Genomic DNA, 72,089 nt, shown 5'->3' with positions numbered 1-72,089 from the left:
AAAATATTTTGTTTCAGTTATTATTATCTGCTACCACTGACAAGCTGTTCTCTGTTTTGGTTTATGCTAAAACACACAGTTTAAGCAGCTGCCGTGCAGAACGTTCACTGTTTCCGTAAAGTTTGAGACAGAATCCAACCGCTGCTCAGCCCTCTAGATTGGGATGAAATTCTGCAAACCGAGGAGCTGAAATGTGAGCAGTCCAGTGACAGTGTGCATAAATAGATATATTAGACCAACAACTGAGCCCAAAGTGACTCATTTCAGTAAAACCAAACAGAATTCCTCACATTCCAGCCTCAGAGTGGTGAATCCGTATTCCACCACTGAAATCCGCCTTCAAAAGATTTGCTCCTCGCTGCTGTTAATGTAATTGCTTTCTGCCTCGAGCACTGAAGCACAATGTCTCAGGTAATAAGAGCTGCTTTTCCTCCCAAGTGTTGTAGTCTGACAGTGGTGGGATCCAATTTTGCATTATTTTATCCAGTAGGTAAAATATGACAATCTTTGTCAAGTGAGAATAGCTCTGTCTTCTTTATTATTTCCATTCCAGCAGCTGTTCCTGGAACTATATTTATTTCATGCTGTCTTTTTACAGATCTATCTCATTAGTTTTCTTCCCTCCATATAACTTTCTGTCTCGCACCCTTATTATTAAGCTCCAATGCAAACTATATCACTCAGCAGGGCTGATGTTCAGATTATAAAGAACGGTTCTCTTGGGACGGAGGCCACTCGTCCCAATATGAGATAGAGCGTTGTAGACTTAACCCTGTCCGTTCCTATATACCAATCAAGTAGATAAATAAAGATTTAATTAAGAAATGCTTCTCTGTGGGGTTTAAGGGCTTGGGGGCTGGGGGCTGAATGGGGGAAGGGGTATAAATACATACACACTTTGGATATGAGAGGTAATACTCGAGCTTCAGCAATAGAATAAAGCACAATAAAGGTATATTTATTAAATATCTGAAAGCCCAGAGGCTGCTGAACATCGCTTTCAACATTCATAATAGAAAAAAAAATCCATTAAAAAGAAAAAAGTCGTTCTAGCTCAGCCATTACAAAAATATAAATGAATCAATTCAATTATTTTGCATTTTATCGCCTCTTCCAAAGAGCAGAATGCATCTTATAGGTGCGGCATCAAGATTAATTGCCATGGAAATTAATTTAGAGAGTAATTCTCATCAAAAACAAAATTACCTTTTGCTTTATCAGGATGAGTCAGAGAGGCGGCGTTTGTTGTGCGAACGTCCACTTTCTGCGGCTGCTTTTCCGTGGGCAGAACCACTCTCAGACACAATCCAATCTGTTATGCGGGTTCCTATTAATTTCAATGCTTTGAAATGCCAGGATGAAAAATTCATCTCAACTGGTTAGTCATGTACATATAATGAAAATGACAAAAAAAAAAAAGCAAACAAAGTTGGAGTGAGTATGTGTTTGTGGAGGAAAGGTGGGGTGCAAAAAATTAATTTCTTATGTTTACAGAACGAAAAAAAACACAAAACAAATTGATTCAATGGCATTAAAGGTTCAGCATCCATCAGATAATTCTAACTAGATTCTTTTTTAGTGATTTATGTTACTTTAAATGTGCTGATCTGGAATAAGTGTTTTCTAGACACAACTGCAGTCTGAAAACACCATCATGAACCTGCGAAATGCTCACTGACAGCTCTGCAAAAGGCAAAGTGTGAACTATTGTCTTAAATTCTAGTTGATTGTGACACATCCATAATTAAACAAGGAGACCCTAATAAAAACATTTTCCAACCAGTAATATTATATTTCAGTTGCAAGATCATTACAAGTTCAATGAAGCCACCAAACCCATACAAACATTATTTTTAAAAAGCCAAGATTGCTGGAAAATCATGAATATTTAAACTCTTGCCAACTCGTAAGGGTTGTTTTTTTTTTTATTACAACTGTGTATTTATATTGTACCTAAATGAAACCTAAATTACATTCTACCTAAATCATTAAATGAGGATTTTATTTATATATTTTCTTTTTATGTCCATAAAGGTTAGCATGGTAACCATCTTTTCAGATCCTAATGGAGACTTCAACAACCTCTCTGCCATTATACAGTACTTTCCATAAGTGGAGGCTTTCTGCTCTATTGTGCGCAGTGATTACAGTGCCTGCGCAGTAATTTGCACTTTCAAAGATGTACCTCATTTCTACTGATTTAACCATTGACTGCAGCTATAAATGGGAAAAGAAAGAAAAATTCGGTTTTTAAAGTACTGTATTTTTTATTTTATTTTTTTGGAGGGAAAGCAGTCCTTCAGCCTGAGAAGAGCTCATGCAGTTCAAAAGTCTGATCTGTTATGGATCCATCTACGCATCAAAGGTGAGAATAAATTACATTTGCTTCATCACACGACCATTTCAAATCTGGCAGCTACTGGAAAAGATACAAGTGAACCCAGAAGTGACAATACAGGAGAAATGAAACGGTGTAGCCGCGCTTGCAAAAACTCACACTTCATACGCCACCTGTCTGTCTCATTGTCTCGCCCTCCATAACTCCAATACACACACACACACAGACAACCACACAGAAGGTCATATTTCTATCCCTATTATGACATTATATCGACTTCCAGTCATTTCTGAAGCCTAACCCTGACCCTTACTCTAAACTTAAAGGTTATCAATGGTCAAAAACAATTCATAAAGTAAGAAACTAAATTTTTCATTCTGATGGTTAAGCTGTCCTTAAATTATTTTTTTAAGCAAACTCTGTGAACAGCTCTAGAAATAGCCGAAGTGAGTGAAAACAGGTCAGCAATAGTGTTTGGGATAAGTAAGTCTGACAGTTTTGATGTTTTGGTACATATTTCTACTTAGATTTGTTGAGTAAAGTTTGCAGATAAAAACCCACATTTCAGAATTGCATTTCATTATATCTGGAAAACTACTGAAGAAAACGCTTTCAAGTTCACCATGTGATGTAGTTCAGGATAACCTTTTTTATGTCTGCTTTCATAATTTGCAAGAGTACCTTTAACATTTACTAGACCTTAGCCCTAAACATAACCCCTGACCCAAAAATTATGTTCCGGCTTTGGTCTTCCAAAGGACCCCTGGCCTTCACAAGGTAGGCGGTTATACCAGAAAAGACCCTTAAAAGGTAAGAAAAGCCAAGTACACACAAACAAGCAGAGAGCCACAGACACGCATGCACCACACCCTGCATTTGGTCACTGAAATGAGTTTTGTGTGGTTAGATCCTTCTGCTGTGTGTCACACAGTTTATGGGCCTGCTAGCTTTTAAGTGGCCTTTTAAGATGTTCTGCTAAGCCATTAGTAGCACTCCATCATAAAACTACATCATTTAGAGAGCTGACTCACTGAGTTTTGCCTCTACCCTTAGACTGAAGCTGCCCAGAGGGACTGAAAAGAAAAATAGTTGTCTTCTGTGAAATAACTCTGTGTCTGAGCTTGCCTATACGCTTCCTCTATGTGAGGTGTATCCATGTTTGTGAGTGAAGACAATATAACAGAGACATTGGCCTAAATTTTATTTATAAATTTAGTTTTGAGAAGAGGAAACCAAACAAATGTAAGACCTGGCTTTTGCCTGAGGTAACTCCATATGTAGCAAACCCATCTCGTGGCTCCCCCTGTCCCGGCATCATCTCCAACATGGACCCCTGGGATCCATCTGACCCATCTCCATCCTCCACCCTCCATCCCTCCATCCCTGTCCACAGCCACACCACACACACAACACTTCTGCCCGAGGCCATAGCTGACTTTCTCTGCAGTTTGCAATGATGTAGCATGAAGTGTAGACAAGCCCTCGCCTTCATCCCCTCAGAGAGCGGAGCACTCTAAGGTTGACTGATTTAACAGCTGCTGGGTACTACACAGAAAGTCATTTGTTAAAATCTAATTGATCGCTCCATTTCCACCTCTACACTCGATGGCTGTTCTAGTCGCTGTGTGAGCGTGGCTGAATAACAGATGACATCTGTCCTACTGAGACAAGGGAAAAAAATAGAGAAGAACAGAGAAACTGTAAGAAAACGGAATTAGATTAATCACTCTGTACTGTAATCCCGTATGTTCTCCATAGATATGATCATGTTGTTACAGATGCTCTAGCATACTGTATTCTATTAATATACTGTAGTAAATGTTTAAAAGCTTGCATCAGAAGAACAAACTCAACCTAAAAAAACTTAAATCTTTAAAAATTACTCATTTTACCATTGGGAATGGTCATTTTTGCAGGACCACTTAATTTCAACTTTAGTCTACAGTTTTCCTTTATAATTAGGATTGACTAGCATCCTCAAGTTATGTGTTGAAGATATTCTCAGCTACTACCACACCAAAATTTAGCTCAATATCTGTAAAACTGAATGAGTTATAATCATTTCTGTCTTGTCTTAAGTGAATTAGCTGTGGCAGCCATCTAGAATTGGGTTGACTCCAAAAGTTGTTTAGCTCTAGATGCACATTCAGTGATTACTTTTAGAGAGTTTTATTAAAGTCCGTACACTAGTTCAGGTGATATTTTGTGAACAGACAAATGAACAAACACACATACACTCAGACAGAGGCACTTACATGATTGCCTGCAATGCCGTGGTGACGTGGGATAACAAGAGGTGCTTCATTTATGCCCCTTCAAACAAGCTAAACAGAATGTGTCTGTCTGTTCTATTTACTTCTCTCTTCCAAGACTCGGCCTTTTCATCTGCAGACATCTAGAGAAGTGGCAAGCAACTGTGTTCACACTCACTATAACACACACACAGTGTGCTGTATACCAACAGCTACACCTGCCCCCAGCCTTTTGAACCCTCAGGGAACCAGTGGGATACAGCACTAACCTAAGCCTGGCTGACCATGTGACAATAAGACTGGGTCCACGCGCCTCAGAGTCGCTTTAAACACAATCATTTCACATCAAAGCAATCAGCCACCACCTTGAGGCACAATTCAAACCCGCTGAGCAGCGAGAAGGCAACCGCACTCTACACATCTTTGCAATCTTGCCCGCCTCCATCCCTCACCTCGTTCCAGCATGTTACAGTAGCCTCAGACAACATACACCACCATACACCTACATATATAATCATCAGGGGTTGCTTGCACATGTCTCAACATGTCTGCCGACCACACATGCACGCTCAGAAGAAGGCTCTTGTTCCCTTTACATTAGTGGCAGAGAGCAAGCAGCTAATTATAAAACCACTCTGGGTGCCGGCTCGTTTCTGGGTATTGCTGCTGAGCAGCTTCATGCAGAGTGGGGAAAATGAGCCTGTCAGTCCAGTCCCAAGTCGGTGTGATGAGTGCAAATGAGGTAAAGCCCCGGAATCCTCTTGGGGTGCTCCAAAAAGGGAAGGTGGCGCTGGAGGGTTTGTAAACACACATGGAAACACACACACTCACACAGGCACACACACATGGACTGACGGATGTGATTTGCGAGCTGTCAGGCAAAGTGGGTCAATATGTGACAAACAAGAGGGACTTTCAGATCCTCATGCCTGCCAGAATGGTGGGATCGACCGGCAGGGCTGTGGAACACCAGGGGAGGGTTCAGATGCCCAGATGCCCAGATGCCCAGAGAACATCAGGTAGTTTCAGGCCTTTTAATGAGATATTCTCCATTCTTCATATGAAATGTGTGATATTAGCCTCCCTGCTGAATGCTGCCTTTGTGCTACACTTGATAAAAAAGAATTTCTGAGGAACCTGATTTTAATGAAATGCACTTTGAGTTCACGCAGGAAGTGTGCTGAGTAATGATGGTCAGGTGGGGCTCGTCATTAGGGAAACACACTGGAAGATACAACAGTATCCAGAGGGGGGAAATGTGTGACAGGGCACAGAATTGCACTGCTGAAGGTGTGGAGTGTCCTGGCATTTCATTTACTCTCATCAGCTGATGTCCTATTGATTATCTGAATACTTGGAATGATCACAGCATCATACTGTATGTGCACAGTCCAGCAGCTTCCCTTTGTCAATGTCTTTCTTTAACGTCATCCCACCTGACTATGTATTATTAGCAGCAATATGAAATTTTTATAATGTTTTTGCTCATGTCTGTGGGTTCTTTTGTCTGTTGTGTTGGCATGATATTTCACGAACCACTGGATGGATTTTATGGAAACTCTCAGAAAGTACTAATTGGATGAACATCTACAACTGATTAACTTTTGGAGTCAATCTTATTTAGGATGGCTTAAAGCCAATCCCCAAATTGCCATGACTCATAGTAATTTGCAGATATGTAGCTAAATTCTGATATAGTAGTAGCTGGGAGTCATCCTCAACACAAACTCCAAGTGCTAATTCGTCACGTGAAATCTTACAATATTACATAATATCATGCATCCTGTCACTTACCAATTTTGACCAAAACGGCCATAACTCCATTTTTCCTAATCATAATATGATCTTAAAACTCTGGCATGAAAGGCAGTGGGTAATATGCATTCCTTTAAGGAATGCTAGGTCTTTAATTTCTGGTGATTGACAGTCAAGTCCATGCTTCCTGTCATTTGCATATTATGCCGTTTACTCTCCATACCTGACACTAATTGTGGTGATTCCCAGACTGCCGTTCCTGAATTAGTATGCTCCAGCCTGGGAGTCAGGGCTGCTAATCAGAGGCTGCGGTGAGAGGAGAACGACGGATTCAAATTACATCCTTCACAGTCAACAGGAGGTACACATGAAAGTGTGACGTCCCGCCGATTTTCTCCGAGCCAAGGAAGTTTGCAGATCGACAGTGACAGCACCCCGCTTACCTCTGAGACACCCACAAGAGCATCTCCAATTAAAAGCCTCCTATGATTTCCTCTGTTAATAATAAATGCTTCTGAGCTCAGCAGAGCTGTGATTGGGACGTGGCTTTTCAGCACATGTACACATTTATGTGAGGAGCCCATTTGCTTGCGGCTGCAGTTCCAAGTGTCCCTTTTTTTATTTTGTTTCATGAAAATGTCCATGTCGCCACATCCTTTTCATCCACATTCACTGCGGTGTCTGATTTCATGTGGTCTCCGCCTCCTGTTTGTGTTGGTGGTTACCTCATCATCACAAGTGAAAAGCCATAAAGGACCTCTCTGGAAACTAAAGCTGGCACATTGAATTTCAGCAGGAAACCTGAAGAGGTGCCTCTCTCTTCACTGCTGAGGTGGATGCTGGGAAGCCAGAGACAGCTTTCCAGGAAAAATGTGTTGCTGCAAACACCGTCTGTCCCTTTTGACTTCCACACAAACATCGATCAGGTTCCACCTGGACTGCAGGGGCTCTTTATTAAAGACACAAATGCTCCATTGTTGCCATGATTACAGATTACAGGTTTCATAACCACCATAGATTTAAATAAAGGGCTTCATACAGAAGCTCGAATCCCGCTGATAGCTGCAGTGCATAATTTCTCATCATTGAAACAATAATTGAAGAGACAGTCACTGACATTTAAGTGGAGGGTAAGCCCCCTTTTTTCAGGACAATTTACAGAAATGAAGCAGGTTAATGTAGTGGATAAAACTTCCCCATAAATAAGTCGGGAAGACGTTTTTGCAGAGGACAATAAGACCGTCTAGCAAGGGCATGACTTGAAAATGACACGCATGTGGTTGCACATTTTTTCACACCACAAACAGTCCATCACTGCGGTGTATTGTTCCTTCTCAGGGTGACACTAATGCATCCTGATTGTTGGTTTATTTACATATCCCATAAAGCACTGCTCTTTGTACTGAAATGTCTTCAAATACTTTTCTGTTACTGTTCCAGCAGCAGTCACTACACCTCTCCGTTTTCATATTCAACTGATTTTGCCTCCAGGACTTAATCAATATGCATAACTTAGGGTGTCAGTTATCAACACTTGGGTGGTTTCAGGAAGCATTACGCTTTGCTGGTTTCTGCCTGAATATTGTCGTCTGTGGATCAGGACTGAGTGTGTTTTGTGAGTATATATTAACATTAACTGAAACTATTTTGCTAACGAAGAAGTAAGATGCATGTTGTTGAACAAAGCACAGTGCACAAACAAAGTTGCAACAAGCACATGATGAATAAAAAGGATGTCAATTCAGTTTTTTTTAATAGTGCTAATTCACAACAAAACTCATCTCAGGACACTATACAAAAAAAGTCCAAATTATAAGTCAGATCCAGTTAAGATCCAGACTCAAATCCAATTTCAGTCATTTTATTACTGTTATAATACAATGCATTCACATACAGTACATTAAAAATACCAAATAGTAAATGTTATTTATCCAAGGAAGCTATGTTTGTCACAATCCCCCATCCTGAGCAGCACATTGGTGAAATTAAAAAGAAATGACTCCATTTTTACAGGTAGAAGCCTCAAATAGAATTAAAAGCCTAGAATTTCTTGAAGGCGTGCATATCACCCACCACCAGAGTTTTAAACTCTTATGCTGAAAAATGATGACTATGGCTGTTTAGGTCAAACAGACCGGAGCTACGTCATGCAATGTTACGAGTACTCACATGATTTGTTAGCAGTTAGAGTGTGTGTTATGAATGACTGTCAACTACTACCATGCTGAATTTTAGCTCAAGATCTGTTAAACAAAAGATGTTAAACAAAAATGTTCCACTCAAAGTATGTGTTGAGCTACTACCATACTAAATTTGAGCTCAATATCTTTAAAGTTTTACTTATTTCTGTGTTTTCTAAGGTCAGTATGGTTGTGGAGGCCATTTTAAATCGGGTTGAGTACAAAGATTGATCAGTTGTAGATGTGCATCCAATGATTACTTTCTAAAAGTAAAGTCTTCCAGCAGTCTAAGCCTATAGCAGCATTACTAAGGGATAGCCTCAGGAAACCGAAGCCAACCCTAACTATAGGATTTATCGAAAAGGAAAGTCTTAAGCCGAGTCTTAAAAGTAGACAGGGTGTCAGCCTCACTGACAGAAAGAGAGGAGCCTGAGAACTGAAAGCTCTGCTTCTCATTTAAAAAACTCTAAAAAGCACAAGTCTGAGAGCAAAGTGCTCTGTTAGGAAAACATGTACCAATAAGATCTTTAATATAAGATGGAGCTTTGTTACGGAGACCTTTGTGTGCAAAATCTTTATTTTTAAATAGGACGTGACCTTGGAGGAAGTATTTTCCCCCTTCTTCTCATTTAACAACTTCTTTTCCTGCCTGTCCAATGTGTCATTATTTTCTGAAATGGCAGGTAGAAAAATCTCTTTTCTGTTGCTCACCTTACCCTCTATAATCATACACAGAAATTTCCATTTCTTCTGCCTTAAATCAAACACATATTTTACTTGCACATTGAATACCTGACAAACTGTCAGTTTTTCCCCTTTTGAATAAATGTAGCTTTCAAGACTTTGATTCAAGGCTGACGGTTTAAGAAAAAGGACAAAACGAACTAAATACATTGAGATCAGGCTATTGTTGCAGATTTTTTTTATTCCCAGAACACATGTATATTTACAGATATATTTTAAGTTCTGAGGATCACACCCTAATGATTCCACAGTCATGCAGAACAGGTGTCAGCTTCAGAAATAATTGGGTTGTACAAACTTAAGATGCTGAATCAACTGCCCTGATGGAACATGACGGATGCATATTAGATGCTATCTGATACATGATTAAGATTCGTTGCATGCGTTTGTTTAATTATGCTTAAGGTGATATGACATACATTTCTGATTAGAGCAGCATTATTCATTAATGCCACATCTCCTTTTCACCGGTGATAAATGTGCTGCTGCAGTTGTCACTGATATACTAATCACACCTTGCTTAAAGTGTTAACCAGGCAAGTGAGCTTGAATTCTCCATGGTTCTTTTCATAGCAGGTCTGGTGATGCAAATACACACATGTATGACAAATGGTTTGAAACACTTTCATTGATAATGTGTTGATGCTTGGATACCTGCCTGTTTTCCTCGCTGCTTAGCAGAGTCCATCTAAAAATGTTGCTTATTTACCTTTTTATCTTTACAAGCCTTACACCCTCAAAACATGACAAATGTTTTATGTCACTTGGCATGACTGAGAGACTAAACAACCATTGGCAAACACAACATTCTGTCTCTGAAGGGTGTAATTCCATTTTAAGTTGCTTACTTAAAGGAATATTTCTGTTTTGTTTAAACAGGGTTGTTTATTGTACCTATGAGTAGTCAGTGTCTTACCTGCAACAGACAGCAGTCAGAGTGATATCAGTTTGGAAAACCAGTTAGAAATTCCTTTAAAAAGAGTCAAACTCACTGCTGCTCAATAGAGGGCCCATTTAACAGTGAAGTGCTGCTTATATTGCCCAAAGTGTTTGACTACGTCTGTTAATTGTTGAACTCAGGAGTTTCAATCAGTGTTTGCACCAAACCCCTGATCTCCAGTGATGAAATTCAGCATATCAAGACATTTTGTGGACAATGTTCTCCTTCCAAACCTTATTGCAAGACTTGGTGGAAAACTCTTTTCTATTCCAACATGACTGTGTCCCTCTGCAAGAAACTGTGTAGACCTAGTGGCCTAATGGATAAGGTCTCAGCCTCCGGAGCTGGGGATTGTGGGTTCGAGTCCCACCTGGGTTGGGTGACTCTGGTAGTTGACCGAAGTACATTACTACAGCAATGGTCTAAAATCTTGTGGAAAAACTTCCTTAGTGGAGGGTGTTGTAGTCACATTCATTGTAAATTCATTCAAACTCTACTAGAATCCAAAGCCAAGGAATATAGATGAGTCTTAAGCATGGATTGAAAAGGCTCAACAGTCTCAGCAGACTGAATATGAAAACGTAAACCATCCCATAGGTAGGAAGCAGAAATTACAAAAGCCAGATCACCTCTGAATTTTAGTCTGGATCTAAAAGCTAATGTGTGTCCATTAATTAGCAGAGTTACCCAACCCAGGTGGGACTTGAACCCACTATCCCCAGCTCCAGAGGAGGATACCTTATCCATTAGGCCACTGGGTCTACACAATTTAAAGCAGTGGTTGGTTGACCAAAGTGCTCTTGCTTGACTATGCATGGTAAGGAGATCACATAGATTTAACAACTGTTTAAGTAAATGAATCATTGGTAATATTTAATTATACCTGGTCAATTTTGCTTTAGGTGCTTATTTCCACTGAAGAATGGACACATTGGTCTGTAGTCCATTGCAACAAATTTCATGTGAAGCACAAATTGTCAAACAGACAAAAGCCTTCTTTGCTAAACCGTTCTGCGATATGATCACAAGGAGGAACTGCCTCTGGTTGTTCATGAATCATCAGTCAAGAAATTTGCGTTTAAATTGTCCCACTTTTGAAAAGCAGTTAGTTTGACTCCCCATGAGGGCTTCTCCTTAATTCTTCAAACTAGGATTGCTCTAACTGCTGTCTACTGCAGGTAAAATCCTAACCACTCAGAATTACAAACCCTATTCAAAATACGCCTTTAAATACATGTTTTATAGCTGAACATTTTAACAGCAGGCAGGTTTGTGTTCAGTTAACAGGTGCATGTCAAAGACCCTTGTAATTTTGCAAAAATGCCAACAATCATACATAAAGCAAAATATTTGTTGTCAGAGAAGCAATAAAACGTTTTTTCTGAGCTGACTCAACAAAGCAGACAGAGTGAAGCCACAGGACACGATCAGGCCACGGTTCTTAAAGCTGCTCTTATAATAAAAAAGAGAGAAATTCTCCTTTTATCAGCAGTAATTGTGCTGAGTCACATTCACACTTCCTACTCAGGTGATGACTGACTGACTTTACTTGTGAAAAGTAATGACGAATGAGATCAATCAAGTAAATTACAGTCCTGAATGTAAAACACATCCAGTAGTTTATGGAGTTTGAACAAGTATTAAAGAGGAACGTAGGATTTCTTCTGTATATTAGAGTTTTACAGAATTGGTACAATGTGGCTCTTTGTGGTCCTAAAATATGTCATTTATGCAAGATTTTTCTTTTTCATGTCGAAATGAGACGAAATTGAAAAACAAGCATCGCCGAGGTCAGTTGAAAGTGTTTTTAGGCTTAAACCGCAGAGATTTGTCACTGCGATCAGAGGCTGTATTTGGTTAGGCCTTCACAGAGCTTTGCCACAAGCCACAACAGATTAATGAAATCCATTTCATGTCCTAATTGGATTCATTTTTCTTTCTTGCCCTGTACAGTGGAATGTAAATGTCACGTTTTAAAGTGTTGCAAGAAAGCTGATGCTGTTCTGCAGTAAATACAAACGCATTTTGGACAAATTGGATTTTTAAAATTTTTATTACAGATGACAGAGTAAAATGTGATCATTTAAATTTCTTTCTAAATATGAGTGTGATCGTTTGCTGATCTTTAGGCATTATTTTGCACAATTTAGGCTTTTTACATTTTTGCTTGCTACTAGTTTAGGTTTAGGTTGTTATTAAACTTAAGCTTGGCCAGGTCTCTCTTATGAGTCTTTTGCTTGGATAAAAAATGATATAAATTTTAAGAAATAGTAACAAACAGCTTTGCATGTTCCTGAAATGTCAACATTCGATGTGACAGAAGTGAAACAGGTTTAAATTGAAATGAATCAGAGACTTATTTAAATGCTTCAAATCAAGTAATTTACTGGCAATTGCATTATTGTTTACTGAGCTGCAGCAAAGAGGAGTCACAGGTGTTATCAGCAGGAGGAGAGATTTTATGAAGGAACAGCGAGCGACTCGGTTTGTGAAAATGTGTCAAAAGAAGATATTATCAGAATGTCTGCCAGGCTGGGTTATTGCTAATTTCCTGGAGGACTTATGAGATGACCCTGAATCAGTAACTAAAAAGAATAAAGCAATATCTGCAAGAGTAATACTTTTTTTTTTTTTTGCTGTTGTTGTCATTGTTTTCTGCTGCACTGACCAAATGCAAAATACAGAATAGCTCAAAGCTTTATTGATCCTTTTCATGTACGTTGTTTCATCCATATAAAACAATCTTTAAATTGAAGGCCTAGCGTTCCTTAAAGGAATGCATATCACCCCACACCTTACATGCAGGAGTTTTAAACTAAGATCATCCATCCATTCAATTTCTTTTACCTGTTTTTCCTTTCCGAGCCGTGGGGAGCTGGTGCCTATCTCCAGACATCGCTGTGTGAAAGGGCAGGGGACACCTTGGACAGGTCACAAGACTCATATCTTCTTATGTTGACAAATGATTATAGTTGTTCTGCTCAAATCTTAAAAATAATATGTGCTTTCTCACTTGATATACCAATATCTCGAGCGATCTATTAGCTCTTGGACTGTGTGTTGGGAATGACTTTAAGCTACTACCAACACTTTAAATTTTAGTTTAATATCTGTAAAATTGACAAAGTATTTGCCATTACTGTGATTGCTAAGGTTGATTAGCTGTGGCGCCCATCATGAATTGAGTCGACTCCAAAATGGTTATTTTCTAAAGGTTTCAGTAAAATCAGTTAAAACGTTCATGAGATACTTTGCCAAAAGACACACAGAGTTTACTCCAAAAGTTAAAGGTAAAGTTTTAATAACAAATAATGTGTAATCACTTAGTGCTTGGAGTGTCCATTGGGGATGACTCTCAGCTCCAACCACACCAAATATTAAAACAACAACTGTACAGTTAATTAAGTTATAGCAATTTTTGTGTGTTCTAAGGTCAGTTAGCTGTGGTTGACTCTGAAAGTTAATCACATGTAGAATGATTATTTTCTAAAAGTTTTATTAAAATAAGTTGAGTGGTTCATCAGATATTTTGCTAACAGACAGAAACACAAAAAAAAACCATTTAAAAATAGTGTTTGAATGACATTAAACAGAAGAGTAAAGTTTTGCAATATTTGTGCAAATCTAAGGATTTATTAAAATGAAGCAGACTCAATAAACTGTACTTTTCTGTGTGCACATAATTGTGTTTTTTTTATGGTCTGTGTTGTTTATGTCATCATCAGATCTGTTTGTTTGCGGTTCTGCCTTAATTTTTGCTGCTCCTGGTCAAAATCTTCAGTCATGTCGACAACGAGCGGGATACATTTGTGGACCACGCAGGTTTTAAACCCCACCACCCTTCTTATGAAACTCTCTCTTAATAATGATGCTAAACTGTCACTGTCTGTGTTTATGCCCCTTGGTGTCATTTGCAGGGAAGTAAATAAACTAAAAAAAGTCACTTTGATGACAAGATTAACTTTGACTAAAGTCAAGATTTAAAAGTGCTGCTGCAGACTGTGATCACTTTGTGTGTCACCACAAAGAACCTGAAGTGTCTTTAATCATTTCACCTGCTGTAGGCCAAACCTTTGTATTTGCAGAGCTTTCTGTGAGTTTGCCACGACAGCATGTAGTATAATAGAAGTGCATGCTCTTGTGGTCCTTGTTAGATGAAGAATAGTCCCCTCCTCACAGAGGCCTTTGCCATCTTTTTGTCTGCAGGAGAGTGGTATGATGTGACCTTTAATGGCTGGCAGGCCAGAAGAGAACACAGGACTTATAAGAAATGGCAGATCTGCAGCTGACCTTTAAGAAACCCTCATATTGCATTAAGACCCTTTGATCACTTGGATTATCCACTGCTGTCTGGGACCTCACCGGATCATTTTTACCCGTCAGCTCATGCTGAGGTGCTAAAGAAAAGAAAATTATACACACAATAAAGTGTGCAAACTTTAGACTTAAAGCATAATCTAGAATTTATGTTGGGTCTTAATTTATAAAACTGTTAAATTTGTACAGTTATCATCAGGGAAGACAATGACAAATATGTTGTCAGTAAATGAGCAGCTCCAGGATTAAAGTTCATTTCAACATGATTTTTCAATGCAACAGTAACAGGAAGCTGTAATGGATGACAAATAATCATACTATGAAAATGCATGTATGGATCCTGTCAACTTAACAAAGATAATAAACTTTTAACATTTCTGTGACCACTAAGCTGTCACTAGTTTAGTTGAGCCTAAAATTTTTCCAGTCTCACTTCATTAGCAGAAAATATGTCGACCTTATCACTTGTCACCATTCAAAATATATATTTTTTTACTTAAATCATATACCTACACTGTTCTTCACTTCATGCAAAGATCATATTCTGTTATGCAATGAAAAATGTCTTATAAAAGATATATTTTAATAACCAAGGGCATTAATGTGGAAAAGGTGTTCATTACTTTGGTAGTCAAAGTCTCAAAATGATAGTTCAGGTAATTTTGATGTGACGTTCTGTATAAAAGTTATTATTAGCTATCAGCCGTGATGTCAGCCATAGAGCAAGAAGCCTGGAAAAGGAATGATGTAACTAGTTTAGCGTTCTTTCACAGCATTATGTAATTTTTGAAACAGAGTCGTGTTATAAGTTCCTTCCTTCCTCTACTCTCTGTGGCCTATAGCTGATTAGGTACTAACTATTGATAACTATTAGACGTAATATCACTTCGAAGATGACTGGACTATTCCTTTAAGGCTCTGAATCCAGAAGCTCTGGAGATAAATATCTGACTCATATATGGTGAATTTTTAACCAACCTGCTCCATGACCACAACATACTTTTTGCTTTGTGTCCTCCCCCTTTATGATCAGCAAAGTTTCATTGCAATACTTGAATTTATGAGAAAATGTAAATTTTATTTGCGGGCTTTTTTTAAATGTCATCTTGCAAGTTTGTTAAAGTTTCCTATCATACCTGCACCATGTATGTGTTGGAGAGCTCTTAAAACTGACATGACCTGCTGTGAACTTTGAGTGGGCACGGTTGTGTCAGTCTTGTTTTCTGCTCCCCGCTCAGCTGGTCCTCGTTTGGTAATCATCACACCTGTACCGCAGCTCTAATAATCCCTCAGCCGTCATCTCCCTTATCTTAGTCAAGTTCATGTTTGTCTCTGGGTATGTTTTTCATCACATTTCAACAAGAACTCTAAAACCCACGATGGTGAGGATGTCCACATTATGATATCAAAATGCAAAGAAAGAACATAGCTTGGTTAAAGATGTTTCTTTTATACCGTTACAGTTTTCGCTCCACTTTATTTTCCAATGCATGATTAAAGTTTAATAGAGACGGGATCAGGATAAAGCAAGACGGAGGCTGAAAAACTGGTAAGAATGGCTTTTTTAAAAATTTATTTCTAAGGCACAAAGTGATAGTGGGCATGCATGAAATGGGCTGCTATATCATTGTTTCTAATAGGTTTTGTGTTTCCCGTTCACAAAGGCATCAAAAACGCTTTTTCAATATGTCCACTACTTTTTGTTTTCACTGAATTCTTTATGTGGATGGGAGGTGCAAACATAGTGGTAAAAATCCATCTTAAGGAATATTGGGAGTGGTGTAGAGTGGCCTAGGTTTGTGGAGTTATGTGGTTCTTTTGCCTAAAGTCCTGAGCTCTTATTTTTCACCCTTCCTCCTGAGCTTTGTGTCCTGCATTTGGGTCGTTTTCAATCCCTCACCCATGACAAAGGGACAATCATTTTCAAGCCATCTTCTCCCAGAAAGTGTTGCTTTTGTCCATTCCCCTCTGACAGAAGGGCGGAAGCTGTTCTTTAGGGAGGTAAGGCGTCATGTAATTTTCTGTAAATGTTTGAGGGTTTTTAGGTTCCCTGTGTCATGCTGGTCTGTTTTTGCTCTCTGCTCAGCTGGTTCATATTTGGTAAGAATCACACCTGTTCAACGTCAGTAATTATCCCTCCGTGTATTTAATCTTCATTTTCTTTTGGTTAAACCCTTGTGTGTTGCTGCTGTCCTCTCTATAACTTTAGCCGAGTCCACAGGCGTGCAAAGGCAGTTTTATAGTTTTTTCCTGCTTACGCAGCACTTCTGGGTTCTTAGTTTAATTAAAGTCCTGAGTTCCTCTTTCATCTGGCCTCCCTTGCTTCATGTCCTGCATTTGGGTCACTCTTGCATTTGCACACATTTATTCATGACTAAATAAATACATAGAAAATTTTCATATTATAGTGTACCTTTTTGTGAGGATATCAGTGGAAAAGCAAGCAGTTGTCTTTAACTTTGAGGCTTTCTGATTTGTAGTGATGCACAATTCCACTGCCATGTTTTTAGCCTTAACATAGACTCTTTTTGTCTTTTTTTAAGAGGTTAACACTCCTTTTGTGACAATTTCAAGAGATGACATGAGACTATCAGACTTTTTGCTCTTTGACTTGGTGAAAAGGCACCTGAAATGTTTAGTGTCATGTTGTTTTACAGCAGAAAAATGAAAATTAACTCCAGTCATTATCTTATTTTGGACAGAGTTTAACATTGTTTTAAGCCCAACTTTGCTGTTGCTTTCCCTGGAAAATAGAAACTTTGTACTTTGTTTGCAAAAGGTTTCACAGAGCAAGTGCAAACAGCTGAATCTCATATTTATTTTGTTAGTCTTTTTGCATTGTGTATGTTTGATCTGTTTATAAAACAGGAACACAACTACTCAGTTTATTTGTTTTGAATATTTTCTTCTATATACTAAACAGATGAATTGAAAAGAAATGCAGACATTTGCAAAATGCACACATTTCACATTTTATGCATTTGTTTTAGACAGTCCTATAATTCTAATATGCTTGTATGTTTCTGCTCTCATGAGAGAACATGTAAAATATTGAACATGTTTGTTAGAGAGCTGCTGAGCGTGTTTTAAGGTGCTGTGATGTGACTCTGAAGTTAATTTTACAAATCCCTGTGGAGGTTAGTTGCTCTTGGACCAGGTGCTCCATCTTCCAGCTCATCTTAACTTGCTGCCAAAGCCATCACAACCAGTACAACCCCAATTCAGAGTCAGTCAGGTTTTCATAAGTATAGCCTTAAGGGACGCAGGATAGCTGGGGAGAGTCCTTTGATACAGCCCCTTTACTCTCATCTTTTATATCCAAATCACCGCTCTTCCATATGGTGGAGGTAATTGACTCGGTGATTTAAAGTCAACCTGACCACATCTATTCTCTGCATGTGTCTGGAAGATAAAACATTAAAGATTGTTCTGTTAATCTGTTCACGGACCTCTTCCCCTTTCACCGCGACTGAGCAATTTTAGTTCACCATAATGAGAAAATCTATCCGACTGCCATAATTAATCCGTGTTACTAAGGGCCCTCCTAGATTATCCCAAGAATAATGGCTTTTTGTTGTGAGCTTTATAACCTCTAACCTAAAAAAGCCTTTAAAGATGCTTTAATTGTAAGTTAATATTATTAGTGTTGTTGTTATTTAGTATTTGGCAGTCGCCTCAGATTTCTGTGAACTCTGGTTTCTTTCCACAATCCAAAAACGGTGAGAAATGAACTCAACTTGACACCTTTTGCATCTGATTTTATTAAATAAACTAAATGCATAACATATAGAAAAATAAATTATTGTATGTATCGTTGTTGTCAAAATGGGATATATATATATATATTTTTTTTTTCCATAGTTTAATTTTTATGTGCAGTAAAGCTATAATCTGTCGCCTTGTAATACTTTTTTTTTTAAAACACTTCACTGAAATTATGATCAACACAGATTTATAAATGTCTGTTTTAATCACAGCAAGTGAGTACAGTAAGTTGTGTCAGTAATTGTACTCAGAAAGCATTATTGTTGGGAAAAAAATGCATTAGAAAAACAACAATTTCTTTTTTTTTTTAATGCCATCGCCACTTACGTATGTTTGGGCTTCAATTAAGTTGATTCTTCTCCAGCTCAGTGTGTGGAGTTATAAAGTCTTTTGTCTATTGTTTATGTTCCTTTTCATCTATTTATGCTCAGTTTGATTGCTGGTTATGAAAAACACCATTACTGGTGGTTGCTCTGCTTTATCTATTTTAAAGTGTAAAGAATCTACAGCCAACTCGTTTTCTTTCTGTTCTCCTGGTGATCAGCCCTGTTTAGCAGCAGAAGGTTACATTATGATTAAAATTGCAGGAATTGTTGAGTTTACAGTTTAAAGACACAGCAGGCAGATTGAATTCAATAGTTTAATAAAGGAAAAACGGAACACCAGAGGGCAGAGCTATTTAAAATCTGCTTCAGCATATTTGCTTATTTTAGCTTTTGGTTTGCAACTTTTAGCTGTTCTGATTTATCCTTAAAATATTCAGTTTCAGTTCTTCAAAGTCATTCAGCCCTTGGTATTAATGCTACATTTTCACAGAAAATGCAATTTCTCTAGCTGCATCTGTGTTTTTGTTCTTTACATCCATAAAATTTACTTTTAAGACAGGAAAAAATGAGATATTCTACTTCAAAATATAAGGTTCCCCCATACTATGTAGACAATAAGCTACTGCTTTGGTAAATTCCATAAGGTCAAAGAAATAAACTCAGTTTTGAAGGGCTTGTATTTTCTTTCAACTTTTTAATGTTTCATATTGTGAACAATGGGTGTAAAGTTGTTTCCCCTCCATCCTGTCAGAGGCTGTCAAGCCTGAGTAAAAACAGGACTGTCTTTCAGCCTCTAACTTGTTATATCTTGTTTATGCTGACCTACCACCTGTGATATTCAGCCAAACATGACAAAATAAAGGTGCTTCTAAGCTCTTAATGTCTCTGCTGCTCACAGATCCGTTTGGAAGGAATGACCCCCAGTAAACAGCGAGCGGCACAGCCGGGGGGAAATCTCTGCCTCGACTGCTAATGACACTACTGAGATCAAGCCCCCCCCGTGGATCTGACTATTTCTCGCCTTGATTTTTCTCATTTCGTTTCCGTGTCTTGCTTTTTCCCCCTCTCTCCCTCTCATTTGTTCCTTCATCTGTGTGCAACACGATGCAAACTCTGTTCCAACGTCCGGTTGACCCATTCTGTTCTCTTTGCCGTTTGCAGCTCTTTACAATTTCACTGGGTCTGTCTGCAGACAAATCGAATCAGGCAGCTTGTCTCTTTGACTATGTGCAGTGCTGACCAATCGATAGGCATCACAGTTAATACCCTCTCTTGTTTTTGTTGAGTTGTGGAATGTTTGTTCCTGATAGACACGCCCATCGGCTGGCTTCCTGTCCGTTAGATCAAGGTTTTGCTTTGCCTGGGGACGGTTTGTCGATCCCAGGCTGTTTAAAGTGATCAGAGTCACAGTTCAAAAAATCAATACGCCCCTCCGACTCCCCCCTCAGCCTTCCTCAGTGACTACCACCTCATGAAACTGTACAAACTTTTTCTTTATTTTTTAGTGGCGAGGATGCTGGTTGGATCAATAAGTGAAATAATTATCGAGGGAGGAGGAGGAGGGGGTGTTTGTGGGGGGAAATGGTAGAGTAGGTTACAACTGAGTGGAAGTTGAGGGTCGCTCTGTTTTATGGTGGGTTATCAAAGAAAACAAGCACATATTCGGCTGACAGATTATTTTACTCATATTATCAGTGTAATTCTACTGGGGAAAACTAAAGTTTTTCTAGCTTCATGAATAGTTAAACAAGGCGTTTTTATTAACTCGAAGGGGAAAAAAACTAAAACCACAAAGTGGACACAAAATACCAAAACCCAATCCTGCTGTTAAATATGAAAGGTTTAAGCGCTGACTGTTTTACTTTAACAGTTTTTAACAGATGTTTATATCCCCTTTTTGCTGTCCACATGTTTGAAACGTCCACAATAACTGTAGCCTTTTTTAACTTTCATATCATTTGCAATTTTATCCCACCTAACTATCATTATAGAATGTTTAGGTTTTTCAAAATGACAGTCTCTGATTGGTCAAACGATAAGGAACATGTTTGTTTGAATTAGGAGTCAAAAATGACACTTTTAAAAAAATGTGCACTTTGAAAAGGTTTTTTTAAAATAAGGAAAATCCTTTTCCTTACAGTTGTGATTTTTACCTTCGCAGAAAGGGGCCAGAGTGTTTGAGTCTGGGGAAAAATGTAATAAAATCTTGTATTTGCGTCATATCAAATGTGCAGATGTGGTCTGACCTTTCATCTTCCTCAGGGCTCAGCAGCTGGAGATCTGAACCATGACTTGAGTCATCCCAACCCGTCCTGATGTCAGGAACTCCAACAGATACCGATGCTTTCAATATAACGTTTGGTAAGTTTCCTTCTAATTGGTGTAAATGACAGAAAAATACAAAATTCTCAATGAAAACAAAAATTACTGCCAATGTTTTGTCAAAACTGTTGAGTAAAATTGTAACTAACTGATATGTTGGACTTTTTAGACACACACACAAACATTGATGAAAACTCACTATGAAAAGTGTAAAGTTTTGTCTATTGATAACACTAAATCAATTTCATGTACTTTATAGACCTGATAGTTTAAATATTTGATTATATTATTTAACATTATGCTGTTTGTCTCGTCTTTTTTGCTTTTCACCATCATTATTGGAAAGTTTCAAACATATTAAAGTGCAATTATCATTTTTTTAGAAAATAATAAACATTAACTAGCTGCTGGTAATACTCTTCTTTTTTTTTTTTAGTTTCTTGACTATAAGCTGAATGGTGTTTCTTTTTTTTAATGAACTGAAATGACACAGCATAGTTCGACACTTATTTAGAACAGCAACACCAAGTGATGCATTTCCTGTTAAATCTCTCATCCTGCGGTGTCAAAACTTGAATACTGGCACAGATCTATGTGATTATAGACACTGAGGATAAGAAAGAGTAATTATATATTTCAATAGAAACTTAAGTTTGAAATGACAATCTGGGCAATGATACAGTGGTAATGACCATTGTCTGTGTTTTTCTTTTTTTAAACAGAAATGATTAATTAGGTAACCTTTCCTGTGTAAATACCTTTTTAATAAGCACCATCAAGGAGCCCCCATTAGGAACTCAGAGCTTCGCAATCAATAGGTCCACACCTTTTGGTAAATCACTCACTGGGCTTGATGAGCCCTCCGACGCTCAGCAGAGATGGGGATGGTTTTATTTCAAATGGACTTCGAGACTGAGGAATTATTGCAGAGACTGAAAGCAACCAGAGGAGGATGCAGAGTTTGGGTAACATATTTGACCTGAATGAAGGATTTATTTAACCTCAAATAAAAAAAGACTTCTGATAGTTCCCACTCAAAAGGAGCAAAGCAAGTAGGAAATACTTTGAGTTTTGTTTTTTTTAATAAATCTGCAGCAGATAGACTTTCTCTAATCACCAATTATGATGGCCTCTGCAGCCAGTCCTTCTGTCTCTTTCTGCTTTTGGTTTGTGCTGCTCTTTGCCTTTTTTTTATTTTTTAGTCTTCTATTATGGGTCTTGACAGAGAAGGTAGTATGCCATTAGATGTTTGAGTTAATTATTAATTAGGACGTGTGTAGCTGTTGGAAGGAACACATTGAGGGTGTGTTTTACTTGTGCTTATTTTTGCAGAACACACTAAGAGAATTAAGGTGCTGTAAAGGGAAAGGGCTGAATTAAAAAAAATAAAATCTGTCTGAGAAAGTTGACAACACAAGACCTTCTCTGTCAGTTTCTTTTAATGCTTTAAGTACTGCTAATGCATCAGATTAAAAAACAATGTGTGTAGGCATCCCTAACAGATTTAGTGCACTGACTTGGCTTCACTCTGCAAACAAGCAGTGCAGCAACGTTTATTCACATCCGTCTTTCCGGAAGGATTTTCTGTAGAAATTCTTTGATCTCTTTATTGGACTTCTGAGCATCTTCATTCAAAGTGTTTAAAAAAAAAAAAAAGATCCATCTATGATGTTTTGGATATAAAAAGCCATATGGCTCATGCTGTGCAGCTTACCTTTCTGCTATCATTTCAACAATGAAACATTCCTCATGCTAAAAGCAGCTTAGAGAAATTAAATCGCCATGTGTCCTGACAGCTCAAAAGATTTGTCTCCATACGGAAACACAGAAAGACACAATTACGTTTGGGCCAAGCACAGAACTCTTAATCACAGTAATTTATATGCCAATTTGAACCATATAATAATGGATAAAATAAACTGTGTAATCATATAAACGTTCTCATGATGCTCGCTGGTCTTGTTGCATTATTACATTTAAGTGCTTCAGTTTTTCACGAGCCACCTTATGGGCTCTACTGGTGTCTGTCGCACGTTTAGGTTTTAGTGATTTCTTGCGTGTGCACTCAGTCACACTCCCTCAGTGACAGTCTCAGTGTCGGTGTTGTAGTCATTCTGGCTACAAGTATCCTGTCGCTGCGGTGCATTTACTGGCAACATGCTCCCCGCCCTCCCCCGGCCAGCTCTTTAATTACCCTGGCCTATTGATCCAGCAGGGACATGGCACTCTGGAGCTGAAGCTGGGCGTGCACCAGTTAATGACTGATTATTCCTCCATGGGCCCTTTGGGAGCAGGCAGTCAGCACGGGGACCGGAGGAGCCAGAGAGCACAGAGCCTTGCTCTGCAGAAACATTTACACCATTTTCACAAAGTCACTTGTATAAACAATGGCTCGTTTTGACAAAAATCTAATGGAAGGTTAACAACAAAATCTCTATTTTTGGATTTGGATAACTCGACACCTAGTAACTCTATTTGAATCTGACTTAAATGGACTTTTTTTGTTGGTGTATAGTGCCCTGAGACTACTTTTGGTGTGAATTGGTTCTATAGAAATAAACTGAATTGAATGTGAGATTTATCTCTTACTATGAAGGATGAAACTGAAAAAAACTCATTGTTGTTATTATGTTTACCAGCCAACTTATATTGTTACATAGCAACACTTAATATAAAAGTAAAAAACTGCCATTAAGAAAGCAACACAATCTTATATCCTGCAATTAGGATACCTTGAAATTTGGTACATTTAAGGCAATATAATGTATTTTAAAATGCTTCGGGATGCACCAAAAGTGCTAACAACTAACTAGCTGCTGCTGGTGTTTGTATTTTCAAATAACCATATAATTCAATTTAAATAAATGTTATTCAAAATTGATTCAATGTAAAGGTTTATTACATGGCGTTTGCATGAACCACTATGAAATTTGGGATTGGAGCTGTTTTTAAATAGCATTAACCCATGCTCAAACTACGCAATTAATTCGTCAGTTTAGTAACTGAACTGTTTCTCCAAACTTAAGTTTTCTATGAAAGAGAAGATATTCACAACCTTTTCGCAGAAACTCACTTCTGTTTTAGCAGCTATTCAGAATATTTATTGTCCTTTTTTTTTTTTTTCAACTTTAGCCTAATCCCTAATGACACGCGTGTTTCTGCAGCAGGAGCTCTCTGGGGAAACAAGTGAGAGAGAAAAAAAAAAAACCCATTGAAGCTAATGATGGCAGGTAAGCATGTGAAAGGAAGGAGAGGTTGTGAGATAGGAAGGTGTGGATGGAACTGCACAGACTCCACCGAGGCCACAATGTTAATTCTTTTCTCCTTATAATAATCTCACGTTGTATTCACACTCCGACACCTCACATTCGTCTCTCTACTCCTCTTGCAGAGTCGAATAAACTGCACTTAATCATCGGCAACAATTTTAATGCTCAGTGATTTTAAAGCCCTTCATTTTAGGTTCTCCTACTTTCCCCTTTTCTGCTCTGTGAGTCGTATTAGCTTCATGTCTTTTGAAATGGGAATAAGTTGGAGTGTTGAAAGGATCGCCAGGTTTTCGGTTCTCCTTAATGAGAGACGGTCATAAACGGTCACTTTGAAATGTGTCCTCATGGGACCCTGTTGTCAAATGAAGTTCCAATAGTGTGAGGTCTTACTGAACACCTAGATCGTCATATTATACAATCTTCCACATTTCTTTTCTTCTTTTAAAGCAATCAGTTTTTTTTGTTTGGTAAAATAAACCTTATTTTATACCTGGAATATTTGGCCTTAAATCAACCTAATCTGGTTATTTGGGACTGTGGGAGGAAACCTGGAGAAAACTCGCAAACTCAAATACATCTGGCGAACATGCAAACTCCATATTTTGAAGCAGCAACATTTTTGCTGTGAGGCAGCAGTGCTAACCAGCTGCTTCACAATGCAGTCCAATCATTTTAGTTCCTGGAAACCTAAGAAGCACCCTGGGGTTGCAAACCACACTGTCAGAGGAAAAACCAATAAGAAAAATGTTTGTTTTGTATGTTTAGGTAGAGCAGTAAAGCTCTTAGGATCCGCTCAAAGTTTAAAATTTTAATGATAGATGATTAAATATACTCCTTTGCAAACTATTAAATCAAACAAAGATTATTCTGAACTCTATCAGATGGTGCTGTCTGAAAGGGATTACTTCAGCAGTTTTCCCTGAAATGTGGGCATGCACTCAATGTAAACAAAGCTCTTTTATCTGCATACTTCACTCAATAAATCTGAGTGGAAATATGTAATTGATGGACTTCTTGGTCCTAAACTCTTCTACTGATTTTTCTATTGTGGGCCTATTTTCAGCCGCTTCAGATATTTTATCTAAGGAAGCAAACGCACATGGTGGTTGGCAAAGTCTGCTTATAAATTTTTAATTTAAGAACAAAATTAATGAAGAATACAACTTTCATAAAACTTATTGGGAAGTTTAGAAGAAAAAAAGGCTTGGTTTAAATTTACAGAGACTACCTATTGATGTTTTGTGAGTTGACGACATCAACACCTAAAAGTACTTTTGAGGTGCAAAATATGGATTTAAAAATCACAGCTAACAGTTCAAAGCAGGGTGACACATCCAGGATCACACCGGTTGTCAATAATATCCAAAAGCTGGTTAGAGTGGAGTTTAGATTTTGCTTCTGTGGTCACGTTTCAATTAAACGTGCAGCTTTGCATTTTCCGTATTTCCATTTTGCCCTTATTAGCACTGTAAAATCTTCCATTTTATTTGTTAGGGACCTCACACGATTGAAGGAGGAAAAACATATTTAAACTTTGTTTTGGGGTCTCATTTCAGGTTTATGTTGGGCTTTGGAGAGCTCAGTCAGCTGTTCTTGCATGTAAATGACTCTCCCATCGGCATAGTTACTCATTACAACAGATGTTAAAAAGTCCCAGAAGTACCTGCAGAATCCACTGAAGCAGCACAGCATTCGAACCAGCCTGACCCCAAAAAAAACCCCAAAAACATCCAAAAGTGAAGGTTTGCATCTTAAAAGATGCAAAGAAAAAAGTGATAACTGCCACTATTATACACACAATATTACTACTACCACTAATATATTTATAATAACAATCTGTAACCGCTGAGCGTTGTCTCCACCTCATGTGAGAGAAAGAGCAGCTTCCTGTGCCATTTTACTTCTTTTTTTGCCTAGAAAACCTGTTTGAATCTAATATTATTGCTCTCTTCTGTCAAACAGTCTACCACCAGCAGTTTTTGTTTTTACTTTTTCATGTTCAGTTTCTTTAACAGAATATTGGAATGTATTCAAATAACAAAGTGGCAATTTCTGTTTTTTTTCTTATTGCTTACAGAGCAGAGAAATTAGTCGGTAGGTGCTGGTAGCCAGGCTCAGTTCTTTTATGTACGAACTATTTGGTTTTCTGAGACTAAAGGTTGTGTACAGAAGTTTAAAGGAAAGTGTTTAGTTGAATATTGCTAGCTGCCAAAGGCAAAGATAGTGATATTTTTAACTGTGTGTGTGTCCTGGTTTTTGTCATTAGTAAAATATATCATGAATCACTGATATCAGTCATTTTGACAGATATTAAGACAGTTTGGTGTGGTTGTAGCTTAGCATTTGAGGCATTTGTTGTAAATAACTAACAGATCATCTAAGACTAAAATATCAGGCGTGATATCTCAAGCAATATAAAGGTTTGATTGATGCCTGTAACTTATTTCTCAACATAAGATGATCTTAGTTTAAAACTCTGCTGTGAAAGGCGGCGGGTGATATGCATCCCTTCAAGAAATGCTAGGCCTTTTAGATGTAAAATACTGAGATCTCCTAAATCAGTGGTTTCTCTGCTCCAACACACCTGATTTGAATTAATGGGTGATTAACAGGCTTCTGCAGAACAAGAAGAGGTCATTTAACCACTGAATCAGGTGTGTTGGAGCAGGGAAACAAGTAACACATGCAGGATAGTGGCCCTGAGGACCAGGATTGGAGACCCCTGTCCTAAATAAAGTGGCAGTTTCTCTTTTTCTGAATTTCTACAGGGACTGGAAAATTTGTTAGTAGGTGCAAGTGAACAGGATTGGTCTTTCAGTCCTTTTACATTCAAAATATTCCCTTCTCTGAGGCGGTGCTCGGCAGATTTGAGAAAGAAAGTATTCAGTCACAGTGATGGTTGATTTCACGTTGTTACCCACAACCTGATAAGGTTTTTTAGCATTGAATGGTCATTTCAGAAGCGGTTTTGTGATTCTGTTTGACGCTTCCTGTGTTTTGTTGCACCTCCGCTATGTGACTCAGAAGCCAAACTAAAGCAGGCGTAGCATCCTGGCAGGACAGGAACATTTTGCAAACGCATACATATGATGAATGTTCCTGCTCACATCATCCATCTCAGACTCCTACAGCTGTACGCTGAAAGAAACCAGGGCCTTGAAAGATGGAACATCTTGTAAAGGAAATGCATCCGAGTCATACACTAAAGGTTTTATTAAAGAAATAACAAGCTTTAATAATTACTCAAGTGAAGATTCACAACTTTTTATTTATTCATTATAAATATTATAAAATGAATGTTCTTTCTCATTTGCCAGCACTGTTTGTTAGGACACTGGGTAATAATGTGAATTATTTGATAAACAAAGTGTTTTGCCATGGTGTTAATTGTTGATTTAAGATATGGGCTGCTGTGTTAATGTACTTTGCATTGTTTCTGGTTAATATTTATTAGGAGTGGCATACATTAATTACTCATTCATAGAACCAGACAAACAGATTAAATTAGTAGTTTTCTAATCTTGCTTTTCTTCTGTTTTCTGCATTTAATGCTTCTTTATTCTCACCTGCTCTCTTTTTTTGCCACCTTGTTGTGCAAAATGTCATTTGTTGTCTGCAATCAGTTCAGCCAACTAATTTCAGTGTTTATTCTTACAACTCCCTAAATATGGTAACTGCTTCATTTAGATGTGAGAGAGGAGGGACAGGATTTGTTGAATTGAAAAGCTGCAGATAAACTTGTCATAACATGTTAGTCTGCATGACTTGTGAAGGCTTTTTTATTTTCATCCGTGAAAAAGCATCACGCTGTTTCATCTTCACACCTTTTTTCACTCATGTAGAATCAAAGAAAACCGCAGCGTATTTGAAGCGTGTTTATTTGGCACACATAAATCAAAATACAGGATTAATTAATTACTTGTCATACAAATTGATAAAGTATGGTATTAAATTTGTTGTAAAGTTTTTTAACAGATAATTCTGACAGCAGAAACAGAAGCAATTTGTTATTTTACAGACTGCAATTTAATTTAGAAATTTAGCACACCACTGTTGCAGTTCATTAACAAAGGTTAATGAGCTGTGCAGCTTTTCATGTTTTTTTTTCTGACTCCAAATCTTAAAAAAGAAAAAACATTTTAGATATAATGCTTTAATAAAAAGTTAGTTTTATCACACGTTTCTGTAGCCAGAAGTACTTTAATTATAACTTATTTGTCTGTATGTCTGTAGTTTATCTGCTCATTACCATTATTTGTTAGAACTACAAAGTCTAAAAAAAGAAAAAAGTTGTGAAGTCACCTCAGCAGGTCACAGTGCGCCTCTTCAGGTATATCATCTATATCACTACTACAATGAAAAACCTGCTGCAGTTTGGTAATTCACCCTGAAAGTGAACCTCAAACAACATAAAGAGTTGAAAAGGGTATGAACAATTAATATCTTACCTGTTTTAGATCAGTCTGCAAATTAAGTTTGATTCTGACCAGGTTGATGAGCTAACAACTAGTTTGAGCGGGATCAAGACCAAAGTGGATTTCTGCCGTCTTAAAACTTTAATCTTAAACATTTTGAAATTTGAAACCATCGCAGTGCCATCAGGTCTGAATCCCACAGTTATTATGGCAGAAATCTTTGCTGCAAATGCCACAGCTAGCTGCTGCTGTTAATTGCATTTGAAAATGACCAAAGGATTTGGGTGGAGTTTAATGAAGCAGTCAGTAAATATTGGATGTATTCTGTAACTGATGAACTTTTGGTGTCAACCTGATGCGAGATGGTCACAGAAAATCAACCTCAGCAAACACAAAATAACTCTCAGTCAGTTTTACAAACTTAAGACCAAAATGGATTGTTGTGGATTGCTGCCATCTTTAAAACTAAAATGTCAAAAGATTTCACAACAGTTTGCACAAATCACTAGCATTCCTTGATGGAATCCATGTCACCCCCCCAACTTGCACGTCAGTTTCAAACAAAGATCTTGTGCAGTCTGTTGGGGATCAGTCTCAGCTACTACCACATCAAATTATAGCTCAATATCTGTAAAACTGACTTGGTTATAATCATTTTGGGGTTTTTGAACCTTAGTTTGTTCTGGCAGTCATCTTGAATTGTGTTGACTCCAAAAGTAAATCAGTCAAAGCTGTGCATATAATTATCTTCTGCAAGCTTCATTAAGTCATTCAGTGGTAATAACTTGGTGGTAACACTCAAACACACACAGACATAACAAAAAAAAAAGCATTATTGTCCACCTTCACCTTTAGGCGGCAAGCAGTAAATGGTCTATTAAGCTCTATTTTAAACCTATGTTATTTTTTTTTACTTTAAAGAAATTCTCAGTGCCTTTCTCTCCCTCCTCGGTGAGTCACTTTGCCCCGTGGTGAACACAATCGACAGTCGGAGTAGTAGTAGTAACAGAGCTGTCTGTCTTCAGTCGGAGGATTGATGTACAGCCTGACAGGGTGTGCCGATGACCTTACTGAGACTAAATGGAAAGACGCGGGACATGGTATAAGTCAGTGTTGGGTGACAGCTGTCAGCCAGTTTTGGTGTAACCAGAAGTTTACAGTGAAGCAGAAATCAGGAAGATCTACAGCTTTATTAAACTTCCCTGTTAACCTCACTATTTTATTGTTTTTTCTCTAAAATTGTATTTTCATTTCTGGTGCTTTTTCCACCTTGTCACCTTTTATTAACACCCCTTTCTGTTTTCTTCAACTAATTATTGAATCTGTTTTTTTTTCTAATTAAGATAAGAAACATTCCTATTTTGAGCCTCTGTTGTGCAATTTTTGTACTTTTTCACAGTTCACCGTTAGAAGAATTTCACATATTTTTATAACTAAGAGAAATGTGCCTTTTTCAAATTCAAGGAACACCCAGCTCTTTTCTGGATCTAAATTTATAATAAAATATTTGATAAAACTATTTTTATGACTTTGTTATTGTAACACACTCTTTCGACGAAATTATTTTAACTGAAGAGCATCTCTGAACCATATGTGTACCCCATTTCTACAACATTTTTGAAGTACTGCAAAACATTTAAAAGTACTGTACATGTAGTTTAAAAAAAATATTCTGGTAGTCTTCATCCTCAGATCTAGTGATGTTTTTCCAGACTTGATGCAGTTTTCATCCCATCCATGTTTGTTAAATCCCTCCCCTCAAATCTCTGTCACACAAATATAGACTACCACAGTTTTATGACTTCCATATTTCAAAAAACTGATTTATTGTTTACATCCTTCACCAAAGTCCTGGGGATTTTAGAGACTGTATAATCAACCATCTGTGTTTTTACTGCTTAAACTCTGAGGCAAACTGAAAGATTTTCAATTAATTTCTAAAACTGTTGTTTTCTCAGTTTGAGCAGTAGGACCCAAATGCTCATTCAAACCAGGTTGGGGAAATGAACAGTGAGTTTTGATTTTAAGAAAATTACAAAAATGAATTATTGCCTCCTGTCCACAGAGGTTTTAGTGAGGGGTAAAAAACTACTTTTCAGAGTGGAGATTTTTAAAAACTCTGATTCTAGTGGATCTTTGTGGACACAAAATACAGAGCTTTTCAGAAACAATGGCATCTTTTTTTACACATTCTCACTATCGCTTTGTGCTCATCACAGTGCTTTCCAGACTTTTAGGCTCCGACCGACAAAATGATTGTGACAAAAGCTTATGACTCAATCAATTATCAGTTTGTTTGTGCAAAACCCACTAATAATCCAATTAAACATAAGCATAATGACAGTATAAACAGTCTTCACATCCACGAAATCATTTTTTATAAATTTATGACTGCAGCTTTTATCTTTTTTAACAGTTGGGGCAAAAATATTCTGTCAGCAATCAATCCTAAATCTAATCTGACATTTGGAGATTACCTAAGGACCATCACTTAATGTTTTGTGACCCACATTGGAGTTTTGACCTCAAATTTAGGAACCACTGCTCTAGAAATGCAAAAAAATTATGGTGGTCTGTCTTGGTATTTTGATATTGTTAATGCAGACATATTCCCTACGTAGTGGTGGGTAGCTCACCATTTTTGTTAGACTGTGTGAGTGGAGGGAAAAAATATAAATGGGAGAAAAGAAATGTTTAAAATTAAGTTTAGAGTAATGTCGACAGGGCTTTAATATGTTAGGAAATTAAACAAAAAGGTAGAGTATCAATCCTGGAGCTTTATATGATCCATTGTGAATAAGACCAGGCAATGTCAGCAGAGCTAAAGCAAATGGCACAGATAAATAAGATAAAGTGGACGGATAATCATAATGTATTTAAGTACATAATGAGTGTACTACAGCAAGACAATCTACTGTAGAAGGCAGGTGTTTTTGTAAGGCTGCTGTAACTCTGAATCCTGAATAAAAGTTGGAAGCAATATCCTCTAAAATGAGTCATCTTTCATCCTCTTTAGATTCCAAAGATAGCTAATTGGTGCTTTAACCCATATTGTCTGTTGCCGACTGTTAAACACGGCAGCCGAGCTGTAATAGTAGGGCAAGCTATCAACTGGGGACCATTAGGTCTGATGATTGCTCAGCATGAATACATAACAGCCGAGGAATATTAAGCTATTTTACACAACCAAGTACACCCTGTGGCGTTAATGCCGTTCCCCCTATGATGTTTCCATATACCAAAATGATCACACCATGATACATGCAGCAAGCAAATTAAAAAATGGTTTTATGTGCACGAGGAAGGCATCACACATTTTTCAGTTTTAAATATCTGAACGCCGCTGAATATAGGAGCAGTGTGAGAGCAGGACTTTTACTGCTTTCATCCTTTAAAGACTGGATCCTCACATTCCTGAATAATGGTTTAATAATACACAAACACTGAATTTCAAAGAGCTTTTTAAGCTGTTTTCAAACTATTAAATGCTGCAGTACTTTTATAATATAATATGCTTTTTTATTTGTTCCCCTTTTCTGCTTCATATGTCTGCCATGTTCAGAGTTTTAGTCTTTTATTGAGTGATAGCAGCTCACGAAACACATTAGTCTTTTCAATGCTCGCACAATGCCTCGTGAGTCTAAATACGTTCAGGTTTTTGTCTGCTATACGTGCATGATTTATGATGAAGTCTCATTTGTGCTCTCCATGCAGAACAGGTGCATTTGCTCTATACTTTCATGGACTTGACACTTGGCAGTTCTGCTCTTTCCTTTATTTTCCATCAAACATCTATTCTTCCAACGGAAAGCTGCAAGTCACTGAGGTAGATTGTATTTCTGTCTCTGTTTCTAGAAGAAGGCGTGGCAAACGCATCAGCAAAAACTGTTACCTTCTATCTAATGAGTTTTGGTTTCTTAGCAAACACCAAAATTAATTAAATTAATCCTCTGTATATAGTTTCTTTAGGTTTTTGCAGTCAAACTACTTTGGTATATATTGTGCTATTTTCAGCTCCATTAGGAGATGGATGGGTGTGATAGCTTTTGGTTTCTCTAACTTTTAAACTTTTCAAAATATTTCTTCATTTTAAATTAATTCCCCTTTTGGAAATACGTTGACACTTACTTACACAGTTACTCTAGTTTGTCTTCTTTGGTATTTTTAGTTTTTAGCTACCGTTCTGATCATTTTTTAGCTACTGTTTTGCTATATTTAGCTATTCTGCTGTTTTTAGCTTGTTCTGCTTCTTTTTTTTCTTTTAGCTTTAACAACTCTGTTTCAGTTTCTGCAGCAAAGTCATTCAGCACTAGGCATTCACATTCCTCTAGTTAAAAATAATTTTCAGCATTGGTATAATTCAATCAGGACGAAAGTTGTCATTGGAGGTCATATTTCTTAAGAGGATCAACTTCTCGTTGGATTTTTTTTTTTTTTTTGGCTGCCTCTTTCACCAACTGATTGATTCATGAACCAAATTGTCATGTATTTTTAAAGGCACTGAATGGCATACTAGGGGGTAAACTTAGACCATAGAGCTGAATATAATAAACTCAGAACCAGAGGCTGAGTAAGATTCAGTCCAATCCAGGACCAAATAAGAGAGACAATGCAAAGGACCAAATGACACTGTCCAATTTGGATTAACCAAATAACTCAACATTAAGACTTTAAGAATGAATGTAAACCGGAGAAAATCCAGGCAAGCATTGGGAAAGCATGCAACATTTATACAAATAGGCATGAACAGCTGAGAATTAAACCAGAGACCTTCATGCTGTGAATCAGTGTTAACCATCAAACCACTAGGCCACCATGTTGTGATAATCATGACTAAATTGGTGAATGCCATTACTCACTACCATCCAGTTGCATTAAGTTGCTCTGAAAAATGGTGCCACATTATGGAGATCCTTCCTGCTGCACATCGCAGCTGGTGTGAGTTCTACCATGACATTGCCGTTTCTTTACAGGAAAATACCATGTTCAGACTAAACGCAGCTGACAGGCAGTTCAGAGTTTATCAGCAGCCTAGCTGTGCCAGGTCTCCCCCTGGAGTATTTCATCAATGCCTCCCATTGAGACACCCAGCCCATCCCCATATTTCAATGATTCCGCTCTGATTGGCTGCAAGGCGGCTGAAGTGAACTTGCAAAGGTTCAAGACAGAGCAGTATGGGGCTTGGGTGGGGGGAGGAGGGGGGGGGGGTGACGTTAGGAGTTGGCATAATTAGACTGTTGGGAGCCATGGTGATAATGGCCACGCTCAGAGCAAGGGAGCTTAGGGAAAACACTTTAATTGAGACATGGAATACTTGGCTCCAAGGGTACTTCACAAAAAAAAAGAAATGCCAGCAAGAACTGCTTGCTCAGTGTAAACACCAAACAATGACACAAACCTTTTGTCTGTATTTAGAGCACTTTAAGATACACTTAGTAATTAATTACTCACAACAAACGCTACCCTCCTGTTTCATTGGGAGGAGGGGAAACAAGATTAATCAGAGACTGTTTGCATGAGAGCATTTGCCTTTTTTCTCAATCAAAACTAGTTTTGTAAATTGTGTGGAATCACACACTCAGCAGGCTGTGTTTTGGAGCTCATGGTAAAAGCCAACAAAATATGAATCAACATGAAGAGGTGAACCAATCAAAAGTTGTTTGCTGTTGTAGGTGTTGTGATTGCAAATGAGCTGTGCCTGGAAATGCCAGATCATGGATCGGATGCATTTTCTTTCCTTTCTTCTGTTTTACAGATGGACAACTGCCGTCCGGAACAATGAGCCCTGACATGATTAATCAGCCGTGGGCAGGTACATTGGCGAATTTAGTTAATCTCCAATTCAAAGTACATTCAAATCAAATTACACTGCAAATACTAATGACAAATATTTGTTTGTGTAGTTGGAGATTTTTGCATTTGTCTTTAGGCTGAATGAGAAGAATCATTATCATGCACCCTCTTTAGCATTTTCTGCAAGTTTTATTTTTTTCTCTGAATTTGCATACTAATATTGTCTTGTCCTGCTCAGGCACAAATTTTGCTAATCAAAACTTAATACTGCTTAATTCCTGAAGTAAATGTTTGTGGTCCAGTGTATTCAAGCTGACTTAATTTGGATATCAAAACACAGCAGACAAATACAGCTGTACATAGTACTAGCTGACATGAATTTAGATAGAGTGAACACGTTGCTTTGATACGAACACAGCAGTTTGGTACATTTCCAAACTAATATTGATTGATTGAATCTCTAAGGCATTCAGTGTGTATTTCTGCATTTGTGTGTGTCTGTACACACCCTGTACACCACTAATATGTGGATTAAACATGCAATCACAAGCTCTCCCATTCTCTCTCTCTACATGTGCATAGCCTCTTACCCTCACTTTTGTTGGAGTCACTTTGGTTCAAGACTTAGTTATTTCATTGACTGAACAAGAACATCAATAGCTTTCAAATATAGCTCCCTGTCTGAAGAGGAGCCATGGAGCTTGAACGGCGGCACCTCAAAAGATTTCCTGCTAATTCGCTCCTTCCCTGGGTACCGAAGGCTCTTTGCTATTATTTCCAGTCTTTTGCTTTCGGCGATTTCTCTCTGTTCTGAGGTTAGAGGTCTTTGTCACAACACAAATGTGGAGCCACCAAGACACCTTGCAGAGTCAAAGTAAAAATGTTTCCATGGTACCCAGCTCAAGGTCATCTGGACAACAATATAAAATTACCCCTCCTGGGACTGAACCTCTTTGACACTTCTGTGCTCGAGTCCCATTTTGCCACCAATGCTCTTTCACGTCTTTGCCCTGGTAGTACACACATGAACGAGGAGGTGGACTGGATAGATTTTTCTTTTTTCTTTTGCTGGCTCCAGTGGGGTCTGGCTGAGCAGAAGAGCTGGCACCTGCAGGGGTAAGAGAGGAGGGGTGGTGATGAGCAGAGGTGGGCTGAGTAGTCTGAAGCTTGAAGGAGAGTAGAGTGACTTGGCTGTGGTGACTGTTTCTCTCTCAGGTTTGGTCTGAGGGCCCCACATGGGCCAACCTACTGCTGCTGGTCAGATGGCCTGCTCTGCTTCGAGGCGACAGGGCTGGGAGCACACTCTTACGCTCACTTCAGTCTGTCTTTGTCAAAGTCTCTCAATGACTTTCCAAATATAGGCAAGTGGTAATTCAAGATACGGGGTACATCGTATCAAATGGAGACAAAAGGGTGGTAGAAAAGCATGTCGTGAGCTCAGAGGAGCGAGGAAGCATGTTGTTTTAATGCTCTCACTGTAGACCCTCGTTTCTCTTCTCAGTGTCCTCAGATGGTTTTATTCAATTTTCAACGGGCACCAAAACAAAAAGGGCTGCTTTTGCGTGGGTAGTAAATGCAAGCATTTACCTACACTTTTACCGGCATCTGTGACCCACACTGTGGCCAAGAATGCAAAAAAAAAAAAAAAAGATAAGCAGCAGAGTGTTCTTTAGTCAGTCACATAAAACAAAATACTGAATGACACATTTCAAACTGTGCTTTTTACCAGGGCATCAGAGACGTCTTATGTTTCATGATACTCTTGCCTAGCAGGCGCTGTTTATCTCAATGTGGCAGACTGGTGTTCAAGATGGAGACATTATCCACATGACAGCCAACGCCTGGCCCCCTCCTCTGCTTCAAGACCCCTTGTCCACCATCAGTACCACATCCACATAATACAAGGCTGATAATTGTTAGAATTTCCAGCAGGCAATGGTGGTGGTTTAATCTTGTGTGGGTGTAAATCCTTGTGCGCTATCTGGTGCCAAAAGGCCCTCACTGTAAAATCTCAGGGATGCTGCACATACAAAGAACCACAGGGGGGGAAATGGCTTTTTAGAAAAACCTGAAGGTGAATTCACTATGTTGCAAGTAATGATGTGAGGGGGGAAAAGGCTATAGAGAAGAAAATCTAACGATAACTAGCAGAAAATAAGGCTCTAGTGATTTTTTGGAATTGTTGTAAATGAAGGTACATGTTTTGCCCAAGGATATGGGAGATGGAATAGAACTTGTGTTAACTCTGTAATCTAGCAGACTTGGAGTTAAGCCTCCCCAGGCTTTGTCCTAAGGGCTGGATAAATGTTAGCTTTTGTGGGCTCAGTGGATAGAATTATCTTGGGGATCACTATGTAATGAAAAACGTTCTAAATTCGCTGCACTTTTTCCTAATCTATGCCAAACATTGTGCATTTTTGCTGTGTGTTTTGCATTACAGAGGCTTCCTCCAGAGTCTGGATAAATTGAATGTTGGCATGGAAATCACACGCGCTTCCCTTGGATCCACGTGCATACGCAATCACCTCCATCAGCACGTCTTGTTTCCTTCTGCAGTCAAATTGGGTTAGTGTTAACAAGCGTGAGAGAACACATTTCCACTCGCCTAATCTCGTCCTACAACAGCACCACTCCATTTAAATAGCTGGGTTTTCACTGACCACATATTTCAAATTTGTTACAACCAGGTTTTCTCATTGACCTTCAAATCTCCCATGGAGACCCTGCGCCAACGTTGAGACAGTTTGGATCAAGCATTAGTTGGACTCCTTCCTGGATCCGACTCTTCTAATGAGGGGTATCAGCACTTTGGCACAGCTTACTGGCAGTGTGCATAAAAATGAATACGGATTGTGTGCCTCTTTAAAACTATCCCACAGTCTTAGTCCAAGAAAATGGTGCCCAGAGGGATTGGGCTGCATTATCAAATTTTAAAATATGCCCATTATTTTCACAGTCATATTTAATCCAAAAGCACCTTTGGGATTCCAGTTATTTGTAGATAATAAAGGCCAGACTGTTTGCAGAGGGGAGTTTTTTTTGTGTGTCATGGTATGCTGCAGGTATAATTTTCTGCTATTTTTCCCTTTGCGTTGACATGTAGCATAACCACAAATAGTTGTTCTTGGTTTGGTACACCATCTTTTCCAAAATAGATCTGCCATTCGGTGTTACCGTTCATGTTGATTTTAAGAAAGAGGACAAAAAAATGCATTTACACAAGGATGATACATCCTTGGGGGATATTTTCAGGTATTCTACAAGGCCATTATTTTGTAGCACATAAGAAAAGACAGAAGCTGACATTAGGTCTATATTCCCCTGGACGTTGGTCCATCTTCCCCCTCTTCCTCAGCCAGACTCAGAAGCAGCCTCCCTCGTGGCACATAACGAGAGAGGGCTGGAGCAGCACACCTTGGTGAGCAGTATTGATTGTTGCCCCAGCACCTTTCTGTGAAGAGATTTCATTCTGTCACACTCCCACACAACTAAGGCGTGCACATACAACCAAACCCATATATAAATAGGTCCACACAGTTTTACACACGCTTAACTTAAACAGCAAGTGCCACCCTTGAGGGCCCTGCTGTTTGACATCTAGCTCACATGGTGCTCAATTAAATTGTGAAAGTGTGGCGTTATTGCCTTAAACCATTAAGAATGTAAGGTTCGGTCAATGAGGAATCGCTCAGCAGACTCCCACTCTCTGTCCTCTGTGACTTTGTGACTTTCATACAGGCCTTTCTGGTGCCCAGTCTTTGTCAACACTGACTCAAGAGGCTGTAAAGCATCGTGGCTTTACTGGTTTCTGGCATTCAGAGCAGACTCAAAATAACCCCTCCCCCCCATTGTTAAATTGGATAGAATGGAGATGATGGAAAGTTTACCATCCTTTTTCTCTCACTCTCATTTCATTGGTCACGGGTCTGTGCATATGCTTAGAGATGGCTCTCTGCGGATGACAACTGAATCACCGAGAATATTTCTGTTATTAAATCTTCATTTCACTGTGAAGCTTTCTTACAGCTTTCAGTCAGTAACAGTGTAACCTTTTAAAACTAAGCTTTTGTGGCCTCATAATTCTAAAGCGTGTCACGCTGAAAAACTTTGAAATACATACTTCTCCCTTTCTCTGATAAATTGTGGATGTGGTTTGAATTTGTCTGACTCAATTATGGGGGGAAAAAAAGAAATTAACACTTTTCTGAACCTCGATATGAAGGTAAAACATAAACATGTGCATGCAGAGCCAAACACATGAGGAGGGAGATGTGTTAATTGACCAACCTGCCAGGCCATTATTGTTGCTTGACCTCCTCAAACCAAAATTTGACAACCTTGACAACCAAAATTTGTTTTTGATTATTATGCTTCAGAAGGTTCCTTGTCAGAAAAGCCATGTTTTAAACTGTTTAGACAGCACCTTTCCTAGTCCATAGGGAACTGTTCGCAATCAGGTGAAAATGTAATCTAAGGTGCAAAGTAATGAAAAAGAAAATGAATATTTCTTAACACTTTTTAGTATTTGATTACCATATTCTAATTATATAAAGCCAAGGGAATGAAAAGCTAATCATCTGCCTAGTAGGGCGGACGTTTCCGGGACTCAAATATGCAGAACGCTTTTCCGACTGTGAACCGATCATTGAATTTTTTCACAAGTCTGTGTAAATGTCTGAACAACAGCGTGCTAAAAGTGAATGAGATACGACTCAATTAAGAAGTAAAATGGCCTTATGTTTAAAACTCCGGAGGTAATTTATCCAGGGTATACAGGGAGGTTTTAGGGCAGTGGTTCAACTGCAGGAGAGAGAAGACAAAAATGCCAGTAGCCATGAAAACAGGGCCTGAGCATCCTGGGAGGAAGATGGTACCAAAGTGTGTGTGTGTGTATGGGTGAGGGGGGTGAGGTTACAGTGTGTTTGACCAAGAGATTTTTATCCACACGCGCAGTCCCCTGCAGAGACTGGGCTCTAATAATGTTTCAGTTTTATCAAGAAACACAATTGTGCACTTTGTCTGTTTGTCTTTCTTTTTGGTGTGACTTGTGCTTTAGAAAGCAAACATCAAGTGGTGCAGTAAATTAGAAATTCTTTTTTTTCCCCCTTCATATCTAAATCCTTTGAATTCTCCAGGTCCCCAAAGTAATTAGTCTCAGGCGAGTGGGGCTCACAGTGGCACCCACAGTCCCTCTACTCAAATAGAGGGAATGCCCCTACGCCTCGCCATAAGTAAATGATGTCCCAGCCCTTCTCCATCAATTACCCCCCTCACAACTCAAATTTACCTTGGCTGCTACTCGCTGGAGCAAAACTTTGCTGTCCTGTGCTTGCCTTAAGGCAACTCAACAAACCTCATGGTTGTATATTTTAAGATCAAACTCGGTTTTCACATTTCCTACAAGCAATATTGTCACCATGCGTGGGTGATAAGCCTCACATATTTTGTGGCCTCATTGTGAATGATCTATCAGTGCCCCAGAGCAGGATGCCTACAGGGCGAGTGTTATCAGCAGAGCAGAAGGCAGTTGTTTAACAGGACCCTCGATAGCCTGTCCTCACCTGGCTTCAGGCGCAGCATCAAACTACATCTTAGAGAAAGATGAAGTCAACACAGCAGTCTCCTTTGGGTTAATAGCTCTAAAGGTAAGGGTCAGGACTTCTATTAAGGACTAGTGCCTTATCAAACTTGGACCTGTCACCTGTCAGTCAAATGACTTGCTTTCAATCTAAACAAGCTTTCAATTAAGAGGGGCAAATTTGTACAAAGAAACCTTGTATCGGTTAGATGCAGCTGTGCAATGGTTTATTTTTTCTTATGTTAAAGCAGTGGTGCAAAGCTGAAAGTTGTCAAGAACTGCAATATATTTGGCCAAATGCACACAAAATAAAACTATTTAAACTAAAACTATTTAGTTACTATTAATACCATCTATCACTTTCTGTTGGATCATTGTTCTTCTTTCAACCCTCAGCCACTTCACCTCTTTTTTACCCCCTTGTTTCTCTACAGATCAGCCAATTATTGACTCATTGCCACTTCCTTTTGGTCTCTTACACCCCTTGGTGTCTTATTATCCCCCAGCTGCTTTTCTTCTATAAGAAAAAAGCTCAATGTACATTCAAGTGGACTATAAGCATATTTGCTGTTTTCCACCTTGTTCATTCGTCCTCCAATCTCCAAACCCACCCCTTATTCCTTTTCTTCTTTGTTCTTGTTTTCAATTCCTTCTTGGCCCCATACCTCCTTTCCCATTTTTTTTTTTCTGCCAATGGACTGATTTCTTTTTATCCAGGAGCGCAGCAGATTAACAGATATTGTATCATGGCCAAGACAGGCAAAGCCCCCTCTCTGTCCCTGACATCTAATTAATGGTAATCCTTTAATCTGCTGCTTGTAGTGCAGACCCCTTGGTCGCCGTCCCATTTGCAGCAGCCGAAGTGAGCGCGATGAAGAAAAAAAGATAGAGAAAGGAGGTTTGCTCACTCAGCAGGTCGAACCGGGCTACTTTGGACAAAGATACACGAAGCACAGCGAGAGATAATGTCTTTTTCATTTCTAGGGATTACACATATTTCAGTTCTATTGTATAACAGAGACACTGTCTACCAGCTGTTAATGTGTGAAGTGAGAGAGGTGCATCTCATACATCCTCATTATCGTAAAACTTTTTCATACTGTGCAATCATGTCCAAACAGGCACATGCATTCACATGCCGAGCTTAATCTCCAACAATGACTGTGCAGAGCTGACATAATCTTTGTTTCAGCTCTGTAGTAAAGGCACAAATGCATTTACCAACAGGGGAGGTGGAAGTAAATCCCCTTGTCCTAATTAATTTAATTATTAGAAATAAATATTCACCTTCAGACTGTCTTCATTTGTTAAGCCATAAAACTGGGTTTTAAAACCTCAGCTTGGTTGTGCTATAAACTATGTGCAGCTTCTCTCTCTGACGGTGACACCACAGATGGTGTTTGGATGTCATCTCACGAATCTGTGGAGTCGCTTCAATCCGGTGTTGCTATCTTAGTTTGTCATGCAAAAGATGCTGGAGACTCTAAAAGCCTCATTCATTTGACAAACTTATGTGATGCCAAACTGGAGTTGGGCTCATCAGCAAAAAAAAAAAAGTATAGCGGTACAGCTATTATAAACACTTAACCTTTTGAATTAATATTTCGCCTATTGTAGGACCCTTTCATAACAGATTTGTCTTTGGATGTTTGCTTATGACTGGAGAAGTTTTGTAAATCAATAAAACAACAAAATTTAAGAGTTACAGAAGATGATGTTGCATTCATGCCAAGTTTTGAGGATAGTTTTGTATTGGCAGAGCTACAAAAAGGTTGTAGAGAATACCCAAGGACAAACACAAAGTAATAACTCCTATATGCATCTGTTTATTTAATCTATCTTTAATTGTTTTCGCACTATTAAACATGCACAGATTCCTGCAGATGGTGGTTGTAATTATTGTATCGGGCATGAGCCCCTGCTTGTAGTAGGTGTCTGTCTTAATAACTCTCTCGATGTGTTTCATCAGTGTCTCTGATGGGGGGACTGGCCCTGAGTGTCCCAGTGTCTGTCATCCAGGAGCCTGTGCTTTTGAGGTGCTAATCAATACCCCTTCATCCCCCTCCCCACTCATCATCCACCACCTCTCTTGCAAAAAAACCCATCACGGATTGGCAGGTGTGTCTGTCAGGTTGTTAAAGATATGACACTCCTGAGCTCAGTCCCCCTGAATTCATTAACCTACATTTGAAGGATAATTCAGGCACCGGTCGTTGACCATATGTGCTTTGATTGCTGAATTCTTTCCCACTTGTGGGATTTAAAGTGGGGCTGTTTAATAACACATGCAGATGGCCTTGTGTGTTTCTTCATTCTTACTGCTAGTCTCTTATCCTCATCTCATCCGGGAACGTTAAACCCGTGTTGCACTCTTAAGATGCTGTGCTTTATTTGTAATAAACTGTAAAGTCCTAAAAATTTGGCAACTCCTATTTTAATCAAGCTGCTCTTCCAGTTATGGCTCAGATTCTCCCACCAGTCCTCATGCTGTTATGTAATAAAAACCCAAATGTTAATCTGCTAAATGCCTGAAACATATAAAGATGACAGTTTTGAGAGGTAAAACATGTATATTTTGTCACATCTTTTTCCCACGGAGAAGATTGCATCCTTAAATTTTATCCCCCTTTCTCTGAATAACTGTAAATGCAGCACCTGAAAACCTTATTGGACTGTGAGCTAAAGCACATATGAACTTTAAAGACTTGTAGTAGAAATCTGCTGGATTTATAGTCAAGTGATAATTTGAAATCTGGAAAAAAAGGCAGAAAGAGATGTTCATCTCTTGCATTCAAATGTGCCCACATTATCGGAATAAATGCAGTGTCAGGGCATGTTGTGGGCTATTACCTCCTGTTCCAAAAGCTGTTGCAGATATTGTTGCTGAGACAGACGTTGCAGTGGTGGGGCTCGGTGNGAGCCACAGAATTTGCCAACTCTTTCTTTCTAACAACTTTCTCCAAGCATCATGGGAATGGGGGAGCAGTCAGAGCGAGGAGAGAGAAATCAGTCAGCTGGGACTTTGGGAGGTTGCTTACTCTGATGCTTCCTACATGTATCAAATTAACCTCAAGCTGCACCCAGCTCCACCTCCACCTTCTCTGGCTACGGCACAGCAGGTCTATGCAAGTCACCAACTCTAAAAATTAGAATTTCGACTGGTACTAAATAAACACAGTCTCATGAGAGTTTGTGAAACTGTCACAACTCCGTTCATTGGACATAAATCTTTATTTTTATGTACATGGGTACAAATCACTGCATACGGAGTTCACCTTTACAAATGTTCACAAACAAATGTGTGCCTATTTGAGTGTGCAAAAAAAGTCCAGAGGCTGTGATGGAGTTTTTCTGCCCAACTCATTACTTTCTAAGCCGTTTCACTTGCTGCTTGGTCACATTGTCTAATAAATCACACAGGTTACATTGTGGAAGGACATAAAGTAATATATTTATTTTATTGAAATGTGATTTTAATATTTGTTCATTGAAAATTTTGTTCCAAACTGATTCAGGGTTTCTTAGATGAACATTTTCAACAGTTATTTTTCAGCCTAGATGCACATGAATTATGTGCCCACCACAACAAAACATTTAATTGATTTTCTATTTAAATTTTTCTTAATTTTTTTTGTGGTAGAGCATATTTTTGACGATTGTCAGAACATCAGATAAGACATTTGGAAGTTTGGAGCCGTTTTCTGGTTTGTGTTATCCAGGTGGTTGATTTTTAGCCACCGTCCAATGAGAGATTTCAGATTGTTGCGCTGATCTACTCACCCAAACAACAAAGGCGCTGAAGTAAACTGCTTGCAGGTGAACAATAATTATGTGCTGCAGTTCAGTCACATGTACTGCATGTATTTTTTAAGTTAAAAATACCTTAAGTTGTCAAGACAACACCTAATGGTTTACACATATTTTGTACTTTGGCAGAGTGAAACGTCATTGTACTCTCTTTAGATCTGCTCCATTCATGTTCTGAAAAAAGTAAAGAAAAAAAAGCTCAATAATAATGTCAAAAGATAACTGAAAGTTTCTGATTTCAGAGCCATTAAAATCTAAATGACAGAACAAAAGACACAGGGGAAGGAAAAGAACAATTATCCCTCCAAGCGCAGTTATAGAGGGAGGAAAGGCTGATTAAACGCAGTCTTGTAAAATTGCCTACCTCACCACTCCCGTGTTTCCTCCATCTTTTTTTTTTTTTTTTGCTCCCTCCAATGCATTTTACGTTCTCTCCTGCTCTCTCAGCAACATCACTCCTCCTCTCAACTTTATTTTCCTTCTACCACCCCCCACCTTCTTTCCCAGCCTTGCATTCTCTGCTTCCCGGAGTCTCACCAATCCCTCATGTTGTTTCACACCAGACTGTGTAGAAAATACTAAAAATACATGTGTTGAGTCCTGGCAATCCCAAAAGGCAACTTCATAGAGAACAAAGGAGATAGCGGGGCAGCTCAAATAACTCATGGAGCGAGAGAAAACATGCTGCTCGTGGGGCTTTGTTACCCCACTGAAGAAAATTATTACGGGATTATTGATTTACAGCACAAAATGGATGGAACATAAGTAGGGTTAAGCTCAATAATCCCTCTCTTTTATGAAAATGCAATTGTTAATAACGATTATTCTAATAGGTTGTTATGATTGAACATTTACTGCACTAGATGCCTGCTGCCTTGGCAGAAAAACACAAAGCACATGGGACAGCAAAGGTGTTATTTTTTTTTTTTTTTTAGCTTTTTACAGAGGAACAAGCAGGACTGAGGAGGATGAGGCAAGGAACAGAAATATCTGCTAAAATGAAAGCACCAAAATCAAATCTCTGCGCGCAGACGCTGGAGTTGCTGACATTCTGGTGACATTTGGTGTGTTGGTGGCATTTCAGAAGACATATGAGCAGGTAGCTCAGTTCACATCATGATATAGAACCACCTACTCCCCCATATATTCAAGATGGGGGACTGAAAAGTAATTATTCTCTGTACTGTTAGAAAAATATCTCATGAGCCACTGGACAGTTTTTATTGAAACTTTCAGAAAGTAATCATTCGGGTTGGTGTCCACAACTGATTAACTTTTGGAGTAAACTCAGTTCAAGGTGGCTGGCACTGATAATGGCTATACCTCAGAAATTTTAAAGATAATGAGCTAAAATTTGGTGTGGTAGAATCTGAGAGTGATTCACAACAAATACTCAAAGTGCTTGCAGGATATTGTATGACGTTGCATGTGTTTAGTTTTAAGGTTTGACCAAAATGGCTACAACTTAATTTCTTATCTTATGATGATCTTAAATTCTGGCATAAAAGGTGGCAGGCGATATGCATTCCATCAAGGAATACTTGGCCTTTAATTAGCTAAAATGGTTTTATTTCTCCATAATGCATCTTGTACTGAAAGAACTCTTTTCTGTTCTGACACTAATAATTTTGACACTACAACCTCCATCTTTGCATTCCTGACTCTCTCTGACTCACTCCCTTTCTCCCTCTCTCCTCTCCCGGCTCGATGTACATCCATCAGAGAGTGCTCCAGTGGAGCACGGCGGGTCCGACAATTGTCCTCATAAATTGCATGTGTGTCGGGGTGCAGAGGGGCTAAGTGAGCAGTAAATAACAAAGGGCCCTGCCGCCATCCGTTCGCCATTGTCACGTTTCCGGCCATGCAAGATTACCCAGGATGCCCCGGGTGGAGTGTCTTCTTCATCCTCTGTTTGATGAATGGACAAAAAGAGGGAGGAAGACGCCTTCACCACCCGGCATCTGACAGAGAAAAGGTGAGGTCCAGGAACCCTGCTGATTTAAATTGATGAGTGTCTTTATTTCACCGTAAAAAGAGGAGAGAAAGAAGCTGTTTTCCTCCTTCTTTCTGTAATAACAGATCGCATGGCAGATATCTTTAACTGCCGCCATTCTTCACTGTCAGTCCCTTTTATTTCAATCCCACTTACTTTCTCCTGCTTTCTTGTGACCTTTTTTCGATTTCTTCTTTTTTTTTGTCTCTCCTGCTTATTCTCTTTATTGACTGTGCATTCATAACCACCTCTGGCTACTTTTTTCCACTCAATGCCTCTTTGCCTACCTTATATTTACCACTATACTTGTCCCTTATACAGTGTTTCTCATAACTTCTCGGGCTATCTTGGGCCAAGAAGCAGTGAAAAAAAATACCCCAGAGAGTTTCACATAAAGTTTTATTATTTACTATATATTGCCCATTAGATGATAGATTTGTACCCATTTTGATGGATCAAAGTAGGTTCAGTTGTTCCTAATTTTTGCTTTCCCCAATCATTTTGAAGCTTTAAGTACACAGTCATGATTATGACCCTTAAGTAATTTGTCAATTTTGCCAACAAGCCTCACTTTTCATAATTTTTGTGTGCATGCTGCTCTGTTAACCTGAACAATTACTGCTGGTACAGGAATTAATTTCTGACAGCCTTTTTTCTTTTAGTGTATGTGTCTGTTGTCAACATATCAGCACAAACACCTCATAACAACTGTCAGGCACGGTGGTGGTGTGATGATTTGGGCTTGTTCTGCAGCCACGGGGCCTGGAAACCTTAGTCAATGAGTTCACCTCGAACTCCTGTGTATCAAATTTACACCTGACAGACTTCTCTGTGACACATGCCTTTGTGTTTCTTTTTAACACCCTGTTATTACAGAATGTGGCAGGTTTAGTTTGCATCCTGTGATTTTGTTGCAGCTGCTCCAATCCCTTGAAACAAACGTACATTTTCTTTTTAGGTAGCTGTGTTTGATGAGAGAGCAGCTTCTTCAGCTGTATGAGTTTTCTATTTCAAAGTTTAAAGAAATATAGGGGAAAAAATGTTAATGCTCCTTTGCTCAGAGGTTCTAATGTAAATGAAACTGTGGCAAATTAAAATTACATTTAGCATTTAAAGTAAAAAGACTGTTAAAGTGAATACCAGAGGCTTTGTACTGTTATGTTGCCACAGGGATTGAGAGTTCTTTCAAAAAGTTAATTATCAATGCATGAGCCAACGTGAATGGCAGTCACCTGCCATGTGGAACTAACAAGTCAAAATGAAGATAACATATCTATAGTTTTCTATATGAGCATTACATACTGCATATGGATCAATAAAGTATTTAATAGTTTGACATGTAACCTTTTTAAGAGTATTGATTTGTGCAGTGTTCTGCATGAGGGCTCAATTTGGAGCGTATTGACCGTGGTGTTGTTGTGATACGGTGCGAGAAGGCCTCAGGCTCCGGCCAGACGCTCTCAACGCCACAATTATTGACCTTCTTGACCTTCTTCCTACAAAAGACAATATAGGCAAGTCTGTGCAGTTCCTGTATATTGTATTATCAACACTGCAGAGATAGAAACAGAACCACTCAGTCTACTCTTATCAGGACCAAGAATACTGAAAATGCTTCTATCTCGAGGAGAATTCCCATTATAGCTGTTTATTGAACCTCAACGCTTACTGAATGCTGATCCACTATTCCTGGAGCGTCTTCTGTCAAATAACATCTAGTTTATTGCTCGATCAGTTTAATTTTTTTTATTTCTGCAAACAGTTTTGCCAAAACTGCCCTGGTTTATGCAATTATGATTCAGATTTTTAATCCTTTGGTCCTTCTTGTTTGGGAAATTAAATTTTCTTTGGCAGAAACTTTAAGAGCTTCTTTTCAATCTGAACCAATGTTCTCTGAAACTGCTCAGTGTTTTAACAGGAATAAACATCCAGTTTACATATAAACATTTTAATTACACTTGTTTTGAGATGTTGCTGTATTTTTGGAACTTTCTGCCTAGCACCACATCGGTAACCAAGCTGTATGCTGAAATGCCATCAGACTACTAAAGTAAACAAAATATTGACTAATTAAGAATAGGATCATTCAGCATAATATTGCAGTTTGTGTAAATATACTTAGTGTGGTTTATTAGGTAAAAAACAAAGACAAGCTCAAACAAAAAAATGAGCCAATAAGAAAAACTGGGGTCAGTATTGGCAGGGATAAAATGACCGAGTCACTTAAAGTTTATATTTTTACTATAGTAGTTTACATTTAAAGTCACATGATTGCCCTACATTAGGCTGGCTGTAGGCCGTGTAGGTAAGTTTTACATTTGACTTATTTTCAGGCTGTTTCTGTAGGTAAACAAACACACAAGGTAGTTGGCAGCCTTTCACAAATTTTGCATAAAAAGTTTTAATTTAAAGATTAACCACTAATATGAGAAAAATTAGTTTCTTTCTTTATGAATTGTTTTCATCTAGTCTTCATGACTTTGCATTGAGTACCTTTAAGGGATATTAAGTTAATTTAAATTCCTGCTTTGTAACTTGTTATCAAACGGACAAGTGTGGGAGTGAAAACTTTTCTACAGAAAACAAGAACAAAATAAAGCATTTTTTAACTATACCTCACATTTAGACCAAAGGAAACATTATCATAAATTTATTATAATATAAAACATTCAAAATTGATAACTTTAACTGTAGACTTATTTCCATTTCATTTGGTCGTTTTTTTTTTTTAATTAAAGTTCTGCCATGCTTCTCCGTGCAACATAAGGATGTAATAATATTCCCACCAAGCGGTCTATGAAGTTGAAGAGGCAAATTCCTACTTTTAACTTCCCCAGCATAACAGTTACAGCTGTGAAACCACATAACGATTACTTTTTAAAAGTTGTCCCACTGGACGAGGTGGGATGGGTGAGCAATATCCTCTCCTCCCATGTTTTTTCTGTGTGTGTGTCAGCCTTCAGCTTCCTTCTGCTGACTTGGGCATCAGAGCAGAGGTAAGCAGCCTCCCTTTACTAGAGGTGACCCCCCGGAGCCTATTAACATCACACACACTCTGAGTGGCCAAAACACACTCCCTAAATGAACTCTCGTCTCCCCCTCAGCCACAATCATCGCCGGAGCCCACTGCTGGGTGAATTAGATTGCAGGCTTTTTAATATGGCTCTTAATGGTTTATAAATTGCACGTAATGATTCCTCCTCTCCTCTCTCTCTTTTGCAGGGCTTTTTATGGCCCTTCGACTATCCAAGGGAGTAGGTGGGATTTAATATATGGTGGAGGAGGCAGAATAAGGAGCTGAAACAAGAGCTGCACTGCTTTCTGCCCGACTTTAACGCTTCCCCTGGCTATAGAGTCAGGAGTCTTGGAAATAATACTGGACACTGGTGCTATCTGGCTGCACCATGTGACCACTGGGATATGAGAATCCTGCATGATGAAATGGTCACCAGAGATGTGCAAGTATCAGGAGCGGTGAGAGAAAAACAGAGAAGCCACACCTTAAGAAAAAAATATAAATATATCAAGGTAGAGAAGAACTGGATAGTGCCACTCTAGTTTTAATATTTATGTATTTGTACACTTTGTCAGTGTACTTCATACATTACATTTAGACTGTAGATCTGAAAACGGAAGTGAAATATATATTTTGAACTGTTTTCATTTGAGTAAAATCTTGTGGAAAATAAACTTGTTTTATTTCAGAATAAGTTATTTTCATTGTCTTTCACTGCATTGCATCACCAGCTTTCTACAGTAGCCTAGAATGGACAAAACAAACAATGGCACTAACAGTTTCTTTTTAGCTTGGTATGCTTAAAAAAAGTTGTGGAGTCAGGGTTGTATTTGAGATGTCTGAGTTATTGCAAAAAAGAATAAACCTAAGGTTTCCTTGGAAATATGTGATTTTAGTTTGTGAGGGCTAATATTTTTATGTTGGAAGTTTACTGATTCTTATTCCTGGATTGCTTTTATTCTCTGCAAGATTAGCTAATTACATACTGTGTGACTTGGCTTCAGCTGCGTGCCTGTAAACAAGGCCATGAAGAGCAAAACAACAAGGATCACATCGGCCAAATCAAAAGCCAAAACCCACAAACCATTATTTAACGACATTTTTACTTTCATTAGCTTTGGCAGAGTCATCCAAATGTAGCTGATAGAATCTGAGATTTATTTCTTTTAAACATTTTTAAATGCTCCAAAATCAGATAAAAAAAATTCAAATCACTTTAATCAGAAAGTCTGAAGATTAAACGTGAGTTTCTGTGGAACTAAAGCAGAAAAGATAACCACTTTGTAGCTCATCTCCTCCTTTTCAGACTAAGACTAAACGTGGTATTTCTGCCACTGGTGCTTTTCTGAGGAGCATCTTTCGCTGCTTCAGGAAATCCACATTTACATGTGAGAAGTATAAAAACACAGACGGGTCACATAACGAGCCACAGAGTCAGACAGTATGAGTAATTATAACTACACATGGTTATAATAGCTTCGACAAAAATAGTCCTCATTTACATATTTTGTTCCTTCACCCACTTCTACCACTCATCCTCTGACCACCCAGATTCATCTGGTGTCCTCTGTATATCAAACAGTGTTCGTAATTCAAATTACAGTAGATTCGTCAGTAACATGCTGCTTACTCATTGATGCATCAGTATTTATATTCCGGTGACGTTTTACATAACATCATGAGATTGCACATCCTCTGACTGATGTTCTATGTTTATCAGTCGGAGGAAGCAAACTTGTTTTTACTTTGACACATCAGCACTATTGTGTTGGATTGATTTTTATTTTTACATATCAGACTCTTTCTTCTAATGACATCAATTTTATGTTACCGTTTTGCGTTTTTACTTAAATGAAAGTAGCGTAGGAATGCGTAGTGCTCGCCATTGCAGGCTAGAGTTTTAAACAAAGATCTTCATCAATCAGTTAGCGCTCAAAATGTGTTGTTAATAACTCTCAGCTACTACCAGACCAAACCTTAGCTCAATATTTGTAAAACTGACTGAGTTATAGCCAATTTTATATCAACTAAATCAGTCAGTTTGATTCCAGAAGTTAATCGCTTGTAGATGTACATCCACTGATTTGCTTCAGATAGCTCATGAGATATTTTGCTAACAGACAGACAAACCCATACAGGCATTTACATGATTTCCCACCTTTCATGGTGGGGAGTGATGATAATCTAAGTAAATCTTGTATTCCTTGCTGATGGCATAACAGAATTCATTTTTTCTCAGTAATTGCAAACAAATGATGACAAATTTTTTTTTTGTCTGATAGTAACTTTTTTCTGAACTCTTTAATTTATTTTGCTGAGAGCATGTATATCAGAAACTCCATATGAGTGCTTTGTTTGTTTGAAAAGAAATATGTAATGGGCTTCAGGGGCATGGGGTCACAAATGTTTTCTCTTTTTTAGTTTTTTTTTTTTAAATTCAGTTCTTTCCAGAGAGACGCTCATTATGCAAACAAACAGGACAGTTTGCTCCAGCTACTCTGTTCTTCACCAGCAGTTGCTTCCTTGTTGAGCTAGATTTTTTAAAACATTTTAGACAGCACTGCATACTTCTAACTTCCATACATTTGTGTACGTTTTAGAGAAATAAAAAAGCTTAAACTGTGTGTTTTGGTACAAGACAAGCAGCAAAAGACCAAACATGCTCTTTTTTGAATTAATGAAATGATTAAACTGTTCATTATATCAGTAGGCTTATTCTAATTGCTAAATTCTTCACATCTTGCATGTATAAAGTCAACATTTTCCTCCCAAATTGTCTGGAGACCAGTAATTAGAGAAGAGTGGTGGGTTTTTTGGTTTCTAATGCAGCACAATATGAAGAGCAGCCGGCACAAACCCAGCCCCGTACTTGATGGTGCGTTGGCACTATGTGAAATTCCAATTAACTGACCCAAATGTCTGCAGGGAGTGTTTGAGAGTGCGGTAAGAATGCAATTATTTTCAGTCTTGTGCTTCGGACATCAACTGTGTGGTGAGCACTGGCAGTAGAAGCTTGTAGTTTGTATGTGTACTTTAAAGGCAGTTTTGTGAAGTTTTTTTTTTTTTTTTACCTATAACTTTGCCACTCTGCCTCTGTGGAAGTGTAAAATGTGATTCATTATTTGCTTCCAATGGTCCACTGGGCAGCAGGAACGAAAAGAGAGCACAAGAGAGAAGTCATTTACATTGTGTGCAGCGAACCTCTAAAAGTAGCAACGCTCAGCTAGGCTTCCCGTTGCACAGCCATTGTCATAGCGAGGTGCAGCGCTTGTAACAATGAATCCTAGCCAACTGAAAGTCTCTTAGGAAACAAGGCACCATGGGTAGTAATAAAAAAGAAACCTGCTACCCAACTCCTCTGCCTGACAGAGAACAGGTGGGGAAGCAAAGCTCTGTAACTGCCCCATGCTGTGCTTTAAAAAACTGTTCAAACAACTTCGTTTTTCAAGGAGGGACCTACTTTCACTGGCTTTTTGTGAGGCTTTTGCTATTCTCCGTGCTGGTCTTTGGTGAGAGGAGAGCAGCTCCAGGGACACAGAATTGTCTATATAAATAAATGCCTTGGTGTTTAATAAAAAAAAGCTCTGTTGGGTATTAAAAAGTGAACACACAAACTGGGTGTTACCATTACACTTCAAGTACTCGTGCCTTAGTGTGGCAAAAAGACAGTAAAACAGAAAGGCTATAACCAGCTTTGTGTTTACTAAGGTGAGTCAGCTGTGGTCAGCATCTTGAATTGGTTTAACTCCAAAATGTAATCATTTGTGAAGTTGCATTGAATATCTGGTTTATTTTTCAAGAGATATTTTGCCAACAGACAGCTGGAGTTGTCTAGAAATTGTTAATGGCAGAATTTTAAACAAAGATGTTGCACAATCTGTTAGCATTCAAAATGTGCGTTCTCAGCTATTACACCCAATTTAAGCTCAATATTTGTAAATAATTATATAGTTTTTTTTAAAGGTCAGTTGGCTGTGGCAGCCATGTTTAATAGGGTAGATCTACATCTGGTGACTACTTTCTGTAAGTTTTATTAAAATTTGTCCAGTGGTTCATGAGATATTTAGGTAACAGTCAGACACACAGACTATTGTCACACTGTTTTTGGCTTTCGGGTGATAAAGACAGAAAAGATTGGTGAGAATGAAATATAGGCAGATGGAAATAAGCAAAGTAAAAAAAATGACAAAAGAAGCGCTCAAACTGAAACCATAAGGAGAGACAGAGCAGTGAAAGAAATGCTGAACCCTGTCTGAGAAGGGAAACACAGTGCATTGATTCGGTAAGATCCACAAATGAAAAATCCATGAGTGTAAGGAGCTTTTTGGCCTTGCGGCAGATATGGGGGCACCAGCGGTCAGACTCGTATTCCCGAGCCACACTGAGCTCAGTCCTCTCACCGGGTGGCAGTGGGCAGCCTGGATCAGCTGAACATGGAGCAAAAACCAACCTGACCAGCTGCAATCCTCTCTGATTTGGGGGAGGAACAAACTTGTCTCATGTCAATTGTTGCATAACAAAAAACATAACTTATATGATACCACCCCCAAAAGTTTGAGTGTTTTGTTTTTATGCCATTTATTTCAAACCCTTCATCTAAATTGAAGAAAAAGCATCACTCCCTTCACCTGTAAAGCAGAGATAAAGACACCCCATGTCTCTATCTGTGGTTCCATTCGAGCGTCCTCTAATAAACCAGGGGCTGGGATTTGCCGTGGGGGAGGGAGTTTCTTTTCTCCTCATTACCACCCCCTGTCAGTACATGTACACCACACAGAGGTGCTAATCTGAACCCCTGATATGCTAATCTCTCAATCCTCCACCTCCTATTCCTGTTAGAGGGCAGCCACACCTAAAGAGGGGAAACAGAAAGGAAGTCATTAAAGAATGCCCTGCAGGAGCCCGCCTAGGGAGTGAGATGGGATGGCTGGAGCACTTTGGGCGTGTAGGCATTGGTGGAAGAGAGGAAAAAAGAAAAAAGGTCCCAGAGGAGTGACAGATCAGTAAAATCACCAACTCTGTGCTGGCTCCCCCTTGGGTAATCCTGGTCCCCAGCAGACAGGATAGCATGCAATCAGACATGCAGGGTGTGGAGCAGAAAAATAATAATGTAGTGCACAGTGGTGGTGGAAGCATTTAGGTGTGTGTCTGTGTCTGCAGTTTTAGGAGATTAAAGGTGACAGTCATCGCTTTGCTTGGACCTACTCGCCTGCCACAATCTGTCAGCAACCAAAGCAACTCAGTGAGGCGTGCTGCACCTGTCATCTGTGAATATGTGTCACAGCTCTGAGTGTGCATGTTTCATTGTGTTAGTTCACCTGCATTCGTTCTGATAGGTGCATATTGTCGAGAGAGGGAGAACGAGAGCGAGGCAGTGGATTATGTTGCTAAGTCTTCATCAGATGTGATGCACAATAAATCATGTGCATACATAAATTAAGCAATCTCATTTCAAATGAATCTGATTTTTTTTTTTTAGTTTTGGCAACTATTTAACCATAAATATATATAACTGTAAATCAACATTTTGTCAAAAAAAATGTTCTAACTCATTTATTAAGGGAAAAGAACAACTGATGATGTTTTCTCCCAACTTTAAAAACTGCAATAAAGATCAAAAATTTAAAAAGAAATTTTAAAACGTAAAATAGCTTCCGGTGGCTCATTATGGTCACCATGGTAACTGCACACCTGTGTCTGTCATTCCCTGCCAAGGTAATGAGAGGCGCAAACAGACTGAAAATAAGGCTCAGACAGTTGCTGTGTGAGAACTATGTTGGATCCTAAAACTTCTTGAACAGTGGGCTGCAGAAGATTCTGATGGTCACATATGTTTAATTTTTTAGGAGATATGACAGCTTTAAAATACCCCTTTCCTTCTAGTATGTGGAAAAATGTGAAAAAACAAGCTATAAGACCTAAACTGTGATTATGTAAAGATTGTAAAAGGTATCAAAATGCCAGATCAGACGTATAAAGTCCAGCTTTCTGTGACCCGTTTAAACTTTGAATGACTTTTCTACTGTGAAGTCTGAGCTGTAGAGCCCCAAAGAGAGCTGCGTTTTCTCATGCAGGTCTTCAAATTCCCATTGATCTTCAATATTTTTTTCCAACAGGTTTTTGCAAATTTTGTCTACAGTGTGCAACGTACCGCTACTTTAAATCGGAGCACACCATTTCTGCTAGAGTTGCAAGTTTTCATGTATAATTTGCACATTTTATTTCAAAGCAGCACGAAGACTGCAGAAGGAGTTAGAATGCGGGAAATTATAAAACAGGGAAATAATACTTATGCATTAGAACCCTTATATATAGAAATGAATCCTATTTGTGCTACAGTAGGAGACGAAAAGAAAGAAAAGTGGAGAGAAAGACGTGCCGTTTTTCTCTGCATGATGCACCTTAACTGGTCATATATGTCTCCAATCAAAAGCTATGAGCTGTTTAACAGTTTGAATATAACCTCTTCATTTGTCACAGGCAATAATCACATTGTAACTCTGGATTAATGTGCAAAGCCATAATGTGAATTTATACTGATTACAGCGTACGCACGTGTCTGCAGGTTTGTGTGTGTGTGTGCGTGGGTGGGTGGATTTCTGTAAGACAAGGATCTCTGCACTTTTCATATTAAAACTAAATGACAGCTCGGTTCTCACAAACGTACATTAAAGACTCTTAATCATCTTTTAAAGCCTTTTGTGTTCCCTCAGTTTTTGTGTTTCTTTTCATTTCCAGGAGCGGCGTTTCTGTTTTGACAATCTAACGGCGGATCTTGGGCGGTTCAGATTTGCAGTCATGAAGACAAAGTGAGAAAGATGTCCGGATGAAAGCGAAGCAATACATTCTAATGAGCAAACAGGCATTTATATGCCCACTGCATTCACATCAGAACCTCATCACTGCATTTGTTGTAAATAAATATGAGCAATCAGTGAAGAACTGCTATAAAAGCCCCATAAAATGCAGCAAATAGTGGCAAGGGTGGAAATTGCATTTCTCTCTTTTTCAAAGACAGAAAGTTGGAAGAGCAGAGAGACATGGAGTGAAAAACCATCCTTCATGCCAAAGTTTTAGACTGAGATCATCTTATGCTGAGAAATAATGGAGTTGTAGCTGTTTTGGTAAAACCTTGAAAATAATGTTATGCGATATTTTATGCAGTATTCCAGAATGTCATACTCTGAGTGTGATTGAATTACTCTCAGCTACTACGACATCAAATTTTAGGTCAATATCTGTAATATAATCTGAGGTATAATCATTTTTGTGTTTCCTTAAGCTGGTTAGTTGTGGCAGCCATCTTGAATCAGGTTGACTCCAAAAATTGTTCAGTTGTAGATGTATACCAAATGACTTTGATTAAAATCCATTCACTGGTTCATACGATATAATAATAACAGACATACTCGCACACCTTTGTTTTTGGTGGCAGGTGATAACAGTACAAACAAGAACAGCTGCAATATTGTCCTTTGACCTCTCTGTCTAGAAACTGTCAGTCAAGAAGGAAGAAAAAGTTTGAGATATCAAGATATTTTTCTCAGTTCAAACTCAGAAACAAAGAGCTAACAACAGAAAGCGGCTCCAGTTCTTGAAATAGGAAAAAAAAAAAAAGAGTCACAAAGGGAGGTCAAAATGAAAATTTGTTTCCTCGTCTCCCTCAGCCCTGCGGCACGGGGTCACCTCGGAGACTGGGGACTGAATTACCCGGTAGCCCCGGCTGCTCGCAGGATCAGGCGGACAAGGGGAGAGGACGAGAGGAGTTAATGAAGGGAAGAGACAGTACGGGTTCCCCGAGGACCTCCAGGCACCTGCCCGGCAAACTCCACACTGCCCACACTGCTCCGGTTGGCTAATTACCAACATGGATTTAGCCCTGAGTCAAATCACTGATTGATTGGTGTGCTTTCAGCCTGTCTTTGGTCTCTCTTTCTTCGTGGAAATTCTCGGTCACCAGTGTCCTGCTGCGGGGGACTCGTGCAGCCCCGCAGCAGGCGCCTGCTTCCTTTGCACAATGTTGACACACAGCTTCCAACGTGGCTATTTTTCCTCTCAGCGGAGATGTAATTAATTTGTTAAAAAACAATTTCACTCTACAGATAATTACTAATTACAGCCCAAAATGTGACATAACATTTTTCAAATGAAAGCAAAGGGAGGAGAGAGGCCGTGGTCTCACTCACATTGGGTCAACATAATTCCAGTAATAGATGTTATTTGCCGTCACCGTGCCGGTTATAAGGTGTGATTAAATAAGGGTTGCTGTGTTTGTATTCATTATATTCATTTATCAGTGATTAAAAAGGGTTCCAGGTCCAGCAGGAATCTTGTACCTGGTTCACTGGACTTTACATTAAAAGTCAGAGGGAATTAATGCAGCTTTTGGGAGTCATGACTATTAATGTGACTTTTTGTTTCCTGGTAAAATTCCCACAGATCCAGAAGAACTTGTTGAATTCATTGCATTTAATTTTATTCATATTTATCGCTTGCTATAGCAAGGTGAAGGCTGCCCAAAATATCTCAGAAACCACTGGATGAAACTTACAGAAAGTGTTACCTGGATGTAAATCTACAGCTCATTAATTCAAGATGGCTGCCACAGTTGGTCGATATTAGCCAACACAAAAGTTGCTTTAGTTCACTTAATTTTGCAGATATTCAGCTGAAATTTGATCTGGTAGTAACTGAGAGTCATTCACAACACATGCACTGAGCTTTATTTTCAGAGTTTGACCAAAACAGCTACAACTGTATCGTTTCTGAAGAACTTAGTTTAAAACTCTGGTTTGAACGGCAGCAGGTTATATGCAAGGTTCAAGGAATGATAGGCCTTTAAAACAGCTTGTCTGAATTTAGTTTTTTTTTTCTTTACATTTTATGAATTAAGTTACTTCAGTATGAGGCACCCTGGTTCATATCAAAGCAGTTTCGGGAACATCAAAATTTGTGATTGTCGGATACTGATATTCAGATTTGAGAGCTCAATCACTTCCTCTTTGTTTTCATCCTTGCCTCCAGTTCAAACTCAGTGCATGAGACGTCATGTTGTCCCTTTGAAAGAACAAGAGAAGAAGAAGCAGCTGAACCCAACTGAGCACATGTTGCTTGTGAAAGCAGGTGCGTCTCCTTCCTCCATGTATCACATCAGTAGAAGTCGTTCTCTTTGCTCTTGGAGGAAGCGCAAGTCGTGGGATGGATGTTTTCTCCCAGCGGGGGTGGAAACGCTTTTGCCTGCAGACAACTCCAGCTGTGAGCTTTACAGGGAAGCGAGAATCCCAGATCTCAACCTATATTTGCAAAAAGAGGCACAAAGCAAAGTCTCATAAGAAAGCAAATTTAGCTCCACGGCTGCAGTCTGCACAGCAGTTTGGGATGACTCCCTATATTTTACTGCAGTGCATCCTGGGACGGAACATCTATAGCAGTCCCAGGAAGCCCCAAGGGAGACTGGAGGATTAGCCCAAGCCTATCTCCTTAGAGCTGGGAATTAATTAAGTAATTATGAAAACCAAGCAAGGCAGATGAATAATACATGAACCCTGATTGGGGCATTTGTGATTGTGTAATCTAATTTCAAGCGGCTGACCGTCCCTGTCAGCCAGGTGGAAGTCACATTACAGGAACACACACACACTAACCCACAACAACAGTGTTCTCAGGCTGCACAACACTCAACCAAATATTGCACTTCCTGTTGACAGGATGGCTGTTTTTTGTCTCTTTCATTACGTTAATTAAAATGAGGTAATCAGTGTGGATTAATCCCTTCAGTAATGAGGATTGAACAGCAGATTATGTCTTCTTAGCTAATCCATATAATTGTATTTTGTAGAAGCATGAGATGAATGCACTACTGTCCAACTGAAGATAAAGTTACTGATAATGCACATCTTTTACCTTGAAATTTGTTTAGTATTGAAAGTGGATTTTTATTTTTGTCTGACATTTTCTGTGTTGATGTTGGTATCTTTCGATTCCTCTGGGATTTGCTTATGCTTCACAGTTTTTCTTGTAAACTCCCTTTCTCTTTATTGGTGAACTTGAAGGTCTGTTTGCAGTCAAGTTTGCCTGAAAAATACTTCTGTAAACGATTCGAACAGAGTTCATAGCACACAATAAGCCGATACGCCACAAGAAAGTCCACCACGTCCTCAAGATATATGTGCAAGCACCACCCGTGAAATATAGGTTTTTACCGATAATGTCCACACAATGTAAACAGACACATTATCACTCCCATTTCCTATCAGTCACCTGAAAGTATATTGATCCAGGTGCATCCTTCTTCCGTTCATTGTGTTGTTTTTTTTCTTTTTTCTTGTATTGATTTGTGTATCGGCATATTTGGAAAGCTGCTGGAATATCATATTCTAGGTTTGACCACTTATGTCCTTTTCCATCCATTCAGCTACTTTCCTGTCATCTCAGCTCAAACCTTTTAGTATTCAACTAGAACATTTCTTAAGATATTCTGAATGTTACCAATGCAGCCAATTCTAACAGACATCAACTTTTTTTCCTGTACAGCCCAATGGTAATTTCAGATGTAGTTTTGTAATGATATAAGATGACAAAATGCAGAAAAATGCTAAATATCTAAACTATATAAGGAGTATAAAGAGAACCAAGATTAAAAGAACTGTGAAAGCTGCAGTAGCTCATTGGGGTCACTATGGTGATCACACATCTGTGTCTGTCACTCCCTGGCAGAACTCCTAGATAGATATGACAAGTCTGAGCCAAATCCAGTGGAAGTCAATGGGAGTTTGGATGTGTGTGCTCTGCAGTCTAGATGCAGTGGATGGACTTTAATGAAATTCACAGGAATCACTGGATGTGCATCTACAAATCATTTACTTTTAGAGTCAACTCCAGTCAAGATAGCCACCACAGCTCAGGGACCTAAGAAAACACAAACTTGGCTTTAACTCAACCACTTTTGCAGATACTGAGTTAAATTTTGGTATTAGCTCAAGAATAAAAAAAACATCAAAACAAAAGAATCATAAAAGGTGAGCTTCAATGTTTATGGATCACCACTTTTAATGGAACACAATTTCTAACACTTTCCCTAAGATTCAATTTTGGCTAAAAGAAAGAGATTTTACACGTATGATTCACACCCAAAGAGAATATAAAGGGGAACCTGAGCTGAACGAAAACCAGAGCTTTTTTATGTTCCACTATATGCTCTATTTCACTGGAGCACTGCAATGGGAGCCTCCAGTATTTAAACTGGTCCCTGGTGTTTGAACTCTGCTCAGAAAGCAGAACATAAAGCAGAGAGATGAGAGGATAGATACAGAGACGAGGAAGGAGATGAAAGGCTGCCGTGTGCCCTCTAAAGGGAACGCGAGCGCTCGGGAGCTCACACTGTTAGTTAGCTAGCTGTGTGATCGTCCCTTTTGTCTCTTTTGGCAGCAGAAGGAGCTGCTTCAAAGCCCAGGAAACATAAGATGAGTCGGACTACAGGTCTGATGTTTCAATTCCACATCCTCGCCGCTCTTTACGTTGTTGGACCACTTTGTATGAGCCACTGAACTTTGTGAGATCTCACTGCAAATGAGGTCAGAATTCAGAGACGAGATTTTGTCCTTCTGATACAATTCTTCAAAATAACTAAATCACGCAGAAGGCGAGAGGAGCCGCTGTCATATTTTTACTAGTATTTGACCCAGAGTTCAGATATTGGATGCAGAGAAAGACTCAGAGAACACAGGCAAGTAAATAAAGACTTTATTGTGATGAACTCTGAATGGGGAGCCGGTGAGTAGCTGTGAAGGGAATTTAAAAAAATCTCAGCCAGATGTAGAGATATGTGGATATAGTTAGTGAATAAATACAGTCTTACTTGCTGTCTTTGTTTTTTCAGGCTCAGAGGGAGGACTGACCAGGATTCCAAGAGAGATGATGGAAGGTGATGTCTCCTGATGGTCCAGGTTGAAGGTGAGTATTTCCAAAGGAGGCTGAGGAGAGAAGTGGTCCAGGAGCTGATGATGATGTCTTCATCATCAAATGTCCACCTTTTTAACCCATATCTTTCCCAATAAACAAAAGTGATAAAAGCTCATTAAGTCTGTATTAGGTTATGACCAAAGGAGCCTGTTTCTGCTCCATCATCACTTCAGAGGATTTTCCCATTAAAAGAAAAAAAGTCATTATAGTCATGTGGTGCAATCATTTCCCCCTGATTTTATTGTGGATTTATGATTCTGACACAGTAAAACTAAAGGTTTATACATTTTGGACTGGGTAGAAAGTATGATAAAAGATCCATTTTGTTTTGGAGCTTTTCTTTAAATGTTTTTTGTGGTTTTTTTATCATCTCATGGTGAGACTGTTCCACTTATACAACTGATGAACAAGCCCTTCATGCATATCGCCCACCACTTTTTACGTCAGAGTTTTAAACTAAGATCATATTATGATGAGAAGTGGCGGAGTTATAGCCTTTATGGTCAAACCATGTAAATTACAATAAGGGTGATATTGTGTGAACTCGCAAAATGTGTTAGCTCTCAGAGTAAGAGTTATGAAAGTCTCTCATTTACTATCACACCAAATTTTAGCTCGAAATCTGTAAAATGGACTTAGTTCTAACCATTTTTGTTTGCTAAGGTGGATTAGCTGTGGCAGCCATCTTTAGATGTATCTTTAATGATCACTTTCTGAGAGTTTCACTATAATTTGTTGAGTGGTTCATGAAATATTTTGCTAACACTACAAACACACAGATGCTGGCAAACACATTATTGCTTTTCACCTTGGGTGGCAGGTGATAATAAAAAAGAGGGATTTTGCACCATTTGTCTGAAAAGTTCACATTACTGTTCAGAATTCGAGCAAAAGAATATGACCTTGTTCTGTACAGCGTTGTAAGGGTTTTCCACTTCCTGATTTAGGGCTTTTGTGGCTGCTTTGCATAAATTTGTCTGGCAAATACAGAAAGATTTGCATCCCCTGAAAGGAAAAAGCCCTGAAACACATTGACCATAAAGGTCGAAGTAAAAAATAAAATAGAGAAAAAATAAAAAACAAGATAAACTCATGATGCTTCCTGACAGCTTTTGACTAAACACAAACATTGATCAGGCTCATTTGTCTGTGTGCTTCGAGAGCACAGTCCCCACAGTTAGGCTCCGTTAGAAGAATAATCTATATTCACCTTCATTTTAAAAACAAACCTGACAATTTTCATCAAGTAAAATCATGTTCATTACAGACGCTGCACAGAATTCAATGCTGAGAAAGTGCGACTAGTTTCTGCCTGTTTTCCATATCATTTAGTCCCACCGTCTGTTTCTCCCCCCCGCCCTGCTCGTTGGCTCCCACCTCCAGAAATGAAGGGAAATTGGTGTGGTGGGAGACCATGTTCAGGCAAACAAAGCACGCCTACACCTGAGCTTTTTATAGCCTAATAAGGTGACCGCTGGATGGCGATACTGCAGGGTCAGTGTGCATGTGTGTGTTTGTGTTATCTATCCACTGTCTGCAAAAATCCAACCTATTATTACCAACTTGATTGGCTGTCTAGTGAGACACCTAATAATAGACTCTGTTCTCGCATGAGGACTGTTGGAGAACTATTGTCGTCTTGACTTTTTTTTATTATCACTTGCCAACAGCAGTGAAGGCAGAAGAATGATGTTTTTGCCTGTCCCTGTGTTTTGTTTTTCTGTACTGTTAGCAAAATATCTCATGATTAACTGCACATTTTAGTTAAATTTTTCAGAAGGTAACCACTTTGGTGACATCCACAACTGTTTAACTTTTGAAGACGATCTGTTTTAAGATGGCCGCCACACCAAAGTGATCTTAGCAAACACAGTTTTACAGATATTGAGCTTAAATTGGATGTGGTAGGAGTTGAGAGTCTGTCACCACATAAATTCTGAGTGTGACATTTTGCAAAATCCCATGAGATCACACGTAATGTTATTTTTAAGGTTTGACCAAAACAGCTACAACGCCGTCATTTCTCAACATAAACTGATCTTAAACTCTATCATGAAAGGTGGTAGATGATATGCAGTCCTTTAAGGACAGCAAGGCCTTTATTATTTATTTATTTATTGCCAGAAAGCCAAGTTTAATTCCTTCTGGTTTGACGTGTTATAAGTCAGAATCCTGCTGTGCCATGTCACAATGTGGGATGCCCCATAAATTAAACATTTTTTCATATTTCGAGTTGGAAAAAAAAAAAAAAAAGAAAAAATGTAGCGACTTATACAGTAGCTGTGATAGTGAAAAGCAGAGGTGATATTTCCTGTTTTTGTCAGCACATATTGCAGCGTGAAAGGCCTGCTTTTGTTTGTTTTCTATAACACCTGAAATCACTCAGATGTGTTAGACAAAACTATATGTCACACCAAAAATCACAAACATTAGGAATCTGTATGCTTTGTGTTTTAATATTGCCACAATAACAACAGATTTTCTTAGATTTAAGATATGTACTAATTTCTATATTATACTGTATTATATTATACTATATGAGATTGTTTTACTCTGTTCATCACAAAAAACTACTTGTATAAAATTAAAGGCCGTTTCAATAAAGTCCATCCAGTTCCTCAAGAGATATTTTGCTAACAGACAAACATGGTTGACTCCAACAGGTAATAATAATATTTGAAAGCAAAGATCTTGTGCAATGAGTAGAACATGGAGTTTGTGTTATGAATGGTTCTCAGGTACTACAACACCAAATTTTTAGCAAAATATTGATTAAATCGACTGAATTATAGCTATCTTTGTGTTTTCTAAAGTCAGTTGGCTGTGGTGGCAATCTTGAATTGGGTTGACTCTAAAAGTTAGTTATAAAGACACATCTAATGATTTTTTGATGAAAGCTTCATTAAAATCCATCCATTTGTTTATGAGCTATTATACCAACAGACAGAGTTGACTCCAAATAGTTAAAGGGAAAACTTTAATTAAAGAACTTGCACAATCCTTTTTTTGCTCAGAATATGTGTTTGGGATCAGGCTCAGCTTCTACCTTACCAAATATTAGGGTAATATCTCCAAAGTTGAGTTGAAGCCTTTTATTTGCTTTTTAGGGTCAGTTGCTTGTGGTGGCCATCTTGAATGAGATTTGCTCCAAAGTTAATTAGTTGTAAATGCACATCCAGTGATTATTTCCTTCAAGTTTCATTAATATTTGACTATTGATTTGTGGGAATTTTTTTTACAAACAGGCACACAAACACAGGTAAAAACATTATTGTCTGCCTTTGCCTTTTTCTGGCTTTGAGTCATAAATATATTTTCATTTCATTTTTTATTTTGCGCAATAAAAAAGACAGTTGGAAAACAAGCTTCTTTGACAAAACTCAGGTTTGTCAAGTGCCTCTTCAGTTAATGCCTGTTAATATTTTAAGAGCAGCGCCAGGAACCAAATTTAGCTGGAACACCCTTCCTGTTAGCGAAATCAAATACTTGTGAGCTCTTGTGAAATTCTGCAAGCGTTTACGCAGCATGAGTGAGTTGTTAGAAGCGGAAATATAAAGACATGTGCAATGGCTGAAAACGTGTTGTTGTGAGGAAGAGGAGGAGGAGGGTGAGACGGAAGGCTTCAGAGAAGAGTTGGTGCGAATGCTAATTAAACACAAAATCTGTAGGAGTTCTGACTGCCGTCATCCAGTCAAACTAAAAGCACTCAGAGCTTAAGTTTTATACACAGACCTGATGCATTAAGAGTAAAATCTAGAATTAATCTCAGCTACTAGGTCAATATCTTTAAAACTGACGGAGTTGTAGACATTTTTGTGTTTGCCAAGGTCAATTTCCTGTGGTGGCCATCTTTAATTGAGTTGACTCCAAAAGTTAGTCAGTTGTAGGCTGACTAACATCACAAAGAAAGCCCTCCACTTCTCTGCGCCATGAGAAATATGATGACTTGTACTTCCTATTCCTTTTCTGATCTAGATTCAGTGATTACTTTCTGAGAATTTCATTGAAGTTTTGAAAACAGTAGAGTCATTTGAACCCATGTACAGACACGAGCCAAAACATGATCACTCCACCTTTTCCTTCAGCGGCAGGAGATAAAGAGGGAGAAACTCCTCCTGAATCAAGCCTCCATCTTTAATGTGGGGGAGTTTCTGACCCTCTGTGGGTCTTTGTCAAGTAACGTCTCGGTTTATTAGGCCTGATATGAACTATAAACCCGGATTTTGTTTATGATCAGGGGCGTCGGGGCATCGTTGAGTGATAATTTCATGAGGGAAACATTATGTACACTTCATAATATTGTCTGCTCAGCACATTCCCTGGTCCGGTCCAGACTGGTTTTTATAGGCGCCGAGGGCTTTAAGACACCATACGTCAGAGTTTTATCTCTGAGAGGAACATTATGGCTTCATTTGTACAATGTAGTTCAGTGTGTGTGTGTTTGCATGTGTGTGGATTAATGACCACTGGCAATAAGAGATGCCACAGACTAGTGTTTTACACAAACAACTGCTCGTTCCGCGACGATACGGGAACGCCTCGGGGTGGAAACATGACTTGTGCTGTCCTCTGTTACTCCCTCTGTCCTTGTCTCTTCATCATCTGCTGCTCCTGCTCACCTGTGCCACCTCACTAATGATTGTTCAGCGGCTGCGACTCCACCATGCATCATTTACCGGGGCTCCAGAGGCAGCACGAGGGAGCAGGGAAAAAAGAGAAGACAGGAAAAAAAAAAAAAAAAACGCAGAAATTCTCTAATAATACAAGCAGGAAAAGGAAAAAGGGGGCCGAGTTCTCCAAAAAAAAAAAAAAAAAAAGATGTAATGAGAATAATGAAAGAAGAGGTGCAGCCACAAGTAGGCAAGCGTTCGCTGCAAAAGCAGACTGGAAGGAGGAGGCGAGAACAGGCTGGAGGGGAACAAGAGACCCATTTTATTAATCACAGCCTTGATCGGCTGGGAAACATTGACAGCTCTGGTTGAAAATGATACTCGAGCTCCCACTACTCTGCGTCTGCACAACACCGAGAGGTGAATGGTACTCTGGAAGAAAAAACTTTGATTATCAAAAGAGAAAAGGTGGACAATGACATTTTTGCTCATGTTTCTGTGTGTGTGTGTACATGTCTGTTACCAAAATAGCTTGTAAACCACAGGATGAAATTAAGAAGGATAGTGTAGTCATTTTTGAAGTGGTGTTCTGTCAAATAGTTGTCAGTAGTTAGTTCTTTATCCACCGTGACATCAGTCATAGAGCACAAATCAAGGAGAACTCGTGTTACTACAAGGATGTATGTGCGCTGAGCATGGAGGCTGATGAATGTATCAGTCTACCTGATCAGACAATCAGTCCCAAAGTTTATTCAGCTCCCAGCAGACTGATACATTCAGCAGCCTCGGCACCATCGGCATATCCACGGCGCGTCTCTGCTCAGTAAACACACTGTACATTTGCGTAGTAACGCTGACGTTGGTTTCATTGAGAAAACAGACAGAAACTAAACAAACTGTGTCATGCAAAAGTGTAAATAGCCATTGTAGCATTCTTTCACACAGGTATGTCGTTTTTTGAGAAAAAGTTGTTTTATACGCCTGAAAAAAACACAAAAACCTGGCACTTGTTTAGTTAGCCATTAGCCTAACCTGGATGAAGACTTTTGCCCTTTTCTCTATACTCTGTGCTCTATGACTGATGTCACAGCTAATAAGATACTTACTACTGATTTGACAGAACATCACTTTAAAAATGACTTAAGAATCTCTTTAATGATTTGATGCAGTAGCAGCTGACAACATACTGACATATCGTATGAGATTCCAAATAATGTTGTTTTTAGTTTAACTAAATGGACCATTTCTCAACATAAGGTTGGCATGAAAAGTAGGGGGTGACATGCATTCCTTTAAGGAAAGATAGGCCTTTAATTAAGATCTGTGTTTCAATAAAACACCCATGAAAATTAAATTATAGTGCGATTTTCATTTTGATCTGTACATCTCAATTTTATCTAAGCAGACTGAAAATACGAATCAGTTGCAGCATCCTCAGGGACCGGGCTTCTTTTTTTCGCCGTTTTTTCCCTAATCTGTTGCTTTTAATTGCAACTGTGTGCGTCTGAGACATGCACTCAGTCTGATCGTGGCCATCAGAGTTCCTTCCTGAATGTAAACAACCAATTTTTCCCATGAAGACAAAAATTAACAGTGCGATCAAACAATCAGCTGGAAAATTGAGGCTAATTAATTTTCTGCTAAGAAATATTTAATTATAAAGTCTTGTGAGGATGATAGAATAAGTCTACGTATAAACCAGCTCTCCTAGGTTCAGAACTTGATAAAAAATAATAATAATAATTGAAATGGCAGTGGGAGAACTGACCTTTCAGTAGATGAAAACTATTTTCATCTGTTAGTCGAGGTGCTGTGCAGTCTGTTGGAGGTGGATGTATATTAAAAGCAACTTGCGGACAGCTGCTTTCATTCTTACATTGTTCTGTCACCTTTAATTTTATTAAGTTTTTTTTTTTTTATTAAGTTTTTCTTTTCACTTTTTCCCCCAGCAGCAAAGGCAGAACAGAGTTTCTAGGGCAACAATCAATGTAATTGTCCTAAGTCTGACACATGCAATCTGCTAAAAGCCCCGAAGCCCGAAGGCCCAGGTGTACCCAGGGATTACAGTGCTGGAGGACAGGTGAAGTCAATGCACAATGATGCTGACACACACACACACACACACACACACACACACACACACACACACACTTTGTTCAGTGTGGTTTTCAAAGACATGGGCACATACAGGCAGAGTAATTGTTATACGAGTCTTTTGAGCAAAACCAATTGTTATTCCTGTGTTTACCTTTGATGCTGAACAGAAATGAATCATTTTGGTTTTAAAATAAAATCAGTGGCTGTAAGACATCATTATGGAAGACAGCAAGATTTTATTTTTTTCCTCTTCAGAGCATGATTTAATGAAACAACAGAAGCTCCTAATTTAATAAAAACATAATGAGTCAGTTAAATTTAGAGATTGCATTTGTTTTGAACAACTTAACCCTAAATTAAATTCTTTAAAGGAGTGCATGTCACCTGCTGCCTTGCACACGTTATTGTTTTAAACAATGAAAACGTCACGGTTTGGGGCGGTTTTGGTGATTTTGATTTGTGTTTTTTTCTGTTTTAGATTTAACTTATCAGTATGTTTCATTTACTTTCAGCCGGAGCCTTTTCAGGACATATTCTTAGTCACCTATTTTTCTGTATCTGGCCATAGTTTCTTTTCAGCTCCCTTGTTTGTCTGATCACACACACACACACACACACACACACACACACACACACACACACACACACACACACACACACACCTGTCATTCATTAGTAATCTTCTCAGCTGCTCTGACTCACTGATCAACCCTGCAGCAGAAAAAAGCTCCTTGTTTTCACTTTGCTCTGCCAGACCTCCGTATGTAAGTCATCTGTTTGGTTCGAGTTATTTCTTTATGTTTTACTCCTGTTTACTCTCTGGTTTGGTTTTTATTCCTTAAATATTTCGGATATTTCTACCTGCTACCTGTATTCTAGGGTCGAAATCAATCAAACCATCTCCATCATTACAGATGTTTCCTGACCTGTTAGCCCTCAAAGAATTATGAGTTCAGTCTCGATGAAGTTGACTGAGTTGGAGCCTTTTTGTGTTTGATTAGCTGTGTCGGCCATATTGAGTCAGGTTGATGTCAAAAGTTAATGAGTTATAGATGTATGTCCAGTAACTGCTCTCTGAGAGTTTCATTAAAATCTGTCCGGTGGTTCATGAGATACGATCCAAACAAAGACTTTCAAGTCAGCAGGTAATACTACACAAATGTTTTGAGCCATCCCTAGTATTCATATATTTTTCTCAAGAATTACTACTTCAGAATATTTTTAGGTCTTTTAGGTTTTTCCAAGTTTTTTTTTATCCAGTTTGTGCAACTGACAAAGTTCAGAGGAAGGTTTTTTTTCCTGCTTGTTCTGATTTATGAACCACTCAGGTTTTAAAAAGTCACCTAACCTGAGGGGTGAAACAGCGTTATACCCTCACAGAACACTTTAGCTAAAATATCAAGTTTGAACAGCATCTTCAGGTTGCATGTTTAAAAATCTGAGTCTCAAAAGAAAATGTCACAAATGCCCTTCCCTATCAGCCTAAAAGTATTTTTGCAACATAAAGCTGATAATAAACAGCTATTAGGCTAAAATCTGATGTACAATAGATGGAATAACACTGGCTCAATCACTGAGCCTTTTTTCTTTTACTTGAATTATTCCTAAATGTTAAGTAAATAAGCAAACAAATGGGTTTTATTGAAACTGTACAAGAACAGGACTAATGGAGCATTAAAAAGTAACTAAAATAAAAGGAAAAAACTCTTAGGAATTATCACTTACAGATTTCAAGAAAGTCTGGTTTTATGGAAGCAAAATATGAAGAAATTAGAGTAGGCTCGAGACTTTTACACAGTTGTATAAAAGCTTATAAATTTATAGAGTCTAACACGAAATGCGTTTGAAGCTGTTATTAATCATTTGTATGATCTTACAAACAACAGGAGTTGAAACGCATCCTGGTTTTCCTATTACAGAGACACTAACTTGAAGCTTTACTAATAAAAAATAAATACTTTGTGAATTAATAAACATCTTAATTTGTCCAATAAATACATAATAATAAAAGCGGTGGGAAAACACATTCTCAGTGGTGAAGTAGGTTTATGATGAAATAATTTTAAAAGGGACAGAAACAGAACGCACATAAAGCTCCAGAGCAGACATAAATCCATACCTGAGCGAATGCACAAAATTCTTCGAGAAAATAGGACACTGCTTCCAACCCAACTCAGGACACTACTGCTGGGAAGAAATGCAAGATAAATCTGTGTTCATTCCTCAAGCCAAACTCTAATGATGGGTATTATTCATTTTTTCCCACATATACTGCTCTCCTGCTCAGCAGACAGCTTGCAGATTGGCTGCTTTATTTTTCCCTTATTCACTGCGACCAACATCTATTAAACAAGTTCTGCTCCGGCCTGCAAGAAATAATTAGTCTGTTGGATAGGTCAACTTAATCATTCCTGAAAATAATATTCAATTATCTCCACAGCAACTTCTAGAGCACGTCTCCTATTTTTAGAGCTCCTCTCTGTTTTACAGAGATACGCAATTTGATCCTTTTTATGTCAAGCCTGCAACACAAAGCAGCACAGAGCCACTGGTGCTAAACAGTCCTTGCTGGATAACCTATTATACCTTAATAATAGCCCCGGCTTTCTTATTGTGTCTTCCTCCGGATGGTGCACGGCACATGAGCTCCATCCACTCGATTATGGCTTTTCTTTTCCTCAGCCTTCACCTCCAGTTTTCCATCGGGTGCCCTTGACTTATATATTCAATTAAATAAAATGAGACTCATGGCAAGTTCTGCTTCGTCATTATCTCACTAATAATTGGGGGCATGTCTGAAAGACAGAAACGCACCACATATTGTTTAATTAAAGCTAGAGCTAATACTAACGCCCTGAGTAAGCACACAAAGGTACAGGATGTGTCACCAAATACAGTATAATCAACCTGACAAATGGGCTCCTCTCCTCACAGTCCGATGAGTCACTGTGAGGTGTCGAGATTTAAAAATAACACAGTGTTGTGTCAAATACCTACAGTTCTATATTTATTTCAGTGCTGGTGCTTTTTATTTTGCTGTCTTGGGTGTTCACAAAAATTCACGTTGCTGTTATGTTTGAATAATTAAATGAACTGCATTTAAAATGAGGGAAAAATGTATTTTCTGTAAAACAGTGAATGCTGAAGGACTGCTGATATTTACTAAAAATATATGAAACAGAGTCGTGAAAGCTAAACGAAGCAGAACACAAGCTAAACGCTAAAAGGAGCAAAATGCTTGATAAAAGCTAAATGTAGAAAACTGCTGAAAGTAGCAAAAAAGCTGCTCAGATATGTGATTTGGGGATGACTCTCAGCTACTACCACACCAAATTTTAGCTCAATAATTTTAAAATTGATGCCATTTTTGTGTTTGCTAAAGTTACTTAGCTGTGGCGGCCATATTTAACTATGCTGACTCCAAAACTGAATCAGTTTTAATGTACATCCAATGATTACTTCCTGAGAGTTTCAATAAAATATAGATATTTTGCTAACAGACAGACAGACTAACATGCTCACACAGACGGGCAGAACCTCAATCATCCACCTTTTGCCTTTCGTCAGCCGGCAATAAAACCTGACAACACGAGCAACTACGTGGATTCAAATAGGTCACTAACTTTTTATTGATGATGTGACAAAAGAGGGGAGCAGCAGATAAATTCTGAGGTGTACCGAGAAAAATGTCTGCTCTGATTCAGCCAGAACCAGCAGAAGTTGTGAAGACCACGTGCAGGACGGACAATGCTTTCAAAAGCCCCTGGGAGGAGCGAAACTTTTGCAGTTATGGCATCCCCCTAATCTGAACCCAATCTTTAGATTCCACAAACAAAACTGTGACAAAGCTGAACACAGCTGCAGTTTTCTGTGTTGCTTTAAGTCCGTGAGTTTCACACTTTGGGAAATCTTTCCCTCTGGTAGGATTTCTTTTTTTTTTCTTTCTAAAAATAACGTTTTATTCATGGCTCTGTGTTAAATTGTTCAGCAGCATTTTGGGCTCCTGACAGATTTCTACATATCAAAAACCAAAACCGTTCTTTACAGATTTCAATGCAGTGAAAAACCATCAAATCGCAGCTAACAGTCTGCACTTTAGGCACAATTTCATCATATAATTGTGAATTTTCCAGACTTACAATAGCTGCATGCAGCAGATAGAATTCACTCAGTTAATGCAGAAAGGAATTAAATGCTTAGTATTCCTTGAAGGGATGCTTATCTCCCGCCAGCTTTCATATCACAGTTTTAGAGTAAGTAATTATGTAAAGAAATGATGGCGTTGTAGCCATTTTTGTCAAAACCTTTATAATAACATTATGTACAAACTCATGCAATGTCAGACTCAGAGTATGTGTTTTAAATGACTCTCAGCTACTACCACATCTGATTTTAGCTAAGAATCTGCATTTTTGTGCTGGCTGATGTCACTTAGCTGTGGTGAACATCTTGAACTTAACTGACTCCAAAAGTTAATTCATTGTAGATATGCATCCAACGATTACTTTCTGAAAGTTTAATTTAAATCCACGCAGTGGTTCATGAGGTATTTTGCTAACAGACAAACAAGATTGACTCCAACAGTTAATGCTGAAGTTTTAAGCAAAGACC

At 38.6% G+C, this 72,089-nt stretch overlaps 1 long non-coding RNA gene across 6 annotated transcripts; it reads left to right on the top strand.

Moving 5' to 3' along the window:
* The first annotated feature begins 15,772 nt into the window (after nt 1–15,772).
* LOC119616563 lies at nt 15,773–55,973 on the top strand. 6 transcript variants are annotated; one of them, XR_003039009.1, is made up of 8 exons: nt 15,773–15,908; nt 15,990–16,075; nt 20,880–20,978; nt 34,379–34,435; nt 36,857–36,981; nt 44,737–44,900; nt 45,524–45,776; nt 49,017–49,693. It is a non-coding gene; the product is annotated as an uncharacterized LOC119616563 (long non-coding RNA). The 6 variants fall into 6 exon arrangements; XR_003039008.1 differs by lacking the exon at nt 44,737–44,900 and adding an exon at nt 37,104–37,213; XR_003039007.1 differs by lacking the exon at nt 44,737–44,900.
* The last annotated feature ends 16,116 nt before the right edge of the window (nt 55,974–72,089 follow it).

Source organism: Kryptolebias marmoratus, linkage group LG22 (assembly GCF_001649575.2).
Source record: "Kryptolebias marmoratus isolate JLee-2015 linkage group LG22, ASM164957v2, whole genome shotgun sequence".
NCBI classification, from domain to species: Eukaryota; Metazoa; Chordata; class Actinopteri; order Cyprinodontiformes; family Rivulidae; genus Kryptolebias; species Kryptolebias marmoratus.
This window is presented reverse-complemented; position numbering and strand designations above follow the sequence as displayed.